Source organism: Malania oleifera, chromosome 11, assembly GCF_029873635.1.
Source record: "Malania oleifera isolate guangnan ecotype guangnan chromosome 11, ASM2987363v1, whole genome shotgun sequence".
Lineage (NCBI taxonomy): Eukaryota > Viridiplantae > Streptophyta > Magnoliopsida > Santalales > Ximeniaceae > Malania > Malania oleifera.
Window position 1 is genome coordinate 14,411,556 of NC_080427.1, and position 72,089 is coordinate 14,483,644.

Below are 72,089 nucleotides of genomic sequence, written 5' to 3' on the forward strand. Positions count from 1 at the left end.
ATCGTAGCTAATACAACATAAATAGTGCAACCACACATCTCAGATAGAGTGTGGAATGACTGTCGATTGTGCCTCAAAGGAGAGACGAAGAGATCGCTGGTAGTCATGACCAGGTTGAGCAGACCAATCATACTACAGGGGTTTATAGTTTGACTTAACTTGGTAGGCCAGCCAAAGTTAAGTCCACTCCACAGGCCACACAACCTGAATCATGCGGGGTTAATTCATAATATACAGTTATCAATCTAGGGAAATTTTTATAGTTATATATGTATGTAGATTTATAGAAAAACAAAAGCTATAATATTATAGCTAAAAGTATGACTAAATAGAAAATTCAGAAACACTTGTATTTTAAGTGACATTGGTGTGTGTTATGATATGTCTTATCCTAAAATGTTATCTCAGTTACAGCTTGATTAGTAAATGTATTATTCATGTTGTTGACTCTATGAGTCCAATCCTGTTTTGACAATGACGAGTCACTTAGTATTTGATCTATGCAATTGAGATTGTGAACAAGAATTATATTAATCATGCACAGAAGGATAACAAGTAATGGAAGACATGAAGATTAAAGCTTACATATCTTGGCACATTCCATGGAACTCAAAGAATACGAGAATCAAGATGCAAGCGGCAAAGTTCAAGAACATCATGGGAATGAGTACTTAGAACTCATGTACTTACATTTTCATATGATTTAATTTAAGGCTCAAATCATACCTTAGAATGACTGTAGGACTCATGCATTTCATGAAAAACATTAGGGGACATTCATAGACTTAGAAATAATGTCAAAACCTCGAAAAATATTTTTATAAAAGATCCAAAAAAGAAAGCAAAAAATATTTTTAAAACTAAAAGAAAAAATCTAGGAATTGGGAACTTCAAAAGACCGAAGTCAATGTTCAGTCATCTGAAGTGGCAACTTTAAAATACAAAAGTTAACCTCAGTTGTCTGAAGAATTTCTTCAGAAGACCAAAGATTAAGTTCAGTCGTCTGAAAAATTTCTGGTGAAACTCAGAACTTGGCAAAAGCACTCATAAGACTGAACCCACACTTCAGTCGTCTGAACCCTACTATTTGGTCTTCTGAGCCCTAACCTCAGTCGTCTGACCTTATGTCCAGGCTATTTTTTCGAAGCTTAAAAGAACTTCAGTCGTTTGGGCCCTTGACCTCAGTCGCCTGAACTTGCGGGAAAACTTAAAAATTTAACTTTTAATGAGCAAACATGCGAGCTATCTTTTGACCCAACGGTTGAGATCTATTCTAAGGGCAAGATACCTATTTATACTGAATATCTAAATCCTAGAGAAAAATCCAAGTTCAACGAGAAGAAAAGAGAACACCTTTTGAAAGAAGATTGAGAACTTTGAACACTTTGCTATATGATTGCCTGCACCCTAGTTCATACTCAAGATTAGGAAAATCTACTTCGGAAATCAAAGGGGATTCACTTATACATCTTGATTTCAACTTGGTATTGAAGTTTGGTTAATCCATTTAGTTTTATCTAGAGATTCTCATATCAACATCTGTTTTTGAATATCTTTAGAGAAGTTTGATATTGAGTTTTCACATTCATATAAAGATTGTTTTTGATAAGTTCAATACTTGGGAAAGTTTTTATTTGGCCATTGATCAAAGAGTAATATTCAAGTGTGTTCTTAGTGAAAGACCCGATATTTTGAATATTTCTAAACTATTTGGTTAGATATCCTTAAAAGTGCATAACTATATATATATATATATATATATTGAAGGATATTTTCTGAAAATCATATATTAAGTTTTTGATCTTTGTTATTCTCATCATATAGATACTTATATAAACATTAAGTCAAATATTACCAAGATCACATTGAGATTGAAATCTTGGGAGAAATATTGTTTTTGACAAAGTGTGTTTAAAATCTTTGCAATCTTCAAAGTTGTTTTTGTATTCAAAGATTTAACCTAAGTTCTCCAAAGCATTGAGTTATATAAATATTTTTGGGCAATTTGATAAAAAGGAGTTTGTGTGTTGAAGCATATCATTCATAAACGATTGTATCGTTTCATACATTCTGAGCTTCAAATTTCATCATATGGTAATGTATTAGGAATTTGAATTATACTCATTAGCTTTGTTTGGAAGCAATTTTGAGTGTTTTACAAATTTCATTGTATTTACAGTTCGGGTTGTGAATCGGGTTTGAGGAGAGAGTTGTATCTCTAGTAAGAAGCGGAGTAGGAGGGAGTTGTACCTCTAATAAGAAATGGATTGTAAGGGAAGCTCTGTCCCATTTTAAGGAGCAGGGATTATAGTGAAATCCTTGAGTAGGTTGCTCAAGGCGAGGACGTAGGCCAAGTTGGCTGAACCTTGTAAAAATTGCGTTTGTCTTCTCTCTTCCCTTAACTCTTTACTTTCCGCACTACATTTTATTTATTCATATTGCGTGTATGTTGAATAACATTACACACAATTAATTGGATAAAAAAAGTCATTGATAAAATAAATTTAATTCTATCATAAATCTCAGTAATTGATTTGTTAAATATACAAATAGGGGTTATGTAATAAATAGGTTCAAATAAAATTTTAAAATACCTAATTCACCCCTCTCCCCTCTTGGGATTACACCTTAATCAACATTTGGTATCATAGAGGGTTTACGTAGACTTAATAGTTCTTTTGTAAAAAGAACACATGGCACACATCAGTGTAACCCCATTCGGTGAGGGACGATCTTATCTTAGTCCTCCAATATTTTACGGTAAAAATTTTTCAACGTGGAAACTAAAAATGAGTGTTTTTATAAAATTAATAGACTAGAAGGCCTAGCATGTAATAGTTAAAGGAATTTTTGTGGCTATAAATTAAAATGATACTAGTTTAATGCATGAAAATTCAAATGCCAGGGATATGCTTTATCATGCTTTAGATTCTAACATTTTTCATGAATTTACAACATGTACATGTGCAAGATATATGTGGGAAGAACTTGATAGGAAGTATGGAGAAGCCCATGAGAAAGAAACCACCACTCTAGAAATGTCAAGTTCAAATGATCAAGAGGTGGCAAATTGTAAACAAAATGAGTTAGTCAAGGAGGAGGTATATGTAACTCAGCCTAGTTCATATAATGATTCATTTATTGATTTATGTGATGATTTTTGTGATAAATCTTGCTATAAATCGTATGAAAAATCATGTGATGAATCCTGAATTATATTATGCAATGAATCATGTGTTAAGTCACATGTAGATAATTCTAATAATGATTCATGCAGTGTCCCTTGTGACAATATTGCTATTGATGCATGCAATAATTCAAATAATGGACATTATGACAATGCTTGTAATGAAACATGTGTGGAATCATCTATTGATAATTCCGTTTATAAAGTGTGGAATGATTCATATGATGTTTATTGTGATAAATTTTGGGTTGAATCACGTGTTGAATCATATAATGAAAGGATGTCTTCATATGGAGATCTAGAAAAAGCTTTAGTTAAAATGCATAAGCTTCTGGCTAAGATATCTAAGGAGAAAGTGTGGTTGACAAATGAAAATGGAAGGATAGCTAAACAATTAGAGGAATTAAAAGATTATCATGCTATTCTATAAAATAATAAAATCATGAAGATTCTGAAGATCACATGTTTAGTTAGAAAAATAGATGAACATGCTGAAGAAAGTTAAAATAAACCCCTAGAAGTTAAAAGAAAGTGTATTTACAAAATGGGTTTGGATGCATCTCAAAAATTCCATAGCTATGCCATCATGTTATTCTAGAAAATAATAAAATCATGAAGATTCTGAAGATCACATGTTTAGTTAGAAAAATAGATGAACATGCTGAAGAAAGTTAAAATAAACCCCTAGAAGTTAAAAGAAAGTGTATTTACAAAATGGGTTTGGATGCATCTCAAAAATTCCATAGCTATGCCACATTAAGTAAGAAGAAAAGAAATAAGCATACTTTCCCACGAATATACAAAATTTTCTTGTTTTTCAAAATGAAAAGGCATGCCCGATAAAAGTGTCCACTTAGAGGTGTTCGAGACAAAGACAAGAAAATGACTTGGGTAATCAAGAAAGGCTCAAATTGGAATCACATGACCATTTAATTCTTTCCTTGTTCTTAGGACCTAGTTATAGGGGTGTGATGACTAATAGGCTTGGGATTAGTATATGCTTAGAATGTAAATCTTAGTATGTGTATCTCCTACACTATTATTATACTAAGAATCCTACAAGAAAGTTAAGTCAATATGATTCTTTAAGCAATATATCCAATGTAACTACCTAATGCTTTTATATCGTAATGATTGGGTAAAATGTTAAAACATTGAATAGCAGGCAAATCTAGATGTATTCAAAGTGAAGGTTGAGAGATTAACTGTTAAAATCTTAGGAATCTAATATCCTTGCAATAAGTAGCAAAAATCACAACATTGAAGAATAAATCCACCTCCAAATGAATTAAAGCATTGTTGTTTAACGTATACTTCTTATTGCTTAACCCATGCTTAAATATTAAAATCCTAAGTTAAGCAAATCATGTCCAATGCCTTAGATAGTAAAGCCTATAGAGTATATAACAAACGAGCATTGACAGTTATAGAATCTATTCATGTAGTGTTCGATGAGTTAAATCCCTTCTCCAAAAGAACTGATGAAGATGAAAGTGAAATAAACAAGGAACTTGAAAAACTATCCATTGAAAATGATTCAGAAAAGAAAAATGAAATTAAGGAACCATCCACTGAAACTAGCCAAATTGAAAATGAGGTTAATGAACCACCTAGAGAATGGAAGACATAAAGAATCATCCTATCGATCAAATAATAGGTGAACCATTACGTGGAGTAGCCACTCAATCCTCTCTTAGGAATATGATTAGTCATTTTGCATTTCTATCTTAAGAAGAACCTAAGAATGTGAGTGAATCTATAGAGGATGAATCATGGGTGTTGTCCATGCAAGAAGAGTTAAATCAGTTTGAGAGAAACAAAGTATGGACATTAGTTCCTAGACCTGAGGATAAGTTAATCATTGGAACAAAATGGATATATAAGAATAAAAAGGATGAACATGGGATAGTTGTGAGAAATAAGGCAAGACTAGTAGCTCAGGGATATAACTCGGAAGAAGGAATAGATTTTGAAGAATCCTTTGTACCTATAGCTAGGATGGAAGCCATACGAATGCTTTTAGCCTATGCAGCTTTTAAGGATTTCAAGCTATATCAAATGGACGTTAAGAGCGCATTTTTAAATGGTTACATAAATGAAGAAGTGTATGTAGAACAACCCCTAGGTTTTAAAAACCACAAGAATCCAAATCATGTTTATAAACTAACAAAAGCCTTGTACGGTTTAAAGCAAGCTCCTAGAGCTTGGTATGAAAGGCAAAGCGGTTTTCTACTAGAAAATGGATTCATAAGAGGAAAGATAGATACAACTCTGTTCATAAAAACTAAGAAAGATGACATTCTCCTAGTTCAAGTATATGTAGATGACATCATATTTGGTGCTACAAATAAAGAATTGTGTAATGAATTAGGTGAACTAAATTTCTTCCTAGGACGTCAGATCAAACAAGAAAAACATGGAATATTCATAAATCAATCGAAGTATATTAGAGATCTTATCAAAAATTTTAATATGGAAGATGGAAAAATACTAGGTACACCTATGAGCGCTTCATTGAAATTAGACAAAGATGAACAAGGTATACCAGTAGATGTCAAACTTTATCGTGGAATGATTGGTAGCTTATTATATCTAACTGCCAGTAGACCTGATATAATGTTTAGTGTATGTTTGTGCGCAAGATTTCAGGCTGCACCAAAAAAGTCACACTTGCTAGCTATTAAATGAATACGTAGTTACCTGATAGGAACCGTGGAAATTGGATTGTGGTATCCTAAGTATACATCTTTTGAGATTATCAGCTATTCAGATGCTGATTTTCCTGGTAGCAAAGTGGCTAGGAAGAGCACAAGTGGTACTTGCCATTTCTTAGGACATTCATTAGTCTCTTGGTTTTTCAAGAAGTAGAATTCAGTTGCTCTTTTCACAGCTGAGGCTGAATACATAGTGGCAAGTAGTTGTTGTGCTCAAACACTATACATGAAGCAACAACTGAAGGATTTTGGATTAAGCTATGAAAAAATCCCTATAAGATGTGACAATACAAGTGCAACAAACATCTCAAAGAATCCCATATTACATTCACGAACTAAGCATATAGAAATATGACATCACTTTCTTCATGACCATGTACAAAAAGGGGATGTGACACTTGAGTTTGTATTCACAAATGAACAATGGGAAGATATATTCATGAAACCACTTGCGGAGGATAGGTTTATCCAAATTAGGCTTGAATTAGGTCTGATGCATAGTCGAGAGGTTGCCTAAAATTATATTAGATTATATCATTCAGGGGGAGCAATGTCACTTAAGATGTAATCACTTGGTATCAAATCAATCAATCAATATTTGGTATCCCCACATAATCCTTGAAATTTATGCATTAGCAAGGGGGATGGTTGATGTCAAAAAGAGAGAGAAGAAAATGTTTTGTAAATCAGATGGTTGATGTCTAAAAGAGGGAGAAAATTTTTTTTTGTAAATCTGATGGTTGAACAAGTTTCAAACTTTAAGATTTCTAAGGGGAGAAGAACATAAGGTTATGTCCACTCATTTCTTATTATCATACACCTTTTTGTTGATGTCAAAAGGGGGAGAAAAAATCGGGAGCAAATATAAATAAAAATAATAGAAATCAGGAGAAAAAGCAAAAATAAGAGAAATCGAGAGCATAAATAAGGAATATCAGGAAAGCGGGATAATAGCAAAAAATTGTTTGAAATATCAGGGGCATATTCCATTTGGAATCAGGCTAAACACTGTGTGTATGAACATGAGCATATTTCGTTTGGCATGAGCATATTACATTTATTGAATATTTGATGCATTAATTAAGGGGGAGTCTTGTTAGGCGTAACCCATTATATATTTTTGCTCGTGCATTTGTCATCGTCAAAAAGGGGGAGATTGTTGACTCTACGAGTCCAATCCTATTTTGACAATGACAAATCACTTGGTATTTGATCTATGTAATTGAGATTGTGAACAGGAATTATATTAAGCATGCACGAAAGGATAACAAGTAATAGAAGCCATGAAGATTAAAGTTTACATATCTTGGCACATTCCATGGAACTCAAAGAATACGATAATCAAGATGCAAGCGGAAAAGTTCAAGAACGTCATGGGAATGGGTACTTAGAACTCATGTACTTACATTTTCATATGATTTAATTTGAGGCTCAAATCATACCTTACAATGATTGTAGGACTCATGCATTTCATGAACAACATTAGGGGACATTCATGGACTTAGAAATAATGTCAAAACCTTGAAAAATATTTTTATAAAAGAGCCAAGAAAGAAAGCATAACAGATTTTTCAAAATAAAAGAAAAAAATCCAGGAATTGGGAACTTCAGAAGACCGAAGTCAATGTCCAGTCGTCTAAAGTGGCAACTTCAGAAGACCAAAGTTAACCTCAGTCGTCTGAAGAATTTCTTCGGAAGACCGAAGATTAAGTTTAGTCATCTGAAGAATTTATGGTGAAACTCAAAACCAGGTAGAAGCAGTTGAGAAGACTGAACCCACACTTCAGTCGTCTGAACCCTAGTCTTCGGTCATCTGAGCCCTAACCTCCTATGTCCAGGCTATTTATTCGAAGCTTAAAAGAACTTCAGTCATCTGGGCCCTTGACCTCAGTCGCCTGAACTTGCAGGAAAACTTAAAAATTTAATTTTTAATGAGCAAACACGCGAGCTATCTTTTGATCCAATGGTTGAGATCTATTCTAAGGACAAGATACCTATTTATACTGAATATCTAAACCCTAGAGAAAAAGCCAAGTTCAACGAGAAGAAAAGAGGACACCTTTTTAAAAAAGATTGAGAACTCTGAACACTTTGCTATATGATTACCTGCACTCTAGCTCATACTCATCAAGATTAGGAAAATCTACTCTGGAAATCAAAGGGGATTCACTCATACATCTTGATTTCAACTTGGTATTGAGGTTTGGTTAATCCATTTAGTTTTATCTAGAGATTCTCATATCAACATCTATTTTTGAATATCTTTAGAGAAGTTTGATATTGAGTTTTCACATTCATATAAAGATTGTTTTTGACAAGTTCAATACTTGGGAAAGTTTTTATTTGGTCATTGATCAAAGAGTAATATTCAATTGTGTTCTTAGTGAAAGACCCGATATTTTGAATATTTCTAAACTATTTGGTTAGATATCCTTAAAAGTGCATAACTATATATTGAAGGATATTTTCTGAAAATCATATATTAAGTTTTTTATCTTTGGTATTTTCATCATATAGATTCATATATATACATTAAGTCAAATATTACCAAGATAACATTGAGATTGAAATTTTAAGAGAAATATTGTTTTCGATAAAGTGTGTTTAAAATCTTTGCAATCTTCAAAGTTGTTTTTGTATTCGAAGATTTAACCTAAGTTCTCCAAAGCATTGAGTTATATAAATATTTTTTGGAGATTTGATAAAAAGGATTTTGTGTGTTGAAGCATATCATTCATAAACGATTGTATCATTTCATACATTCTGAGCTTCAAATTTCATCATATGGTAATGTATTAGGAATTTGAAACGATTGTATATGTATATTTTTAGGAAATACTGAAACTATGGTATTGTAAATAAGGTTTAAGTATTTTATGTTTTCCACTGCATAGATGGTATGATTTATAAATAGGTATCCTCGATACCACTTTGGGTCCGGGATGTTATAATGAAAATCATTGAGGGTATCAGAGTAATAAATGTTGTTGCAAAAAGAATAAAAACAATTGTAGTAATTTTGGGGTCATTGCACTGTCGCTTGGTAGGGGATCGTGGGGAGTGGGGCTTCATGGAGTTGGCCTGAGATTCTGAGCATCAATGCATCTTCAAGGAAGGTAAATGGAAAAGGAGAGAAAGATTGGTGAAGAGGGTAAGGCACACAGATGCAAAGACCGTAAATGGGTGAAACCCTAACGCGCTGGTATGTGGGATTGCGTCACGATGGAGTGGTGCCGCCAGGGCTAGGGCATGGCACTGGAGGGTCGCCAATAGTTAGTCGGGGCTTAAGGAAGGTGTACGAAGCTTGGCAACTAGGTCGACAATAGGAGCGATGAAGTGCGACCAAAAAGTGAGGAGATTAGGAGTTGAAGGGTCCCGAGGGAAAGGGGTTTTTAAACAACTTTTAACATTCTCAACCAAGTTGCACCAACTCTCAGGCTGGTCATGCCTGGTCGCACCCCTCACCTTAAATTGGAATATTGACACCCAACCAAGTCGTGCCCAGCTTAGTGTTGGTCGCACACATGGTCGAACCTCTCAGTAATTTTACAAGTTCATACAAGTTCAAAGACTCGACCAGGTCACACCAAAGACGTGATGGTCACACCCCTTGTCAAACCTCTTGGTAGTTTAATAGCTTAGAAGACTTGCAAGGCTTGACCAGGTTGCACATGTGTGTGCTAGATGTGCCCTAGTCACACCCCCAAGTATCCTAAAACCTATCCTACCAAAGTCCAAACCCTTTTTACACTATGCTCGAAGGACTCTAGACCCTATCTACACTACACTCTACATCCTAAGGACTCAAGAAAGAAAGAAAAGCACTCAGGTTTCCTCTAGGAAGCGCTAAGTTTTCGTCTTCAGGCAGACGCAATGAAAGCTCAAAGAGGATACATTTGGTCACAAAAAAAAATATTTCTCGACAAGTCCCTCACAAACTCCCTTTACACACGACTTTAAGAGCTGGAGATTAACTTTGAAAAGTGCATTAGTCATTGGATCCTTAATTTCAACCGCACCATGAAGAAACACACGATTCATAACATAGGGGCCATGCCATCTGGATCATAGCTTGCCCGAAAATAGTTTCAAGGCTTTCGTCCTATCTTTATAGATCTTGACATTCTCATACGAAGCATTTCGGATCTCCGTGGCAATGAGCACCTGCAACGACCATATCAAAATTGAACTTTTTAATAGCCCAATATGCTCGATGCTCTAACTCAACCGAGAAGTGACAAGCCTTACCATAAACCAATCGATATGGGGACATACCGATAGGGTTCTTGTAGGCTCTCCTATATTCCCATAGTGCAACAACCTGAAAAATTATAATGATTAAGTAATTAGGGAAAATAATAAATGGAATAGATAAATAAAGGATAAATGGAAAAAGAGAAAATTTTGGAAAGAAAATAGCAGAACTCGTCGATGAATATCTTGTCCTCGTCGACGAGTAGTTTACATAGGACCGCCAACGAAGTTCAGTCCCTCATCGATGAAGAGATCCCGAGTGAGCAAATTTCAAATTTTAATTTTCATTGACAGACACATTCTCTCGTCGATGAAGCCTGTCCTCTCGTCAACAAAGTCACATGGCAACATCGTGTATAAAAGGATTTGAGGAAGCTTCTTTGCGAAGAAAACTCTTTTTATCCATTTTTCTCTCTCTAGAATGGTTTTCTCTGCCTTCTCTCTACAAATTCGGCCTAAATTCAGCCTGAATCAACAAACAGAGACTGCTACGATGTTTTAGGGAAGATTCTTTACACATCTAGCAGAATAGATTTCTAAACTGGGCTTTTTGGAAAATACTCCAAAGTTGAGGTAAGGGTTAGGATTCTTAGTTTTGGGGTTTTAAATGCTTATTTGAGATTTATAGGTTGAGGAAATGCAGAAATAGTAGGTTATTTGGGGTTTATCTAATTAAACTAGAGTTTTTGATTCAGGGTTCGGGTGAGCGCCACAGGCATCCTTTGGGGTTCCTATTGGCGTAGTTCAAGAAAGCAGGTAAGGAGGAATATATATATATATATATATATATATATATTAAACCAGGTTTTTATGAATTAAATGGATAAATGTATTATGTTATGTATATATGTATATGTTTTTGTATGGGTTTAAAAAGCCAACCGTTTAAATTATAATTTTTGAGCCTAGGGATGTTTTACTAGATATGTATATGTGAAAATGGACTAATGAAAGAGAAAGATTTTTTAGGTTAATCATGTAAGAAATTAAAGGTATATTTTCAGTATAAGAATGATAAATTAGGGTTGTCTTATTTTATAGAAAATGTTTGAAATATATTGCTAAATTGTGTGGCGTGAGTAAAATGAAAATTTTGTGTTGAGTTGTGTTATACGTATGAGATACAAATTATACAAGGAATGCAATGAAAATGAAAATGTTATATGGATTATACTGCATGTGATTGTTAGTGTAACCATGGAAACAGATGAACAGCTGAAAGGAGCTGCAGACTAACTGATGATCAGCTAAAAGGAGCTGTAATAGCATAATAGCGCATATCTATGTGGACTAATTGATGTACAGCTAAAAGGAGTTGTCGTATGAATGCAGGAAACGAAATGAAATGAAAATGATAATGAAATGAAATATGAATGAAAGGGAAATGAAATATGAAATGTGAACAATGTAAAATGGGAAAGACCCATGTAAAGTGAAATGGTATGAAATGTCAAAGCTAAGAACATGAATAGATGAGAAATATAGAATAATGACAGGCAAAATAATGTATTACAGTAGTATTAGTACATATGCTAGTATAACATGGTACGTGTTATGGGCAGGGCAAACTATTCGCCCGAGGACATACTAAGAAAGGCGAGTGCCCTAGTAGGTATCAGATGTAGCAATAGGCTTCATAACATATTAGGGCAGAGGGAAATTACTTATATGGGCAGGTAAATTTCTTTATTCTCGGGAGCCTTTGTTGGTAAACCTTTGTATCAATTGTATGAGTACAAGATTACTTTTTCACCCAAGGGCTTACTGAGTAAGGTAAGTGCCTCAATATACTTCAGTTGTGATCATTGGTTGCCTAAAGTATCAGAACAGAGGGGTGCTACTTGTATGGGCAGGTAATCACCCCAATTCTTAGGTATTCTCATGGGTAAAATACTTTGCATGTGCTTAATCAGCCTCAGGAAAGGATTTTAGAAATTATGATCATGATATGCAAATGATGAATGCATATACATATGTTATTTACAAACCTCATGTTGGCCACACGCTAATTTAATATATTGTTTCTTCCCTTATTGAGATGTGTCTCACCTGAATACAAAATTATCTTTATCAGGACTTCCACGTGATCGAGCTTAGAGAGCTCGGGGTTATTATAGCATTTTTAGATATTGAAAGAAAAAGAGTATAAACTTTGATGATACTTTTGGGATGTATAATTTTTATGTTTTATGTTTTAAGTCTTCTGAGTTGTGAATATTGGAAGATGTGGATTATGCTTTTGGAGATATGTATATTTGTGGATACAGGTTGATGAATGGTTTATTTTGGAAGGTAGATAGATATAGAAAACTCTGGTATTATATTGATTGAGAATCGTAGTTATGTTTTCTGCTGCGTAATTGTTAATAGAATAACAGGTACAGGAAAATGAATTACATGGCACTCGGGTCCCACTAGGCGGGTTTGAGGCGCCAAGAAGCACTGTTCATTTGGGTATAATGCACCGGACCAGGTTTTCGTGTTCGGGACGTTACATTTTGGTATCAAGGTAGTAGGGTTTGGGTTTTACAAACTTAGGGATGATTTATACCAGAGTATAGGAATAAGTTATGATGAAGATATTAGATGGATAGGTTAGGTGTTGAGAAGTATAGGATTTTGTTTTGTAGTTTAGAGGCGAAATACATCAACAATTTCTTGTGATTTTTCTGAAGCAGTGGACGACCTCAGAAAAACCATGGTAAACCTTAGATGATTTCATTTTTGAATTGTGAGACTGGTCCTTATATGGAGAATTTGGATATATATTGGATTTAAATTTAATGATTGTGTTGTTAAAGTTATGATAAGGGATTCTTAACTCTTTCCTGTCCTATTTTTAGGATGGATCTTAGGGATAAGGATGTAGAGGCTAAAGGAAGAGATGATTCAGAGACTTCCAATGAGTAGGATATTGATACCTCCACGATGCTGAGGGGTATAGCCTGACAGGTCAAGGTAGAAATGAGGAAGGATACTAGAGGGCAAAACTATCCACCTATAGGTCAGGGCTGCAACATTAAGGAGTTCATGAGAATGAACCCTTCGGCCTTCGTAGGAGGACTTGATCTAGTGGCTGCAGAGAATTAGGTACAAGAGATAGAGGAGATCATAGTTATACTCAACTGCACGGATGAGCATAAGGTTCATTATACCGCATTTAAGATGACTGGAGAAGCAAAACGCTGGTGGCTTTCTATGAAGCTACTAGAGGAGTAGAGGCAGGTAAAGATAGCACTGACTTGGGAGTGCTTCAAAGAGTTGTTCTTTGATAGGTATTTCCCCTTATCTATCTGAGAGGAAAAGATTGAAGAGTTTACTAACCTAACTCGGGGGGATATGACCGTTGGGGAATATGCAGCGAAATTTATGGAGCTATCTCGTTTCGCACTTTTCTTGATCCCAAATGAGGCAAGAAAGGCTAGAAAATTTGAAAAAGTCCTAAGACGCAGAATTTATAAACTGGTGGTGGGATTCCAGGTCCAAAATTTCTCATACTTGGTTGATAACGCTTTGGTGTTGGAAAAGAGCATCCAGGGTAGTACAAAGCCTATAGAGCAGAAGAAGGGGCCTGCACCACCCAGTTTTCAGGTTGAGGTCGGTCAGGGATCGGGAAAGATAGGGAAAGATGCTATGGGCTCAAGATAGGAGACGGGAGATTGGGGTTATCCAGGTTATTAGGGTAATCAGTCTTACTCTGTATGCCAAAAATGTAATAAAAGGCATAGGGGTGAATGCTAGTTTGGGACTCCTAATTATTTCAGGTGCGGTAAACTAGGGTATACCAAGAAGAATTGTCAAGAATCGTTGCTTGTTGTACCTGTACTGAACCAGGACTAGGGGAAGCAACAGATACCACTTGGCAGAGGTGGTCCAACACGAGCTTACTCATTGATTCAGCCTGAACCAGATAATGCCAGAGGCACAGGTATGGGTTTATGATTAAGATAATAATGATTTAATTCATTTATGGATGATTTGGAAGTTTATATGATGATTTTACTTAGTTATAGATGATGTAAAAGTTTATCTAATGATAATACTGAATTATATGTAATCTAGTTAAATGTAGAAATGAATCATTAGAGAAATTTCGAGGACGAAATTTTCTAAAGGAGGGGAGAATGTAATGACTTGAAAAATTATAATGATTAAATAAATAGGAAAAATAATAAATGGAATAGATAAATAAAGGATAAAGGGACAAGGGGAAAATTTTGGAAAGAAAACAACAGAACTCGTCGATGAATATCTTGTCCTCGTCAACGACTAGTTTACATAGGATCATCGATGAAGTTCAGTCCCTCATCGACGAATAGATCCTAAGTGAGCAAATTTTAGATTTTAAGTTTCATCGACGCATGCATTCTTTAGTCAACGAAGTCCCTTCTGTGGTTCATCGACGACGACGTGGCAACATCGTATATAAAAGGATTTGGGGAAGCTTCTTCGCGAAGAAAACTCTTTTTCTCCATTTTTCTCTCTCTAGAAAGGTTTCTCTGCCTTCTCTCTACAAATTCATCCCGGATTCAGTCTGAATTGACAAACGGAGACCACTACGGTGTCCTAGGGAAGATTCTCTACACATCTAGCAAAGCAGATTTCTAAACTTGGCTTTTCGGGAAACGCTCCAAAGTTGAGGTAAGGGTTAGGCTTCTTAGTTTTGGGGTTTTAAATGCTTATTTTAGATTTATAGGTTGAGGTAATGTAGAAATAGTAGGTTATTTGGGGTTTATTTGATTAAATTAGGGTTTTTTATTCAGGATTGGAGTGAGCGCCACATGCATCATTTGGGGTTCCTGTTGGCATAGTTCAAGAAAGCAGGTAAGGGGGAATATATATTAAACCAAGTTTTTATGAATTAAATGGATAAATAGATTATGTTATGTATTTATGTATATGTTTTTGTATGGGTTTAAAATGTCAACCGTTTAAATTATAATTTTTGAGCCTAGGGCTGTTTTATTATAAATGTATATGTGAAAATGGACTGATGAAAGAGAAATATTTTTTAGTTTAATTGTGTAAGAAATTAAAGGTATATTTTCAGTATAAGAATGATAAATTAGGGTTGGCTTATTTTATAGAAAATGTTTGAAGTATATTGCTAAATTGTGTGGCATAAGTAAAATGAAAGTTTTGTGTTAAGTTATGTTATACGTATGAGATACAGGTTATACAAGGAATGCAATGAAAATGAAAACGTTTTATGGATTATGCTGCATGTGATTGTTAATGTAACCATGGAAACAGATGAACGGCTGAAAGGAGTTGTAGGCTAACTGATGAACAACTAAAAGGAGTTGTAGTAGTAGAATAGCGCATATCTATGTGGACTAACTGATGTACAACTAAAAGGAGTTGTCGTACGAATGCAGGAAATGAAATGAAATGAAAATAAGAATGAAATGAAATATGAATGAAATGGAAATGAAATATGAAATGTGAACAATGTAAACTAGGAACGAACCATGTAAAGTGAAATGCTATGAAATGTCAAAGTTAAGAACATGAATAGATGAGAAATACAGAATAATGACAGGTAGAATAATGTATTACAGTAGCATCAATATATATGCTAGAATAACATGGTATGTGTTATGGGCAGGGCAAACTCTTTGCCCGAGGGCTTATTGAGAAAAGCAAAGGCCTTAGTAGGTATCAGATAGCAGTAGGCTACATAACGTATTAAGGTAGAGGGAAATTACTTGTATGGGCAGGTAAATTTTCTTATTCTCGGGAGCCTTTACTGGTAAACCTTTGTATGAATTGTGTGAGTACGAGATTAATTTTTCACCTGAGGGCTTACTGAGTAAGGTAAGTGCCTTGATATGCTTCAGTTGTGACCATTGGTTGCCTAAAGTATCATAGTATAGGGGTGCTACTGCTATGGGCGGGTAATCACCCCAATTCTTAGGTATTCTCGTGGGTAAAATACTTTGCATGTGTTTAATCAGGCTCAGGAAAGGATTTTAGAAATTATGATCATGATATGCAAATGATGAATGCATATACATATGTTATTTACAAACCTCATGTTGGCCACACGCTGATTTAATATATTGTTTCTTCCCTTATTGAGATGTCTCTCACCCGAATACAAAATTATCTTTTTCAGGACTTCCACATGATCGAGCTTAGAGAGCTCGAGGTTGTTATAGCATTTTTGGATATAAAAAGAAAAAGGGTATAAACTTTGATGATACTTTTGGGATGTATAAGTTTTATGTTTTATGTTTTAAGTTTTCTAAGTTGTGAATATTGGAAGATGTGGATTATGCTTTTGGAGATATGTATATATGTGGATACAGGTGGATGAATGGTTTATTTTGGAATGTAGATAGATGTAGAAAACTCTGGTATTATATTGATTGAGGATCTTAGTTATGTTGTCCACTGCATAATTGTTAATGAAATAATAGGTACAGGAAAATGAATTACGTGGCACCCAGGTCCCACCGGGCGGGTTCAAGGCGCCATGAAGCACGGTTTATTTAGGTATAACGCACCGAACCAGATTTTCGGGTTCAGGGCGTTACACATAGAGCATCATCTAACCGAGATGATCAATCCTTTCTATTCAGTTTCATAGTTTTCTCAAGGATGGTTTTGATCTCATGATTTGAAATCTTGACTTGCCCACTAGTTTGGGGATGGTATGTGACTCACTCTAAAATGAGCAAAATAAAGGCTATCCCAAGTATAGGAGTTTTGTCGTGTAATAATTAGCTCAAAAGGTTAGATCGTCTCCTCAGGGAATGTAGCTCAATTTCAAACTCGCGTTAAAAAAAAAAAAGGAGAAAATAAAAAAAAAATACTAAACACGGTCCATATTCATACTCTTGGGTTTTTAAGAGTTTGTGACGAAATTAAAACAAAGTGAAACCTAAACTAAGAACATAACATACATAAATAGTAAAATAAATGCTAAGAAATTAAACAAAGTAAATAATTATGTCAACCCAAAATAATCTTTCAATAACTCATTCAAATGATCAAATAAACTATGGTGAAAGTAAATGAACAAAATAACCAAAGCTTGAAAATATTCAAATAGTGAATCAAAATGATGGCTTTATTAATCTAATGAAAATCCTTCAATAATAAACTAACTCAACACAATAAAAACTTGAATAAAAATAAATCCCAACAATAGCTTCAACAAAAATAATTAAACTTCAACAATGGCTTAAAAATAAACTAACTCAACACAATAATAGCTTGAATAAAAATAAATCCCAACAATGGCTTCAATAAAAATAACTAAACTTCAACAATAGATTAAATAAAAATAAACTCAAACAAAGTATTAAATTAACAATAAAGTAAAGAACTAAGTAGCAAAGGAGAAAGGAGAGAGAGAGAGAGAGAGAGAGAGAGAGAGAGAGAGAGAATGGCTGAATGCTTGTTGTGTCTAGTTCTTGCACGACTCCTCACAAAAAGTCCAAGACCCCCTTTTCCTTGTCTTCGCATGGCTCCCCTCAAAAACTCTCCAACCCTAATTCCCACCCTCCCGCCCCCCCTAATTAAAAGCCCTACTCTACCTTTTTATTCCTTATTCCAGCGCCCTACCCCCGGCCACCTTTTAATTTCTTTTCGCATGGCCCATGCAAATGCATGGGCCTTCCTAACGTAGCCTCCTTTTAGTTTTTTTTACACCAGTGCACAACCCACTTGAAATTTCCAGCATTTATACACCTTTTTTCCTTGAACACACAGCCCCTATGTGATTGGCCGAGACCCCTTGGAGATTGCATGGCCCATGCCACTTTATTTCCAAAATCCAACCCTACATACACTTGTTTGCATGGTTTATTTATTTCATTTTAATCTTCTCTATTATATTTAGGAAAGAGTTTAAACTTAGATGAGTTTGTGCACAAGATTAGAGTATGCAAATGATGGCAATACTAGTAGTTGTCAAAGTCCCAACTTTTGGACCATGCCAAAGTCATCCTATTTCCCTAGGACCCAACCCCTACTTTGTACGGCATCATTACCATTTACATGCATTCTTCTTCTTCTTGACGATCACCAGAGCAGATGCCAGGCACTACAGTCGGATGCAGCTTTGGAATTTTTCAATATTTTTTAGTAATTCTGGTTTAATTTTACATAAGCTAAAATGCAATTACAAGTTTTCTCAGGAAATTAATGAATGAAATAAAAATATTATTTTTTTTTTTAAGTATTAGTGACGATTTGAAAACCTTTACTAATAACACCATGACAAAGTATTAGTCACGGCTCAAAATCGCCACTAATAGTCCATCATTAGTGAAGTTCTAAACCTGCCACTAATAGCTAGTCCCATGAGCATTAGTGATGGTTTACTAATAATTGACTATTAGTGATGGTTTTCAAACTGTTAGACGTCCTAGCCCTGGAGTATGTACATGTGCCCCGCAATGGATATACAGTATAGAGTCAGAAGGGGGGTGAATGGCTCTTTTCACGTATTTAAGAATTCTCTCTACAAAACAAAATACTTGGCAAGATTCAAGCAATTATATCACAATATATGGAATTTAAATTATGCACAAGATAAACAATAAAGGGTAGGCAGAGAGAAGCTTAACACCGAGATTTAACGAGGTTTGGAACCCAGCCTACGTCCATGCCTTAGCACCATGCTAAGGATTCCATAATCAACTATACACGATTTCCTTCACCGGCGGAGAAGCCTTACAACTTGGGAACAAAACCCTACCTTGCTCACCGAGAGCCTTCTCTTCGGTTCACCCAGAACCTTTACTTAATGGTTCACAAAGAACCTATTACAATGAAGATAATTAACAAAGAAATGCTCCTCAACTGAGCTAATATGAAATACAATCAAATCATCACTATTAAATCCTCACTATTATCTCTCGAGAAATGATTCACACAAGATCAATTAGCAAGAGAGGATTGAGCACTTTTGTATGAAAGACTAATATGCAAGGTCCAAAGTGTTAGTTTTTGCAAATCAAATATATAATTGACTAAAATGATCAAAAACCTTACCTAAACAAGTTTAGGAACTTGTATATATATCCCAAAGCCCCTAATAGCAGTTAACTAGCCATTGGGAGCACTCCCCAAACAAAACCAGTCATTTTCTGCCCGTTAGGACGCTGGGCACGAGACTGCTCCTTGACAAGTCCACATACACGTTGATCAGCCCCACATACAAACTAGTCAACGAGTGTCTGTTCTCGTCAACGAGACTCCTCTGCAAGTCTCAAGTGGGTCTTGGTATCTCTTCATTGACGATTCCATTGTATACGTCAATGGGTCACCATCACACACCAGTCGATGAATCCCTTGTATTCATCGAGAAGTCACCTCTACAATTACAGGTGCTTTGAGATATTTTCATCAACCACTACCCTGTGTACGTCGATGAGTTCCTCAAACATACTAGTCGACGAGTCCATGTGCTCGTCGACGAGTCACCTGGGTTTGAAACTCACATACTGTTTATTCTTTGTTTAAAAACCCTTTTAACACTTAAAACATTTCTTTGACAAAATATAAGAAAGATATTAAGTCTAATGAAGATTAAAACTTGTCTAAGTGAGTTTCCCCATGAATATAAGATATCTTGTTTTATGAAAACATATTTGAAAACTCGTTTCGATATCTCATATGCTTAGTATGTCCTTTATTGAAAATATACTTTACTCTCTTTGCACCCTTAGGACATAAGACTCATTTTGATAAAGCCGAGACTAAGTATGAAGATGTTCAAAACACCAAGATGTTTGAAAACTTGTCCCTTCAGAAAACATATTTGAGTTTAGGATTCATTTAACAAACTCTTAAGTTTAAGTTTGAAAACCATGAAAGTTGAGTTTGTGATTTTAGTGCAATTTCTGTAAACTCATGTGTCTTAGTATGCATATATAAATTGTTCAACTCTTGCTCAAAAATCATGCAAAAACAAAATGCAAGAGTTACAAACTGAACCTACCACTCACACAACTCTTATTACAAATAATTCAACAATTATAAAACATCCGATTGTGCTTGGCTCCTTCCGAGCATGTTTCCATTTGATCTTTCCTTCTTGATGCCTACTCGGTCCGATCTTTGCCTCTCACTCAATACTTCAAACATTTGCCACTTGTACCTCTACTAACCATAACTACAAAGATAGGAAAACACAAAGAACACACAAATAGGTTAATATCATCAAAACACATTAAATATGATATTGTAGCCAACAAGGCTAACATTCTCCCCCTTTTTGATGATGTCTAACCTATTATTAATTTACTTAATATTTGCATTTGAGTTTGACTTACCATAGCTTTTTATGCAAAGATAAGCTAACCTAAAACTTCTAATGGGTTGTTATCATCAAAACAATGCAATTAAGCTCACATAGCCTCTAAGGCTAACATTCTCCCCCTTTTTGATGATATGGCAAACCATTGGTGTTCTCCTAAAGGGTATATATATTAAAACTCCCCCTTAAAATATGCATATTGTTAAATGATTAACATTGGCTCCCCCTTACTATATGCATATAAGGTACAATAAAAGCATTTCATATTCATGGAGCTTTAACAAACAATTCATAAGATAGAAAGTTCATGTAAGATAAGACAAGTAATAAGCAAGTTGAACTTTCATACAACCATATGCATTCTACTCCAAATGAATTTCACTTCTCCTCCTCGCCCTCACATAACACCACATATTATTCTTTTAACAAAGAGAACACCAAACAATCATCTCCCCCTTTGATCGTCATCAAAAAGAGAGGCACAATTCATTTTACCTTAAAATGATTTCTCCCCCTTAATCTAAGATTCCATGGTGATGGGGTGAGTGTGTACTAAACTCATATGTCAAAAATTTGCTAAACCATAACACTTGAAAAACCAAGAATGGCTTTCTTGCAAAAAAAAAAAAACATGAATGATGATCTTCAAGAAAATACCATATGATGTTGGATCAAACATTCAAGTCAAATTTTCCAATTTTTGTTATGATTAGCTTTCATTAAAACTCAAGTTCATCTATGGGATAAGTTATGCTATGCTTTTAAGAATTCTACTACATATCCAAACAAGAGCATAAGTCATCAAAACACATTATAGCATGTTTTTGAAAAAAAAAAATCAAATCCTTAAAAATTCACAAGAGAAAAACAAGGTTTTTCCATTTATCATGCTATTTCATCCCATCAAGCAATAACCAATATTTCAAAAAGAAATAAATCAATTTATAATGATATATACAATTTAAGCATCATATTGGTTATATAATCTGAACATATCAATATTGGCATGATTTTAAAAATAATTTCTAGCAAAATGATTTAAACAAATTAAGATGCAAGATCTAGAATTTTCTCATATTGAGCTCTATCCAAAAATAAGTGTTTTATTTTATTACAATGATTATTTTACTTTCTCAACACTTATTCCATATCTCCTAAGTTAAGTCTACCTAAACTTAATTCCTAATCCTAGGTCCTAAGGAAACAATTCAAAGAGCTCATGTTTTTGCTTTTGGTACTCATTCCTCCTTGGGTCCCAAGGGGTTGGTTTTATTTACAACCCATTTCATTTTTCTTTCTTTACATCTATTTCCTCTATAAGGGCAAAAATATCTTATGTGACCATTTCTTTCACAATATAAACAAATTTTGTTTTCATGTAAGGGTCTTGACTTATATGCATTATTTTTTGCTTGTTGAGGCATACCTATGTGACTTATAAGAGGTTTTCAAATTCTTTTTGGAGAAGTTGTTCCTTTTAGCTCCAAAGAATTTATTTGAATCTTCTTTACCTCTTATGAGTTTGCCATGATCTTCATTTTTATTTTTCAAGACAACATTTTCTTTCAAGACATTTTCAATTTGATTTTTCAAATCTTTTACCTCAATTTGAAAATATCCATGGTCTTTTTGAGCTTTTTCTAAAAGCTCATCATTTTCCTTTTTAAAAGAAGTATTTTCCTATTTTAAGATGGAACAAAGACAAGATTCTTTTCCTTTCAATTTTGACAATTTATCTTCCAAGCCTTTGATTTTGACTTCTAATGTTTCGTTTTCTTCTTTTAATGAGGATTCCTTAAGTTTAACCATAGCAAGCTCTTTCTCGACATTTTTGTTCTTTCTTTTTGCTAAGATTAATTCATCATACAATTTAGCACAACTATCTACTAGTTCATCATAAGGAGTATCACCATCATCTTCCAAACTTATTCCTTCTTCTTCCTGTTCATTGGCCATGAAGCATTGATGTGCTTCTTTCTCATTTTTGCTTATTTCTTCATTCCTAAAGTTTTGTTTACCTACAAGGAATTTTCTTATGTCACTTAAGAGTGATTCCATGTCAACCTTACTATTTTCATCATCTTCTAGAATTTCTTTAAAATTTGGACTAGTTGATTTAAAAGCAAGACATTTATCTTTTCTAAGCTTTTTAGGATCCAAAGTCCTATTTTTCTTAAGTTCATAAGTCATAAGTGACCCAATAAGCTCATCGAGTGTGACTTTGGTTAAATCCTTTGTCTTTTCAATGGCGGTGGATTTTGATTGCCATGACTCGGGTCAATATCAAAGAACTTTTTTAACATTATCCTCCATAGAAAATGTTCTACCAAGTGCTTTCAAGCCATTTGTTATGTGTGTGAATCGTATAAACATGGAAACAATTGATTCACCCTCTTCCATTTTGAACATTTCATATTTTTTTACTAGCATATAAATTTTAGATTGTTTGACTTGTGACGTACCTTCATACATTAATTGGAGTTTGTCCCAGTTTTCCTTTGTGGTGTCGCATCCGCAAATGTGAATGTACTCCTCATCACATATAGCACAATAAAGGAAATTTTTTGTTTTGAAATTGAGTTGTTCTAACCTTGATTCGACATCTGTAAATTTCTCCATTTATTTTGGTTCAACTTCTTTATTTTTAAATTCATAGTTTCCCTTGGTGATCACTGTCCACATTTTGAAATCGTAAGATTGAACGAAGATTGTCATACGATTTTTCCATGCCTGGTAGTTGCCCTCGTTGAACTGTGGTGGACGATCTACGGATTGTCCTTGAGTGATGGGTGCTTCAAACGTATACTCCATGATCTTTATGCTATGGATTTTACTCCATTAAACTGAAGCGTCTAGCTCTGATGCCACTTGTTAGAAATTGTAGCTTGGGAGTATGTACATGTGCCCTGCAGCAGATATGTAGTATAGAGTCAGAAGGGGGGTGAATGACTCTTTTCGTGTATTTAAAAATTCTCTCTACAGAACAAAATACTTCGCAAAATTCAAGCAATTATATCACAATAGAAATTTAAATCATGCACAAGATAAACAATAAAGAGTAGGGAGAGAGGAGTTTAACACCAAGATTTAACGTGGTTCGGAACCCAGCCTACGTCCATGCTTTAGCACCAACCTAAGGATCCCACAATCCACTATACACGATCTCCTTCACCGGCATAGAAGCCATACAACTTGGGAACAAATCCCTACCACGCTCACCAAGATCCTTCACTTTGGTTCACCAAGAACCTTCACTCAATGGTTCACAAAAAACCTATTACAATGAAGATGATTAAAAAAGAAACGCTCCTCAAATGAGATAATATGAAATACAATCAAATCCTCACTTTTATCTCTTAAGAAATGATTCACACAAGATCAATTAGAAAGAGAGGATTGAGCACTTTTGTATGAAAGACTAATATGCAAGGTGCAAAGTGTTTAGGTTTTGCAAATCAAATATATAATTGACTAAGATGATCAAAAACCTTACCTAAACAAGTTTAGGAACTTGTATATATAGCCCAAAGCCCCTAATAGTCGTTAACTAGCAGTTGGGAGCACTACCCAAACAAAACTAGCTGTTTTCTGCCCGTTAAGATGCTGGGCTCAAGACCGCTCGTCGACAAGTCCATATACACGTCGATGAGCCCCACATACACACTAGTCGACGAGTGCTTATTCTCATCGACGAGACTCCTCTACAAGTCTCAAGTGGGTTTCGGTATTATTTCGTCGACGATTCCCCTATATACGTCGACCAGTCACCTTCACACACCAATGGATGAATCCCCTATATTCGTCGACGAGTCACCTCTGCAATTTCAGGTGCTCTCATAATCTTTTCATCGACGAGTACCCTGTATACGTTGACGAGTTCCTCACATATACTAGTCAATGAGTCCATGTGCTCGTCGATGAGTCACCTGGGGTTGAAACTCACATACAATTTATTCTTTGTTCAAAAAACCTTTTAACACTTAAAACATTTCTTTGACAAAATATAAGAAAGATATTAAGTCTAATGAAGATTAAAATTTGTCCAAATGAGTTTCCCCATGAATATAAGATATCTTGTTTTATGAAAACATATTTGAAAACTCGTTTTGATATCTTATATGCTTAGTATGTCCTTTATTGAAACTATATTTTACTTTGTTTGCACCCTTAGGACATAAGACTCATTTTGATAAAACCAGGACTAAGTACGAATATATTCAAAATACCCAGATGTTTAAAAACTTGTTCCTTTAGAAAACATATTTGAGTTTAAGATTCATTTAACAAACTCTTAAATTTAAGTTTGAAAACCAGGAAAGTTGAGTTTGTGATTTTAGTGCAATTCCTATAAACTCATGTGTCCTAGTATGCATATACAAATTGCTCAACTCTTGCTCAAAAATCATGCAAAAACAAAACGCAAGAGTTACAAAATGAATCTACTACTAACACAACCCTTATTACAAATAATTCAACATTTATAAAACGTCCGGTTGTGCTTGAGTCCTTCCGAATATGTGTCCATTTAATTTTTCCTTCTTGACGCCTGCTCGGTCCGATCTTTGCCTCTCACTCGGTACTTCAAGCATTTGCCCCTTGTACCTCTACTAACCATAACCGCAAAGATAGGAAAACACTAGGAACACACAAATATGTTAATATCATCAAAACACATTAAATATGATATTATAGCCAACAAGACTAACATTCTCCCCCTTTTTAATGATGTCTAACCTATTGCTAATTTATTTAATTTTTACATTTGAGTTTGATTTACCATAACTTTTTATGCAAAGATAAGCTAACCTAAAACTACTAATGGGTTATTATCATCAAAATAATGCAATTAAACTCACATAACCTCTAAGGTTTATACAAACCGTTACTAATACTTGGACTTTAGTAACAATTTTAAGCTGTAAAAATGTAGAATATATAATGACGGTCTTAGACTTTTAATGACGGAATAAAACCGTCTCTAGTACTCATTATTAGTGATCATTTTTAAATTATGATAGTATACTATGAATTTATTTTTAAAATATATTTTAAATTCATTAAAAAATATAAATATTTTATACGATATTTTAAATTTGTCTATCTGTATCCATCCATGTAATTATTTTTTAAATTCATAATTGATTGAAAATGAATCCTCCTCTCACTATATATTTAATATGAATGAATATAAGACAGATTTGTTGTTAAATTTTTAGGAGGACGGGCGACGTTGATTGGTAGAAAACGGGAAAGGGATGCGGCTTTGTAAATGGGATGCATGTTCGGATGTTCCAGCTGGGACGGCCAGAAAGGGATGTGGCTTTGTAAATGGGATGCATGTTCGGATGTTCCAGCTGGGACGGCTTTTGGCTGGCTGGCTGGCTGGCTGGCTCTCATACTCATAATTCAGTTTGTTTTTTTCTCTTTAGTTTTTTCAGATTACGTTCTTAATTTCTGGCAGAGCCCACTTGGCTGTCTTACGCCTCATGCTGAGTTGGTGGCTTTTTATTTTATTTTATTCCTCTCTCTCTCTCTCTCTCTCTCTCTCTCTCTCTCTCTCATTACTGGGCTTTGGGTTTTTGAATTCTCAAAATTTTAAATCTCTTTCAGCCTCTCTCTCTCTCTCTCTCTCTCTCTCTCTCTCTCTCTCCTTTGAGTTTATGTTTAAATTTAAAGTTACCAATTCAAATGTCTTCAAAATAAATATTTAATATCTATTCCATGTACATAAGTCGTATCCACATTCCGGACTTTACCTTGATCAGTGGGACCTGAGGGCGAAAGACACTGATTTGTAGGTTTGGTACCGCACCAGAAGATCCGAAGGACTCGTTGGTGGTTGGAGTTCCTATATAATTAAATAAATAAATAAATATTTAATTATGAAAAATACTTAAATTACATATTTTTGTCCATATATATTATTTGATTTATACTTAAATAAATATTTATTTTAAAAAGTATTTTTATTTATTTTTATGAAAACTTATATATATATATATATATATATATATGTTGAATATTTTGAGAAGTATATCAATTTCGTAGTTAAAAGCTAAATGTCGACCGAAAGAATCTTAAATTTTGAATTTGAGGTCACGGATCAAGAGTTTTTTTCAAAAAATACAAGCATTTGAGATTTTCAAATTCAATCATTGTTTATGAAAATTTTTATTTTTATTTTTAAAGCGAATAATTGTACCAAAGCTAAGAAGATATTTCATAGGGCCAAAATCATCTAGATGCATGAGAACCCAATAGGCCAATAATGAAAGACAATAAACACAATTTGGGCAACCTAAAACACCCCTAGCTTGCCCTCAAAATCAAAAGGCTCCCATTTACATGGTATACTGAAATTTCTTACCTTAAAACAGAAGGAAGAAAGGGCTTATACCAATTATTGAGGCTCTTCTAGTGAACTGCATTTTCAATTTTCTCGAGAAAATGAGTGATGTAACGTGAAAGTAATACCAATTATTTATCTTGTCTCAACCCCACGACAAAGAGATTGCCTGCAGCATATTAGTTTGACTTTTTTTCACGATTTGATTCCATATAAAATTGTTAGCTTCCAATGTATAAGCCTTTTCATAGGAATCATTATTTGGGTTTATTGTATGGCATGATAAAAGCGATTTTTTAAAATTATTTTTACAATGGTACGAATAATAGTGTAAAATTAAAAGCAATCAGAAAAGGAATTCGTTTAGACAATCGTTTGCATTAGTTTAATATGATTATTGAAAATGACTCGTGAATTGTAATTGATTGGTTTGAAAAGGTAGATGTATTTTGTGGTATTGTTGAGAATTTTAGGAGGAACTTGTGATGAAAATAGGAGTGAACGTCATGGTGATGCATCAATATAGGGAGGTAATAGTGCGGCTGATTTTCTTATTAAAAAATGAGAAATAGGAAACAATATAATTTACGAACAACAACACCATCTACCACGTTATCTGAAAGATATTTTTCCAATGGATAGGTGGAGTCTCGTTTTCATTCGTCGTTAGTTCAATTCTAAAGTTTCGTTTGTATTTTGTTTTGATTTTGGTTGTATTTATATTTTTATCTTCTTTATTAGTTATGTTTAGTTTTGTTGTCCTAATTTGGTTAGTTGCTGGTATTGATTTTTTTTTTTTTGGAGGATTTTTCTATACTATTCCTTTTGTTTTATCTTGTAACCACGATATTCTTCCGTCAAAAGTGAGGGTATATTAATAAATAAATGGAGGTGCCGCACTCTTTTAGTAAAAAAAAAAAAACCTTTAATATTTGTTAAGTTAGGATTTAAATTTTAAGAGAGGATGGAATGAAAAATAAATTATTTTTTATAATTCAAATATAATGAACTTGCAAAGAACAAAAAATGAAAATTATTTTATATATATAATTTGCTTATAAAGTATATGTGTGTGTGTGTGTGTGTGTGTATATTCTTGTCTAATTTATTTATAAATTAATTGTTTTATTTTTATTTGTACAATTAATTAATTTTTATGTCAATAAATTTTAAAATTCTAAAATGTAAACATTAAAAAAAATTATGAGTGGTTATAAATTAAATATATGCATTAGATATAAGTACATAGTTATAAGATGTATAATAGTTGTGGTTTGCCATTTTACTAGCTTTTCTATTTAAATAATACTCTTATAGAGATATTTTAAGAAAATAAAAAATAAATGTCAAAGAAAAAAAATTCTCTTTGTTGCAGTTAAAATGTATTCAAGGGAATTTGGATCAATCACGTGGAACAAAGGTGCACTTCAAGAGATCACTCTGATGAAGTCAGAGAATTTAGAAGAATTATATCATCGCAACTACAAAAGAGTGAGTGAAAATGAGATAAGATGTCGTACCTCCCTTAGAAAGTCTTTTTAATAAACATTTAGGATACCTTTTATTTTTTTTTATTTTTTATTTTTATATTGCTGGGTGTCCTCAGCTTACGCATCAGACTAATCTAGGAGTGGCAAAACAAGTGGCCCAGTTGGGTCCGGACGGGTCACCAACTGGCCAAGTCATGAACGGGTCAATGTTAAATGGGTTGCAAATATATAAACCCTAACCCACCTATTTATTAAACGAGCGAGTCACATGTTACCCATTTAAAAAATAATTATATATTTTAATTTTTTAAATTTATTTTTTAAAGAAATGTACTCTTATTTTATTTATTAATCTTAAAAAAACCATAAAATGAAAAAAAAAAACAAAAAAAAAAACAAATGAAAGGCAACAGATGAGAGTGAAGCCGAGACTTGAGAGGGAGGGGGAGATTGGTGAGAGGAAGACTGAGGATGTGAGATCGTGAGAAGGACTGAGGGTGAGGGAGACTGAGAGTGACTAAGTGAGAGGGAGGGGGATCGGTGACGCGAGAGGTGAGAGGAGAGCAGCGGTGATCGGTGAGAACCAAGGGCCGAGAGGATCTGCGAACTGCGGTGACGGTGTTCTGGTGCTCAGCTGCTGGAAGAGGAACTAAGGAGAGTTAGAGATTGAAGATGAAATCTTGGCCTAGGGGTGCAGGCGGCGTGCTGCGTGTGGGCAATGGATATGGCACAGTGTGCAGAGTAGTAGAGGGCAATGGGTGTGGCCGCGTCCATGTGGGTAAGAAATTAGGGTTTTGGACCTTTGGTTAACTGTGTATATATATAGGTTAATAAACGGGTCACCCGACGGGTGTCTCGGCCCAAACTTGGATTGACTCGTTTATAAATGGGTCAACTGGTGACCTGCCCGTTTATTAAACAAGTTGACTTCCCTAAACCCGGACTCATTTAAAATGGATGGGTTCGGGTGACCTGATGAGTCATGACCTATTTTGCCACCCCTAGACTAATCTCATGCCTACGCCAGTCGTGTCATCGACCAACACATAGGAGGTAAATCACGGATGTGTGCTGCAAACGACAAGGTTCGAACCCCAAACTTCACCTTTGTCCAAGGCCGTCTAACGCAAGTCCTTACCACCTGAGCTTATGCCCGGAGGCCAAGATATCCCTTTATTGATTTTATTTCTAATGGATCGGAGTTACATTTTAGTTATGAATATGTTACTAGAAAGTAAAAATTATTGGACTAACCCCTCTGTTTAATTAATGAATCTTACCTATTTTTGATTAATTGTTTGATGTCTTTTCATTTTTTAAACTTACATTAGCTAATACTTCACTTAATGTCGGGATCTCGTGTATATGTATATATAACTCCTTTAGATATGCATTCTTCTTATTAAATATTTAAATTTGTTAACCCTAACACGTCATACATCATTATCAACGCAGTGTATAGCAAGCTTCCTTCAAAGATAAGCTATTTAGTTTATAGTCTTCCTGTAGTATTTGTCCGTATTAATTTACTGCAAGTTGCTTTCCCAATTACAAGAAGCCAAGAACCAGCTTGTATAAGTAACCCTTCATTCACTTCCAAATAGTGTTTAATTTATTTTGAATTGCTAGGCAAGCTATGTAGGAGAATTTAGGGACAATATTGTCTTTAAACCAAATAGCATTTGCCCAACTGACAATGTTCGACTTCCTTCCAATTGCTTCCCACAAAATTTTAAATCTTTCATTTCTAGTGTGCAATATATTTTATTTAATGTTTTTATTTTATTAATTAAACTAAATTCTGTTTTCTGTGGTCATGATCATTCATCAAAATTTTAAGGGTGACTGCAGTCACTAGTTCAAATCTCCGTCGAGAGTTTACCCCAATAAAATATCAGGGGTGTATCAATAGGCGGGTGGCTTTCATCCAAGATTTGGTACTGCACGATAATATCCAAAGTGGTGCGATGGTGGCTAAAATCCCTAAGTTATTAATATATATATATATATAAGATATACCAAGCATGTGTCCGAACACACATATATATTGTTACAAGGCCTCTTTAGTTGTAAAAAATATTTTTCTTTTTTTAATTTTTAGTTTTTGAAAGAATAATAAAAAAAAAATTATTTTAAACTTTTTTAGAATTCTATTAAAAATGTAGAAAAATGAAAATTTTGTTTAAATGCACAAAATATTTCCTTTATTTTTATTTTTAGATTTTAAAATAATGACAAAAAAGGCAACTTATTTTCTAAATTTTTTGCAAATTTTATAAAAGATAATATTTGAAGTCATGAATTTTGGGATATGAATTTGGATTTATGTGGATTTGAAAAAAATTACATACATAATCCACACAAATTCAATTTCAAGATCCGCATTCCATGCTCTCATGTGATAAGTAAGAGTTGGAAATTTAGAAAAATAATGAAGATGTTTTCCAACTTTTCTATATACATATGGAAAATCAAAAAAGAAGGTGACATTTTGGTAATTGTTTGAAAAATTAGAAATGAAAAATAAAACTACCTTCACAAGTAAATATTGTCAAAACTATTTATTGTTCATTTATTTCATGTAAATGTTACAAAATGAAAAAAACAAAAAAAAACAAAAGCAAAGAAAAAGAAATGGCTAAATTTTTTGTAATTTTTTGATGCCTTTAGTGTATAAATTGTGACCTTCAAGGTCTCACACCTTAAGAGTGGGAAAAAAAGGTTATGAGATAGGAGATGAGTTATCTTCTTTTGTATAGGTAAAAAATAGGCACATATATGCACTACAAATGAATTCTTATGAGCTAATTATGAATCTTCTTTTTTTTAATACAAGGTTATTTCTAATTTTCGAAATAGTTAGGAAAAGGAAGGTGTATTCTCAAGAAGGGGGTGAATTAAGAATTTAAAATTTCTTTATATCTTCTGTAATTAATTCTTTCTTAACTATTTTTGGTTTCAGCAAACACACATGCAAAGTTGGTTTACAATCACAAGTTTAGTGGAAAATTAATTTAATTATAAACTTTTCTGAATGAGAGTTCTAACTTGAATACTTCTTTCAGCAATTTAGTTCAACCAACCAAGATTCCCAAAACAAGATTCACAACATAGAATGAATTCAGCAATGCTTCCAAGATTTAGCACTTGAGTAACTCAAAGTAGAGTTTAAGTATGTAGTTGATAAAATCTCTGTATTAGTGAGCTTGATTTCTCAATATGAAGCACAATGTAAATTTCCAACACTCTTCCAAAAACTCAGAATTTAAATAAACTTTCAATTAATAAGTTTTGGGTGTTAACCAATCAACGTACTCCCTTATGGTTTTCGCAATTTATATTGATAAATCAACGCACTCCCTTTTTGGTTTCCGCAATCCTAAAGTCAAATTAATTTTCGATTTATTTAATATCCAATCCACATAGTTATTATGAACAAAAAAATTAAAATCCAACCATGCAGTTTATATGAGCTGAAAATTAAATGAGTAGGGAAGAGAGTGAGACGCGAGTTTTATGAGTTTCAGCTATACCCGCCTACGTCCTCGCCTTCGGCAAACACACCCAAGGATTCTACTATACCACCCCTTTATAGGTAGGAACAATCTTACACACTCTTTTGACGGGCAGGAGCAGCCTTACAATCTCTCATTCAATACGCTATAGTTCGTCTCTCCAAATGATACCCCATGCTTGACCCAACAACGATTCAAAGACCTGAATTGTCCACCAAAAAAAAAAAAAGAGCAAATTTGGTGTACAAAGACACTCTCAACAAGAGCAAATTAGTACAACAATTAAGCACTACAATATACTTCAATTCAAAATAACAATTGAAAGAATTTGAAGCCCTAGAATTAACGTCGTTCGCACCAGGTTTCCGAGGTACGCGTCACGACCGCGTCTGAAGATGAAGCAGAATTCGAGCAACCAGCGATTTTCTCAATAGCCCCAATCAGCATAGTGAACACTTCATTCGAACCAGGCCCTCGGCACTACCCTAGGTACGCACCGCGACCGCCGCCGAAGAAGAGGCAGAGTTCGGAAGGACAACTGTCTCTCTTCAAGCTTCTCCTACTTTGCTTTCCTTTGCAAGTGTTGTTTTGGTCATTCTAAACACAGCACCTATTCTCGGCTAGCCGCTTCCCAGCGCCGCTGCTGTGTTTCTCCCATCACCATCACTGCTTTTCCCTACGAAGCAAACGCCAAGACTCAAGGTTTGTTGTTTTTCGAGGAGACACACAAGGGGTAACACAGAACAACAATTTGTGCCAAATATCGCGAGTCATCGTCGTCGAGGACAGATCACGGAAACTACAAGCCGTCACTGCTCAGGGAGTCGTCAAACAATGCAAGTCAGTCTATTTTCCATTTAGAAAAGTTTAGCTTTAATCTCAATTTTTGCAATACAGTGTCGTCCCTCGCCAATGGCCACACCGTCGGCGGGGAATACCGTCCAGGCTAGTCCCGAGGTGCAGTCATATGCACAAATTGTGAGTAAAAAAGTAGAGATGCTTGCGTTCAAAATTCCTGTGAGATTGCCCGTTAATATCAATGGGGAATTGAGATTTATTTTCTCAGAAGCAGAGATGGTTAAGGCTGAGGAAGAATTTCGTTTTGCATTAGTAATGAAATTTTTGAGGAATCGGCCATCTATTGATAAAATTCGGCTTTTGATTGTGAAAACGTGGGGTTTGACGGAAATTCCAACGATTAGTGTTATGGATGATTATCACGTGTTAATTCACATGAAAAACGAACGTGACATTTTGCATGGTTGGGCAAGGGAAGGTAGAATTATGGAAGGCAATTCTTTTCGGATGTTCAAGTGGATGAAGGATTTTGATACCAAAAAAAAATCCCCATTGGCTCCTCAATGGATTTTCTTACCAGGGTTACCAATGCATCTTTACTAAGCATATTTTATCCAAATAATAGCGACTCGTTTTGATCGTTATCTTGGAACTGATAATGCAACAATTAATCGTACAAGAGCATCGGGGGCACGTATTTGTGTGAAAGTTGACCTAACAATGGAGCCGGTAAAGGGATTTCCTCTTGTTTTATCTTAGAAATAATGTATTTGGCAAGAGGCCAAATATGAAAAGATGAGTTTTTTCTGCTCTAAATGTTACAGGCAAGGACATACCTTGATTGTTTGCAGGGTAGGAGAGAAGCGAAGGGAGGAGGAAAAATATAAAGAAAAAAATATATGGAAACCAAAGACTAATGACTGTGTAATAGAAACCAATTCCAACGTGGATAAAGGAGCAAAGAAGGTGGTGCAAGAAGCAAGACCCAGTAATGTGCATATGACGAAGCAGATTAATGATAGAGGCCTTGAAATAGCAGAAACTCCTGTAGTTCAAGAAAATGGGGATCATGCAAGACAAAACTCTGATATACCGCAGAGAGCATTAGAAAATAATGGGAATGAAGATTCAATAAAGAGGAATGAAGGGGAGTGTGAAGAAGTCAGATGTGATGATGATCCTCGAATTTCAAATGATGAACCTCTATCTCAAGAGGAAGTGGATAGTTCTAAACTGACTGAAGGTTGGGACCAAGGTTTGCAACAGGAGGAATTGGCTCGGGGTTATTCGTCTGAGAGGGAGGAAGGTGAAATATCAGTTTTAAAGGGCAAAGAAAAAATGTTTGAGTCTGATACAGGGCAGGGATGAATTTTCGTAAAAAATTCGGTGAGGAAATCTCATAGGGTTCTCATCCGACTGCATAAATTAAATTTATGACGAATACAATTCTTTTCTGGAATATTAGGGGGTTGGGTAGGTCTAGATGCAAGTTAAAGAAGTTAATTAAAAAGTTTAATGTTGGATTGTTTGCTATTTCAGAACCGTTCACGGCTGAGGAGCGAATGGTAATGCTGGATAATTTTTTGAATTACCACCATTTTATATCTAATGAAAATTAAGGTGGTAATTTGTGGCAATTTTGGAAGGATATAGATGCCTTTGAGGTGATTTCAATCACGACTCAGAAGATTTCTAGGTGGCTTTTTAAGGACGGACAAAGAATTTTGGTGAGTTTTATCTATGCCAAATGTTCTTATGTTGAAAGAAGAGAGTTATGGTGGCAACTGGAGGAGTGCCAATCAGATTTTCCTTGGTTGGTCATGGGTGATTTTAATGTGATTTGAACGGATACTTAAAAGAATTGGTGGAAATCCAAGACCACTGTTACCTATGATGGAGTTTATCAACTGCTTACATCATTGTGATCTTTTTGATTTATCAAACACAGGCTCACGAATGTCGTGGTGCAATGGCCATGAAGGGGTGGCTCATAGTTGGGCTAAGCTTGATCGTGTTCTTATTAATAATGGTTTTTCCACCCTATATGGTTCGACTCAATTCAAATATCTGACTCGGAAATCATCAGATCATAGCCCTATGGTGGTGTATACAAATACATCTTTCTCCCGGCATGGCCCTACCCTATTTCGGTTCTTGAATATGTGGAGCTCGTATGATATGTTTTTTTCATACGTTAAAGATGTCTGGATCAGGAATGACTCGGCCTCGGATCTTTTGAAACTTGCTATTTGCCTTAAGAGAACTAAAGTTGCATTACGTGCATGGAATAAAAATGTCTTTGGGAGAGTGGAAGAAAATTTAAAAGCTCTTGAGGAAAGGATGGAATATCTAGAAAATCAACTACAAGCAAGTTTTTTCTGAGGATGTTGAAGCTGATTACTTGACTACTAAGGTGGAGATTCAAGTGTGGGAGAAGAGGGAAGCATCTCGCTTAGGACAAATTGTGAAAAAAAAAAAATGGTTGATTGAAGGGGATCAAAATTCTAAATTCTTTCATTCAGTTATCAATCAAAAGAGAAATAAGAGTCGTATGGACTGTATGGTTCTGAACAATAGGAGGATATTGGATGGTGCGGAAGCAATTCATAATGAGGCAATTGTTTTTTTCCAAAATTTTCTTTCAGAGTCTTCAGCGGTTGAACCATGCGATCTCTCCGAGTTAATTCAAAGGCAAATTTCAAATGTTGATAATAATTTACTTTGCGCTGATCCGACAGAAGAAGAAGTTAAAAGAGCGGTGTTCTCTATTCCCAAAGAAAGCAGTCCGGGACCGGATGGATTTGGATCTGAATTTTATAAATCTTGCTGGGACATTGTAGAAAATAGATCTCCTGGATGCGGCAATGGATTTTTTTCAGGGCACTACTCTTTCCAGGTTTTTTTCCTCTTCATTTATTGTTTTAATTCTGAAGGTGGATAATCCTTCTAGCTTTGTAAAATTTTGGCCTATTAGTTTATGCTCTGTGGCTTATAAATTTTTTTCCAAGATTCTTGTTTTTAGACTAACTAAAGTTGTTGATAAGTTGGTCTTGCATGAATAAGGCGCTTTTATTCTTGGGCAAAGTATTTTTGAAAATATTACACTGGCTCAAGAAATGGTTCAGTCTTTGCACAAAAAAATAGCTGGCGACAATGTGATGATAAAACTAGATATGACTAAGGCTTATGACAGAGTGAATTGGAATTTTCTTCTGGAGGTACTTAAGGCTTTTGGTTTCTCTGAGAGGTTTTGCAAGCTCATAAAAAATTGTGCGGAGTCTCCATGGTTTTCTGTTTTGATGAACGGAACCTTTAAGGAGTTTTTTCAATCTACGAGAGGCTTGCGGCAAGAGGATCCACTGTCTCCTTATTAATTTATCATAATGGAGGAGGTTTTGACAAGGTTGCTTAGGAAAAACTATGAGACTGGTCGGATTGGTAAATTTAATCATCCGATTGGGACCCCATTGGTTTCACATTTGTTATGTGTGGATGATATTCTTATTTTTGCGAATGGTGGGAAGAGGTCTATGAGAAATTTAGTTTACGCTCTCGAAAGGTATGAGAAGTGGTCGGATAAAAAAATCAGTAAGACTAAGTCAGTGTTATTCCTCTCAAAATACATCACTCCCGCTAGGAAGCGTGGTTTATTGAGAATCACGAGTTTCATGGAAGGTAAATTCCCTATTTCATATTTGGGTGCGCCTTTGGTGTCTGGAAAATTGTCTTCTAGGAAATTGGAGCCTCTTGTGGAGAAGATTAGAGAGAAAATTGTAGGGTGGAAATCTAAGTTACTCTTGTAAGGTGGAAGATTGATTTTATTAAGACATGTGTTGTCTAGCATGACTATTCATTTGATGTCTATTATTAAGGATCCGCAGGTCACATATTCTCGCATTAATTCTCTTCTTTCTAATTTTTTATGGGAATAAGTGAAAGATAAAAGGAAGATTCATTGGTGCTCTTGTGGAAAAATTTGTAAACCTACCTCAGAAGGGAGTCTGGGCCTGAGAGATCTTAAGGAAGTTCAAAAATCTCTTCTCATGAAATTTGCCTTCAGATTGCTCATTTCTAACCATCTGTTGGCAGATTTTTTCAGAGATAAATATTGTAGAAATGATCATTTATTAATAAGGAAGGGGAGACCAAATAACTCTCGGTTTTGGAAATCAATTATGACCACCATTCCAGAAGTTATGGATAATGTTAAAATTTTCGTGAGAGGTGGGAACTCTTCTTTTTGGTTCGACAGGTGTCTGTCATTAGGCCCGTTATCTGTGAGCACTGAGGATATTTTGAACAAGAAACTGTATATTAAGGATTGCTGGCTAAATAATAATTGGAACTATGATTTAGTATGGGAATTGGTTGGTGCTGATAAAACAAGGAAAATTTTGCATCAAGTACCGGCGGGTAAAAGTGGGAAGGATATTTTTGTCTGGAAGCCTGCCCTGAACTGTAATTTTTCTACAAAAATGGCTTGGGAGGCAGTGAGGAGCAGAAGTGATAAATTTTTTGTGGAATGACTGGTTTTGGCATTCTTTATTGCCCAGAAGAATCTCAATGTGTTTATGGAGAGCCTGATTTAGATGCTTGGCTATAGATGATAGAATTCAAACCAAAGGAATATCGATGGCTTCGGCTTGTGATTGCTGCCTTCAGAGAAGCCAGGAAAACATTGATCATATTCTTGCTTTAGGAGAGGTGGCTTCAGAGGTTTGGCATCGGGCTAGTGTGGCATTGGGAATTCCTTTCCAACGATCTCTTCCTTGGAAAAATAAAATGACAAATTGGTTCTACTATGCTAAAAAATCGTTTATTAAAGGTATTTTAATTGGGCTGATTCCATGTTTGATTATGTGGTGCCTCTGGAATCGAAGATGTAAAGCGAGAATGGAATGAGGTTATCAAAGTGCAGATCAAATGTGGAGAAATGTTCGATTCTGAGTTAGTTTTATTTCTGAGAGCACCATTTCTTTTCAAAAATTGAAGAAGTCGGACATTAAGATTTTGAATGAGTTTCAAATTAAGCATCAGGGAGTTTGCGATAGGCTTGGAAAAATTATTTCATGGGTTAAACCTACAGTAGGGTGGATAAAACTTAATTGTGATGGGAGTTGTAGGGGAAATCTGGGTACTTCAAGAGGGGGAGGAATTATTCGGGATTGTTATGGCATGGTAAAAGCACCTTTTTCAAGTTATTTTGGCAATGGTACGAATAATAGTACGAAATTAAAAGCAATCAGGGAAGAAATTCGTTTGTGTAAATGTTTGCATTATGTTAATGTGATTATTGAAAGTGACTTGCGAATTGTAGTTGATTGGTTTCAGAAAGGTAGATGTACTTTATGGTATCTTTGAGAATTTTGGGAGGAGTTCATGGCAGAGTTAGAAAGAGTGAATGTCATGGTAATGCATCAATATAGGGAAGGCGATAGTGCGACTGATTTTCTTGCTAAAGAAAGAGAAATGGGAAACGATGTAATCTACGAAAAACAATACCTTCTATCTCGTTATCTGAAAGGTATCCTTTAGATGGATAGGTGGGGTCTTGTTTCCGTTCGTCGTTAGTTCATCTCTAGAGTTTCGTTTGGTGTATTTCGCTTTGTCTTTTATTGTTTTTATGTTTTTATCTCCTTTGTTAGTTATGTTTAATTTTATTTGTCTTAGTTTAGTTGGTTGGTTTTAACTTGTAACCACGGTATTCCTCCGCCAAAAGTGAGGGTTTATTAATAAATAAATGGAGGTGCCGCCCTCTTAAAAAAAAAAAAAAAAAAAAGCCTTAGAATTATATCATCGTGAACTTTCTTTCTAGATTAAGAGAATTCATAGTAGACTCAGAAATTTCGTGAGAGATTCACAACAAAACTCAGTAAGGAACTTTAGAGAATTTGAGAGCAAGAGAGCTTTGAGAGTATTGAGAGTGAGAGAGCTTTGAATGTTGTGTATTTGCTTGGTGTATGGATCCTTAGCCTTGGGGGGTATTTATAAATGTTTAAACAAGAGTATTTCATGTTTCCTAAGTGACTTGGAGTGTTTCCCAAGTTTTCATAACGTTTAGAATTCAAAAAAATCAAACTTGAAAACTTACTATTACATTTAAAATTTGAAATCTCGAAGAGTTACTCCACTGAGAAAAAAAGTTAGTCGCCTGAATTCATTAAACATTGAAAATCAAACTCAACAAGGAGTTAGTCAACTAGGAATAATGAGTCAGATGCATAGGTCCTTTCGGGTTCTCTCAAAATCATTCTATTTATTTGTCAGTCACCTGGATTGACTATGTCAGTCGCATGGATAGGCAAAAAACTTGATTTTTCATTTTGTTTTCAATTTCTTTTTTCTCTTTTGCTTTCCCCAAAATAATTTGAGACTTTTGAAAAATATTTTTCAGAGTTTTTCAAAACATGATCTCTAAGTCAATGAGTTTCCTAATGAGCTTCAAATTCAATTAAATTATTATTTGAATGAAGTACTTACATAAAGACTCTCTTAAGATTTAATTTTATTCTAAGTTTGGAGTCTTCATGCTTGTCATTTGTTTAGTCCATCTTGCCTCTGAGTTTCAATTCTCTAAACTTTCATCAATTCTCTAAGCTTTCATCAAGGTGTCTTTGGAATATGTTTTTTGAGCTTTCATTTTTTTAACTAAAAGAGGGTGGCACCTCCATTTATTATTAATATACCCTCACTTTTGGGGAAGAAATACTATGGTTATAAGATAAAATAAAAGGGAGAGTACAGAAAAACTCTACCAAAAAAAACCAATACCAGCAACCAACCAAATTAGAACAACAAAACTAAACATAACTAACAAAGAAGATAAAAACATAAACACAACCAAACTCAAAATAAAATGCATCAAACAAAACTTTAGAGTTGAACTAACGATGAAAGGAAACGATACCCCACCTATCCATCCGAAAAATACCTTTCAGATAACATGGTAGAAGGTGTTGTTCTTCGTAGATTACATTGTTTCCTATTTCTCCTTCTTTAGCAAGAAAATCAGCCGCACTATTGCCTTCCTTATATTGAGGCATCACCATGACGTTCACTCCTTCTAGCTCCACCACGAGCTCCTCCCAAAACTCCCAAAGATACCACAAAGTACATTTACCTTTTTGAAACCAATCAATTACAATTCGCGAGTCACTTTCAATAATCACATTAAAATAATGCAAACGTTTACACAAACAAATTCCTTCTCTAATTACTTTTAATTCCACACTATTATTCGTACCATTGCTAAAATAACTTGAAAAAGCTGCTTTTACCATGCCATGGCAATCCCGAATAATTCCTTCATCTCCTGAAGTACCCAGATTACCCCTACAACTCTCATCACAATTAAGTTTTATCCACCCTATTGGTTTAACCCATGAAATAATTTTTCCAGACTTGTCGCAAACTCTTTGAAACTCATTCAAAATCTTAATGTCCAACTTTTTCAATTTTTGAAAAGAATTAGTGCTCTTAGCAATAAAACTAACCCAGAATCAAACACTTCTCCACATCCGATCTGCACTTTGATAAAATCCTTCCATTCTTACTTTACATCTTTTATTCCAGAGACACCATGTAATTAAACACGGAATCAATCCTATTAAAATACCTTTAATAGATGATTTTTGAGCATAGTGGAACCAATTTGCCATTTTGTTTTTCCAGGGAAGGGATATTTGGAAAGGAATCCCTAATGCCACACTAGCACAATGCCAAACCTTTGAAGCCACCTCACCTAAAGAAAGAATATGATCAATGTTTTCTTGACATCTCTAAACGTAACAATCACAAGCCGAAGCCATCGATATTCCTTTGGTCTGAATTGCATCATCTATAGCTAAGCATTTAAACTAGGCTCTCCATAAACACATTGAGATTCTTCTGCGCAATAAAGAATGCCAAAACCAGTCATTCATTGTCACTTCTGCTCCTCATTGCCTCCCAAGCCGTTTTTGTAGAAAAATTACCGTCAATGGTGGGCTTCCAGACAAAAATATCCTGCCCACTTTTACCTGCCGGCACCTGGTGCAAAATTTCCCTTGTTTTATTGACACCAACCAATTCCAATACTAAATCAGAGTTCTAATTATTATTTAGCCAGCAATCCTTAATACACAGTTTCTTGTTCAAAATATCCTCAGTACTCATAGATAATGGGCCTGATGACAGCCACCTGTCGAACCAAAAAGAAGAGTTCCCACCTCTCATCAAAATTTTAACATTATCCATAACTTTTGGAATGGTGGCCATAATGGATTTCCATAACCGAGAGTCATTTGGTCTCTCCTTCTTTATTAATAAATGATCATTTCTGTAATATTTAGCCCTAAAAAAATTTGCCCATAGATTGTTAGAGGTGAGCAATCTGAAGGCAAATTTCATGAGAAGAGATTTCTGAACTTCCTTAAGATCTCTCAGACCTAAACCCCCTTCCGAGGTAGGTTTAGAAATTTTCCCCCAAGAGTGCCAATGAATCTTCCTTTTATCTTTCACCCCTCTCCATAAAAAATTAGAAAGAAGGGAGTTAATGTAAGAATATGTGACCTGCGAAACCTTAATAATAGACATCAAATGAATAGGCATGCTAGAAAACACATATCTTAATAAAATCAATCTTCCACCTTGCGAGAGCAATTTAGATTTTCACCTTACAATTTTCTTTCTAATCTTCTCCACAAGAGGCTCCACTGTCCTGTGAGACAATTTTCCTGACACCAAAGGTGCATCCAAATATGTAATTGGGAATTTACCTTCCATGAAACCCGTGATTCTCAATAAACCACGCTTCCGAGCAGGAGTGATGTATTTCGAAAGGAATAACGTTGACTTTGTCTTACTAATTTTTTAACCCAACCACTTCTCATACATTTCCAGAGCGTAAACTAAATTTCTAGTAGACCTCTTCCCACCATTCGCAAAAATAAGAATATCATCCGCATATAACAAATGCGAAACCAATGGGGCCCTAATCGGATGATTAAATTGACCAATCCGACCAGTCTCATAGTTTTTCCTAAGCAACCTTGTGAAAACCTCCTCCATTATGATGAATAAATAAGGAGAGAGTGGATCCCCTTGTCGCAAGACTCTCGTAGATAGAAAAAACCCTTTAAAGGTTCCGTTCATCAAAACAGAAAACCATGGGGACTCCACACAATTTTTTATGAGTTTGCAAAACCTCTCAGAGAAACCAAAAGCCTTAAGAACCTCTAAAAGAAAATTCCAATTCACTCTATCATAAGCCTTAGCCATATCGAGTTTTACCATCACATTGCCGCCAACTATTTTTTTGTGCAAAGACTGAACCATTTCTTGAGCAAGTGTAATATTTTCAAAAATACTACGCCCAGGAATAAAAGCACCTTGTTCATGCGAGATCAACTTGTCAACAACCTCAGTTAGTCTAAAAACAATAATCTTGGAAAGAATTTTATAAGCCACAAAGCATAAACTAATAGGCCGGAATTTTTCAAAGCTAGAAGAGGATTATCCACCTTCTGAATTAAAACAATAAACGAAGAGGAAAAAAACTTGGAAAGCGTACTGCCCTGAAAAAAAATCCATTGCCGCATCCAAGAGATCTTTTTTTACAATGTACCAACAAGATTTATAAAATTTAGAGCCAAATCCATCCAATCCCTGAATGCTTTCTTTGGGAATAGAGAACACCGCTCTTTTAACTTCTTCTTTTGTCAGTTTGGCGCAGAGGAAATTATTACCAATATCTGAAATTTGCCTTTGAATTAACTTGGAAAGATCTTATGGTACAACTGTTGAAGACTCTGAAAGAAAATTTTGGAAAAAAATAGCGGCTTCATTATGAATTGCTTTTGCACCCTCCAATATCCTCTTGTCGTTCAGAACCATACGGTCTATACGACTCTTATTCCACTTCTGATTGATAACTGAATAGAAAAATTTAGAGTTTTGATCGCCCCTCAATCAACCTTTTTTTTTCTTCGCAATTTGTCCTAGGTGAGATGCTTCCCTATTCTCTCACACCTAAATCTCCAACTTAGTAGTCAAGTAATCAGCTTTGACATCGTCAGAAAAACCTACTTGCAGTTGATTTTCTAGATATTTCTTCCTTTCCTCAAGAGCTTTTAAATTTTCTCCCACTCTCTCAAAGACATTTTTATTCCATACACATAATGCAACTTTAGTTCTCTTAAGGCGAATAGCAAGTTTCAAAAGACCCGAGGTCGAGTCATTCCTGATCTAGGAATCTTTAACGCATGAAAAAAACATATCATGCGAGTTCAACATATTAAAGAACTGAAATAGGGTCGGGCCATACTGAGAGAAAGACGTATTTGTATACATCACCATATGGCTATGGTCTGAGGATTTTCGACTCAGATATTTGAATTGAGCTAAACCATATAAGTTGGAAAAACCTTTATTAATAAGAACACGATCAAGCTTAGCCCAACTACGAGCCACTCCTTCATGGCCATTGCACCATGACATTCGTGAGCCTGTGTTTGATAAATCAAAGTGATCACAATGATGTAAGCAGTTATTAAACTCCATCATAGATAACAGTGGTCTTGGATTTCAACCAATTCTTTCGGTATCCATTCAAATAACATTAAAATAACCCAGAACCAACCAAGAAAAATCTGATTGACACTCCTCCAGTTGCCGCCATAACTCTTTTCTTTCAACATAAGAACATTTGGCATAGACAAAACTCCCCAAAATTCTTTGTCTGTCCTTAAAAAACCACCCGAAAATCTTCTGAGTCGTGATTGAAATCACCTCAAAGACATTTATATCCTTCCAAAATAGCCACAATTTACCCCCCTGATTTTTATTAGATATAAAATGGTGATAATTCATAAAATTACCCAGCATTACCATCCGCTCCTCAGCTACGAACGGTTCTAAAATAGCAAACAAACCAACATTAAACTTTTTAATTAACTTCTTTAACCTGCCTCTAGACCTGTCCAACCCCCTAATATTCCAGAAAAGAATTGTATCTGTCATAAATTTAATTTATGCGGTCGGATGAGAACCCTCTGAGATTTTCTCACAGATTTTTTTACGGAAATCCATCCCTGCCCTGTATCAGACTCATACATTTTTTCCTTTCCCTTTAAAACTAATATTTTACCTTCCTCCCACTTGGACGGATAACCCCGAGCCAATTCCTCCTAATGCAAACCTTGGTCCCCACCTTCAGTCAGTTTAAAACTACCCACATGATCCACTTCCTTTTGAGATATAGGTTCATCATTTGAAACTCGAGGATCATCATCACACCCGACTTCTCCACACTCCCCTTCATTCCTCTCTGTTGAACCTTCATTCCCATTATTTTCTAATCCTCTCTATGGTATATCAGAGTTTTACCTTGTATGATTGCTTTTTCCTTGAACCACAGGAATTTTCGCCATTTCAGAGCCCCTATCATTAATCTACTTCATCATATGCACATTACTGGGTCCTGCTTCTTTGCCCCTTTATCCACATTGGTATCGGTTTCTATTACACCGTCATTAGTCTTTGGTTTCCATATATTTTTTTTCTTTATATTTTTCATCCTCCATTCGCTTCTCTCCCACCCTACAAACAATCGAGATATGTCCTTACCTACAACATTTAGTGTAGAAAAAACCCATCTTTTCATATTTGGCCTCTTGCCAAATAGATTGTTTCGGAGATAGAACAAGAAGAAATCCCTTTATCGGCTCCATTATTAGGTCAACTTCCATGCAAATACGTGCCCCCAATGCTCTCGTACGATTGATGGTTGCATTATCAGTTCCAAGATAACGACCAAAGCAAGTCGCTATTATTTAGAGAAAATTTGTTCGGTAAAGATGCATTGGTAACCCTGGTAAGAAAATCCATTGAGGAGCCAATGGAGATTCTTTTTTGGTATCAAAATCCTTTGTCCACTTGAATAGCCGAAAAGAATTGTCTTCCATAGTTCTACCTTCCCTTGCCCAACCATGCAGAAAGTCACATTCGTTTTTCATGTGAATTAACACGTGATAATCATCCATAACACTGATCAGTTGAATTTCAATCAAACCCCATGTTTTCACAATCGATAGCCGAATTTTATCAATAGATGGCCGATTCCTCAAAAATTTCATTACTAATGCAAAATGAAATTCTTCCTCAGTCTTAACCATCTCTGCTTATGAGAAAATAAATCCCAATTCCCCATTAATATTAATGGGCAATCTCATAGGAATTTTGAACGCAGGCATCTCCACTTTTTTACTCACAACTTGCGCATACGACTGCACCCCGTGACTAGCTTGGACGGCATTCCCCGTCGATGGTGTGACCATCGGCGAGGGATGATACTGTATTGCACTATATTGAGATTAAAGCTAAACTTTTCTAAATGGGAAAGAGACTGACATGCATCATTTGGAGACTCCCTGAGCAGTGACGGCGTACAGTTACCGTGATTTGTCCTCAGCAGTGAAGGCTCCAAATCTCCAACTTCCAAGTTCAAAATTCTAACAGAGTACCAAAGCGGAGAGGGCGACAGGAGCCAACAACAAGCCAATATCGAGTCGACTCTTTCTTCTTCTCTTTATTTTTCTCTTTGCAGCAGCTAACGACAAACCAATGCCTAGGTTTCTCTATTCAAGATCCAGAGGAAGATGCACTCCCCACTAAGTCACTCCCCCAACCCCCAAATTTTCGGTAGAAATTGAGTCAAACCCAGGGACGAGTCAACTCAGTGAGTCTGACATGGGGGTGCTAGTGGTTTAGGTGGCAGGTACTGGAGCAGGAGGAGGGAAGCGTGGCCGAGGATGGTGTCGTCAGTGTCGAAGGTGTTTGGGCCAAGGTCGAAGGTGTTTGGGTCGAGGGCGTTCGAGCAGTACAGGTGGGATCTGACGCTGATGGAGGCGGCCACTCGAAACGACGATGTGGAGAACGCCTTCACTAGGCTGCTAAACCAGGCCACTGTGGAGCTGCTCAACTCCTACTCCATAAAGGGTTTCCCATGCACCGCCTAGGAGGTGAAGACGTTGGTAATGCAGGCTTTGGTCTCAGAAGGGGCGGCGACTTCCAGGGATGGAAGAACTAAGATGATGATGAAGAACCCTAATACAATTGTCTTTGAGCTCGAGCTTTCATTTATTTTTCATGTATTCTTGCAATGAGCTTTTTGATAACATTGAAATTGAACTTAAAAACCTGATTCCTAAAGTATCATCACTTTCAACAAAACATGTTAAATTACCTTTTATTTGTTATCATCAAAACAAGATTAGTAACTCATGTTAGGTTAACAAGCTATTCATAAGAATACGATGGAGTGCAATATATATTTGAGAATAAGCTTCTTCTTTTTTTTTTTCACATGGTAACAGTTTTTTTTTATTTACACCTTTTTATTTTTCATCGAACATTGTATAGAAAAGGAATAAATTTTCTCAAGGTGAAATTTAAGAATAGTTTTTTTTTGTTTATTTCCTTATTACACAGTGATAAAAAAATTTATATTATTATTTGTTTCATAGTAATAGCATATTTTTTACATAATCAATCAAATCCTTCCATTTTAACCACTCTCTACTTACGAATTGACATTCCACTAACTAAACATTGAAATGTGGTGATGGTCATGCACTAGAGGGGGTTGAATAGTGTTTTTTAGAAAAGTGTGTATATTTTCAAAAACTACTATGTTTGATAAGTAAAATACAAAGTTTCAAAGTATGAATGCTAAATGGGTTAATTGATGTAGCATAAGTGAACAATCACAAGTATTTAAAGTGTTGAAGATAAATAATCAAATACAATACAAGCAATGTAAATAAATTTGAGAGAAGAAGAGTAGAGAGGAGTGCACCAAAATTATTATAGTGTTCAGCAACTTGCCTATGTCCACTTGTGTTAAGATCCTTCTTCTTAACACCTTTCACTAATGAAATGGAGCAAAAATTCCCAGCCTAAGACTCCTTCGCAATGGGCGAGCTCCACTCTTCCTGTACAATGGAACCAAACTTGGTTCACCCTAAACTTGAAAGCTCAACGATCAGGAACCTTCACTTGATTCCAACCAAAGTATAAATCTTAACTCATTGATCTTGTTACAACTTAGATGAGTACAAGAAATTAAAGTTTTTTATAGAGTAGATATGAAAATACAAGCTTAAGAACACTTCTAAGCTCAAATAAAACTTGAAAATTTATGAAAGAATGAGAGCTCAAAGTATATGATGCTTATTGTTGCCTTGAAACACCTTAAAGACCTCCTTTTTGTGGCCAAAAACTTAAACTGGCCATTTGAGTTTCATTTTGACATGCTTCAAGTCACTCCAACAACATGCTAACAGCTAGGAGACAATTATGACAATTCACTTAGCTTTACTTTGAAATTCAAAACCAACCAATATAATTTCTTAGAAATTATACAAAAACATATTTGATATCTCAAAATGAGACTGGTTTAAAACAAAACATGTTTCAACTCATCATTTGGATATGAGTATCATGAGGTATAATTTGTTTACTACACAAAGGTTAGACAGTGAGAGGGACTGCTACTAGATTCGGTCAGCCAACTTTAAAATTTTCAAATGGCTAGTAAACATGTCTAAATATAGTGGTTTATATGTCAAAAAAAAAAAATTCTTTTTTGATTCTATTTTTATTTTTATTTTAAAAATGAATCAAGTCAATTGGATACGTATATAGCAAGAAAAGGACAAAATACTATAGCATGTCAAAGTTTAGAAATAAAATCCTTATAGTATAAATAGTCTGTATTTAATAAACTACTATGCCCAATATACTAGTCCAAAACATACCTATAATATATCAAATTAAAGCTCCAGGAGTCTAGTTTATGAATATATTTATATATATATATATATATATATATATATATATATATATATATATATATATAAAGTTAAAAATCTCTTACTAAGGAAAAACGAATTTTAAGTGACACATACGTACAACTTTTATTGTTTTGATTTCTTTGCTTGAAAAAACCAATCGAATTACTTCCACTTGATGTGAATTTTGCACAAAATTCATTATATATTAAAACTTAAAATCTGGAGCATTTGGTTAGGATTTAAAAAACAAATGATAACAATGCCCCTATAGGTTCTTTTTTAGGAAAAAAATCAAGTCTAATGTAAAATTGCAAAATTGTGATTGCAAAACTCTAAAACTTTTCTTAGGGACAAACACACTCCCTAAACTTACTTAGTCCTGAGAGAAGTGAAAACTTCCTCTTCCTTGGTCAATGCTCTTCAATTTCTGAATTTATCCTTTCTCTTTCATCAACCTCCTTTCCACCTGCACCTTGAAATCTATGCATTTTTTAGAATTTCATCTTCTCTTGAAAAGCTTTATCTATGCATCCAAAAACACTTGCGCAAATAGTTAGAACCTCTCATTGCTTTTTTCATCATCCAAACTAAGATTGAAAGATTGCGGCTAGCAAACATGACCTAAGTATATTAAAAGTTAATCACAAGAGAAAATATTTTCTTATCTTATGAAGTTTTATCTAATTAATATCTTTACAAGATTATGCTTTTGATATGATTTCAGAGGTCATTTGGACTCTAGGCTAATTTACAAGTATGTTGGGGATGTGGCTCATATTTGAGCAGAACGAATGCACCAGCAAAACATCGTAAAGCAAAGAACAAAAGGGAGAAGTCTTGAGGAAGAAACCATCACCGGTTTGGGCAACGGTTTGCTCGACGGATTCAGCATCGAGGGATAACCATCGATGGTTTCAGATATACTGCAAAAGGAATGCTTTCGGCTTCAAACAGTCAATGGTTTGGTTGAAACCGTCAACAATTTCGTTCAACGCAAGTTACAGTTTTTTAATTTGGAGATCAATATATTGGGGGGTTGGAAGATTTTTCTCTGGGGATTGCTACAAGGATTATTTAGATAAGTTCTAAGGTTCCTATATGCTTAGGGTTCGTATGTAATCATACTTTGTAACCCTAGTTGTAAGCGTGACATTATTGTGATAGTAAAAATTCAGTTGTTGCTCATATGGACGTAGGCAAATTGTAAAAACACATACATAAATCTAGTGTCCTTAATTATTTCTTTCATCAATTCTCTTTGTGAGTGTTTGCTTACTTCGTATTGTTCATCATTGAGTGCTTGCATTGCTTATTCCGTGATTGTTGGAGTTTATGTGAGGCTTCCACTACACACTCGCACCAATAATTGGTATTATAGAGCCAATTTTTCAAACAATTGGTATTAGAATTGTTGGTTCACAATGGCTAGGATCTCTTCGATGAAGTTTGATGTTAACAAGTTCGATGGAATGGGAAATTTTGGGATATGGCAGAGAAGGGTGAAGTACTTGCTAGTACAGCAAGGTATGGTGAAGGCACTATACAGAAATAAGCTAGAAGGCATGTATGACACTACTTGGAAGGAGTTGGAAGTGAAAATTGTGTCCACTATCCGACATTGTCTAGTCGATGACATGATGTATCACATCATGGATGAGGAATCGCCGGTAGTGGTTTGGATGAAACTGGAAAGTCGGTACATGTCCAAGTCATTGACAAACAAGTTGTATCTTAAGAAAAAACTATATTTGTTTAAGATGGTAGAGCGTTCGGACTTGACTTAGCACATAAACACATTCAATCAGATCATTAGTGATCTGAAGCGAGTTGATGTGAAGTTCAAGGAAAAGGATAAAACATTGATGCTGCTTAATTCCCTACCTATGTCTCCTACATATGAGAATTTGGTTACGACTCTGACTTGGAGGAAAGAAACCCCGGAGTTAGAGGAAATCACAAGTGCATTGCTGGGGTAATATCAAAGGAAGAAGGCCAGTGATGAGGGTTCACAAGGTGAAGGGCTCATGGAAAAGGGAAATCAAGATCATGGGAGAGGCAAGTTCTAGCGTGGATTGAACAACAATAAGGCTTGGTTCAAATCTAGGAAGAGAAAGGATATGCGGTATTTTAAGTGTGGTAAAAAGGGGCACATAAAACCCGAGTGTTCGGAGAGGATGAATGGGAATGCTGAAAACAAAGAAGGGTCTTCAAACACAACGAATGTAGTAAAAGAAGGAGACTTCGGGATTGGTGACAATGATATGCTCTCAATTTTATCTAGATCGTATGAGTTCGCAAATTCTTGGATCTTGGACTCGACGTGTTCTTCTCATATGACGCCCAACAAGAACTGATTCACTACGTACAAATTGGTGAGTTCTGGTTCCATTCTGATGGGGAACGATGTTGCACGTAATGTTATTAGGATAGGAAATATCAGAATCAAGATGTATGATGGTGTGGCGAGGACGTTATGTGATGTGAGGCACATACTGAAGTTGAGGAAGAATTTGGTTTCGTTATGCACAATGGATTGTAACAGCTTTAGTTACAAATTTTAAGGTGGGATAATGAAGGTGAGCAAGGGAATTCTGACTGTAATGAAGGGGAAAAGAGTATCAGGGAATATATACACATTGTTGAGTACTACAGTTTTAAGTGGAGCTGCAGCCACAAAGTCTAAGTCTGACAGTACTGTTCTATGGCATGTGCCTTTAGGGCACATGGGTGAGCATGGAATGAATGAACTTCACAAGAGAAATCTTTTGAAGGGGGTTAAATCATGTAAAATAGATTTATACTAGTACTGTGTGCTTGTGGAATCCTAATAGATTGATAGCCACGCACAAGATGAAAGGAGCACTGGATTACATTCATTCGAAAGTTTGGGGGCTAGTGAGAGTGGCATCACAAGGGGGACATGTGTACTTTGTGAGTTTCATCAATGAATACTCACAGAAGGTCTGAGTTCACTTCATGCAGCACAAGTCACAGACATTAGCCAAGTTTAAATTGTGGAAAACTGAGGTAGAACACTAGATCGGGAGAAAATTTAAGTTCCTTAAGACAAATAATGGAACTGAGTATACAAACTCGAGTTTCAGAGAGTTCTTTGAGTAACATGGTATAAGGAAACATTTTACAGTATGTCAGACATCGCAACAAAAAAGATGTGGCGGAAAGGATGAACCGAGCCTTAGCTGAGAAGGCTTGGTGCCTTAAGGTGAATGATGGGCTCGCTATAAATTCTAGGCTGAGGCGGTTAGTATGGCTTGTTTCATAGTAACCGAATCACCAAAGGCATCACAAGATGAGAATGTTGCTGAGGAGATGTGGATAGGTAACGAGGTAGACTACTCCGAATTGAGAGTATTTGGGTGTCCAGCCTATGTGCATATTCTTGGTGATGAGAGATCAAAGCTTGAGGCGAAGTCTAGATAGTGCATCTTTCTAGGATCACTACAAAAAATAAGGTTATTAGTAGAATATTAAAACCGTCTCTAATACTTATAAATTCATTACTAATAGTATAAGTGACGAATTTATAAGTGTTAGTGACGGTTTTAACTTAGTTGCTATATCTGCTGTTACTACTAATTATTAGTGACGAATTTTGAAACCATCACTAATAATAGAGTATTAGTGACGGATTATAACCATCACTAAAACCTCAATCCTGTCACTATAAATTTTATAGAGGCTTTGCACAAATTCGCCACTAATAGTAGGGTATTAATGACGAATTTCAAACCTGTCACTAATAGTGTAGTTTTAGTGAAGGATCAAAATCGTCACTAATAGTTGGGTATTAATGACAAATTTTAAAATCGTCACTAATAGTGTAGTATTAGTGAAGGATCAAAACCGTCACTAATACTTATTGGCCTTTAGTGAAGGATCATAATTCGTTACTAATAGTGGAATATTAGTGAAGGATCAAAATCGTCACTAATACTTATTAGCCTTTAGTGAAAGATCATAATTTATCACTAATAGTTGGCTTAAGTGAAGGATCAAAACCATCACTAATACTTGGCCTTAAGTGAAGGATTAATATTCGTCATTAATAGTATAGTATTAGTGATGGTTTTGATCATTCACTAATATCTATAGAAACCATCACTAATTAATTAAAAATTAATATTTTTTTAAATCATTAATTTTTGTGAAAATCTGTAATTACATTTTTGCATAGATAGCATTAAACCATAAATATTAAAAAGTTTCATAAATTATTAAAAATTATAATTCAAAATAAAATACAACATTATACAAATTCCGAATGTTTTATACATGAATCTCATATGTTCAGATAACAAAAAAAAAAGTCAAAAATTGCATCCTTCTGTAGCATGGGATGGTGTTGATGGTGTGATAGCTGCAAACCCTACAAATTAAGAATTATAAAAAAAAAATAGTATACAATTTTTGACCATATACGTACTATAAGTATCAGTGATTTGATAAAAAAATAAACGGACATTCAGACAAAGTTAAAAAAAAAAATGATACTATTTTAAATTGCTAAATTTTATCAGTTTTGAGAAATTTTGATAGCATTTCCTCTGTAAATAGGACATTTTCTATAAAGATATATTTGAAACCTAGGTGTTTACACAAACAGTTCACAATAATCCAACCAATAATTAATGAATTTTATTAGTGCACAAGATCTTCATATATCAGCATTAAATAATGTAGTGTGTTTATGCATCCCACAAACAATCTATATCAGACTATAGTTTTATGAAAAAAATAAAATGTGATGTTGAGGTTTACATGAGTTCTTTAGGACTTAAAAACAACTATAATAATCAAATAATACAAATGAGTCCATTATTGATAAAATTTTCACTTAACATATGTAAAAGTAAATTTAGAGATGAAGTTCACAGTTCATTTGAACTTCACACTTCCTTTCAAAAATGTTTTTAACATTCAACACATTATAATCATTTTCACAAATATGGTATATGACTTTGATTATTTTGCACTAGAATTTAACAAATTTTCGGCAGCATGCCATCTGTAAATAGAACATTTCTCAAACCTATAAGTGATCACAAACTTTACCAGCTGACAATATTTAAGCATATTTCTTACATGATCATTTTTCCCAAGTATACCCATTCATGAATCTTTTATCAAGCTCATGTGTATTAGACTTAAAAGTATAAGTTATAGATGCTGAATTTTCTATGCACAAGAATAAAACAATTATACACTAGGATTTGATAGCTTACCTAAAAAAATCATTATCATAATGTAAATTACTCTAAAACTGTAACCTACCATCCTCTTAACCACTTGGCAGTGAAACATTAACTACCAGGCCACTAACCCCAACAATGATGCAAGGTTTTATGTGGGAAACAAATTTACTGAAATTTCGGAAGCATGTCGTCTGTAAATTGGACGTTTTCCCATTAAAATTGTACTTGATAGGGTCAAATAAGCAATTTATGATTTAATTCAAGGCACACGAGAACCTATATCCACTACCAGCATGCAATTTGCATCCACTGCATCCGCCATGCAGGAGGCATTCTAGACTACGCATGCAATCAAGTAGCACAATTAAACAAGCAACAGAACATATAAATTTTATAGAAATTGAATCAATTTAATTGTTATGTTTAAATTCTAAATCAAACTCACTCGATGTTTGACTTTAAGTTTTTGGAATTCAAACTATATTCTTAGAAATGCAGTTCTTGGAAATCAGGTGTCTTCTGGCATTTCAATTATCAATAGAATGTGTTTGTTAGACAATTACTCAAGGCAGCTATTGTTTAAATAATGAGCTTGGTGATACTATATATGTTTGTCATTGATCAATTTGAAGTGGAATCGAGATACGTACACACATTATCAAAGCATATACTGTCCTCCCACTCAAGAGATTTACTTTCTATTGTATTTCTTATTCAATTATTCTTATTGTAACATCTTTCAAATAGGTTAAGACTAAATCACATATCTCTAGTTTCAGTAATTCTGAATAAGAATAACTTTGAGTGAGTTAGAAAAGATCCTTTGGACTAAAATTTTCTATACTTCTGTAAATGGGGAGTTTTCTTGCAAGGCTAGGGATCTTGAGTGCAGTTGCACTATTTTTGGCTTGCGAGCCAAGAGAAAATTGTGTTGAAAAGGATGGTAGTTCTAGTTGAGGGGTCTTAGTGTAATAGTTGATTGATTATAGTGAAAATTCTCAAGTTGAGTTGCTTGGAAAGTGGATGTATGGTAGGTCTGGTGATCAAACCATTATAAATTTGGCATCTATTTAGCTTATGGCATTTATTTAACTTCATTTGCATGCACTTTGTGATTATGTTTAGATTGCATCACTATTATTTACTATGGTCAAACTAATTATCAATTTGGCTTGAAAAAAGATATAGAAGTCAAGTTTTAAAACCACCTAATTCACCCTCCTTTTTTGGGTGCCTATTGGGACCAACATTTGATATCAAAGCAAGATTCTGGTACTTATTTTATTTGTATACTAGAGTATATCAAAGGCATCCATGGCAAGCCACGATCGTGCTAAACTATAGTCCACCAGCTGGCCTTACTCATTTGAAGGAACAAATTACACTTACTAGAAAGCTAGAATAAAAAATTGTATTCAATCTCTTAATGTTAGTATATGAAACAATATTTTGAAAGATCTAGTAATTTTAAGCAAGATGGTACATGGTAAGTCAGTTCCAAAAACTGAAGAAGAATAAACTCACGGTGATGATAGACATATTTAATTAACCAAGTTTGTAAATGTTTTATATTGTGTTTTAACTTCTATTGAATTTAATAAAGTCTTATGTTGTTATCTAGCTAAGAAAATATGAGATAACTTGAAGTAATGCATTAAGGAACTAATCAAGTCAAAGAATCTAAACTAAATTTACTAACGAGTGAATATGAGATGTTTTAATTGAACGAAAATGATTCAATTACCAAAATGTACAATCAATTCACAAATATCATTAATCCTACGAAAGGACTCGGCAAGATCTTTCTTACTAGTGAGATAGTAAAGAAAATTTTAAGATCTCTGCCCAAGAAATGTGAAGCCAAGATTGCTGCCATTATAGAAGCAAAAAATTAAAATATTTTATCAATTAATGAGCTTATTGGACCACTTATTACACATGAGATGGCCATAAATGTCACTGACTCTTCAGCTGTGCATGTTAAGAAGAAGAACGCAACACTTAAAGCAAAAGAATTAACTAAAAAGGACAACCCAAAGGAAGAAAAGGATGATGAACTTATTGCAAATGTAACTCTTTTTTTTTTTTTTTTTGAAGAAAAATGATTTTAAAGGAAAAATAATTTGGAAAAAACTTTTTAAAAATATTATTTGAAAAAGAAAGAATAAATTACTTGTTCTAAGTGCAAGAAATAGGGATACTACCAAAATAATTGTCCTCTTTAAAATAAAAGAAAAGAGAGGACTAAAAAGAGGGCATTGGTTGCCACATGGAATGGTTTAGAAACCTCTAAAGCTATCAATGTAGAAATTAAGGAAGATGTTGTTAATCTATGTTGACCATTGATATTAAAGATGAAAAAAGGTAATGTATGGTCATACTCTTTCAATAGATGATGCTTAGGATAGTGTTAAAAATATTTGTAAAAAGATTTGTTAAATTAAAAGAAAGAGTTAACAAGTTAAAAATTTAAAATTCTGAACTTAAGAAAAATAATCAAGAATAATTTAAGGATTTTGAAAATCAAGAATTAAAATGAAATTGAAAACTTTTGAATTTGAGAAAATTAAGCTTGAAATTGAAAATAAATGATTTTGAAAAAGATGGATAAGTAAGAAAAGAATTTGATTCTTATATGACTGAGTTTGAAAATGAAAAAGAAACATTAAAGAAAACAAAAATTTTGGATCATGGAATAATGACTTATATAATCATATAATTGATGTAAATGAGGCTTTTGAAAAGTTTTCAATCAAATAAGATAGATTAAAAAAATTTTGGTAAATCAGATGCCGTGTTTTAATGAAAAAGGACTTGGTTATGAATCTTCTTTGAGTAGAAATCAAAGTTTGGAGTAAAATCTATCAAAATTGCTCCTATTGTTATTCACTATACTATTGGTAATGAATTTGGACATCTTGAAAAGGATTGTTAGAAAAAAAAAAACGTTGTGCTGGAGCCAGGAGACGCGTGAGTTGAGCTGGAAACGCGTTAGCTGCAAGCTGGAGATGTTATCCAGGCCATTTAATTTTGATGAATGTAATTTCTCAAATTTAATTCATTGTAATTTATTGTGATTGATTCCAAGCTACCTATAAATAGAGGAGTTGCGGAGAGATGAAATACACAGAGAAAAAGAGAGGAAGAAGAGAGCATGAGGAAGAGAGAAGAGAGGCCTTGGAGAATTGTGTTTCTTTCCCGGCGGTTTAAGTGAATTGTGGTGTGCTTCGTGGACATAGATTGATCTTGATCGAAATTAAATTTTGAGGCTGCCATCACATTTACCTCACCGAGACGAAGCCAACGGTGCAAACCGGAGCTCGAAAGGAGTTCAGAGGGAAGCATATGGGCCAACACGTACTTCACCAGAGTAGTTCGTGTTCTCACGCGCCGGTAACCTGCCAGCCACGCGCCCTGCACGCGCGTCACACATCTTCCTCATCTGGCCACCTCGACCCGACCCGATAATCCTCCACCCGAATTGAAAACTCGCACTAGACCCCGATCCAGATCCATACCCGACCCATCCACGTTAGCGAGCCAGCGACACGTCTTGTCAACGCTGAGTTAGCGCCATGTCAGCCATTGCATCAGCTGCCACGCTAGCAAGTGGGCCCATGTCAGCACTGCCACATCAGGAGGTGGACCCCAAAGTGCCACGTGAGCACTACCATGCCAACAGGTGGGCCATGCCAGTAGTGGGCCCCATAGTGCCATGTTAACATCGTTGACTAGGTTTGACCTGATCTTTGATCGGGCTTTTCGAAGTCATTTTGGGTTCGTTTTTCGAACGACTTGAACCATTTATAAGGTTTTTGACCATTACGAATCCGACCGTGCTATCCATTTGAGCTGATTACATCTCTAGATTAGAGAATAGAGATGTCAAACGAAAAGAGATCAAAGATCGAGATGTTCAATGGCAACAATTTCGGTTTTTGGAAGAAGCAAATTGAAGATTATTTGTTTGGGAAGGAATTGCACTTACCATTGAAGGGTAAGCCAACATCTATGAACAAGGGCAAGTGGGAGTTGATCGAAAAGCTCTCAGAGCCATTAGAATGACGTTGTCAATATCTGTGGCATTCAATATCAAGCATATATCATCCACCAAGTCTCTGATGGATGCACTTTCTAATATGTACGAGCAGTTGTCAGTCGCTAACAAGGTACATCTTATGAAAAGATTATTTACTATGACCATGTATGTAGGTGAAAGTTTTAGCAGGAATTTGAATAATTTCAATGAGTTGTCAGATAAACTTGCCTCAATTGGGATTATATTTGATAGTGAGATTCATGCCCTACTAATTTTCAGTCAGTTGCCCAAAAGTTGAAATGGTTTTGTTACTGCAATCAGTATTTTCGCAAGGAAATCAAGCTTGTATACGATAAGGTCATCAACATGATTTTGACGAAAGAAATCAGAATGCAGTCAAACCATGGCTCCACTTCGAGTTCAGCCTCAAACATGGAAAATCGATGCAAAGGAAACATGCATGGATGATCAAACAACCATGGCAGATCTATGCCTAGGTAGTCTAAATCCAGAAATCCTAGAGGTTCTCAAGACATAGGTTCCTAGGGCATAAAAATTATTAAGTGCTGGAACTGTGGAAAAACTGGTCATTACAAGAACCAGTGCAAAAGTCTAAAGAAAGAATTTGAGACGAAGGCAAAGACAGAAGCAAATGTTGCTTTAGAAAATGATGATATGTTGATCTGCACTTTGGAGAGCAAAAAAGAGTCTTGGGTGTTAGACTTTGGAGCTTCATTCCATGCCACTTGCAATAGAGATTGCCTAGAGGAGTATACATCAGGTAATTTCGGTAAAGTATATCTTGGCAATGATCAACCTTGCGACATTACCGACAAGGGGATAGTGAAGATCAAAATGAATGGTTCGATATGGAAACTGAGAGATGTCAGATATATTCTAAACTTGAGGAAGAATTTGATCTCAGTTGGTCAACTAGCAGATAAAAGATATAACACAACTTTCATTGGTGATGAATGGAAGATTTCAAAGGGTGCATTGACAATTGCACAAGGTAAGAAAAGTGGTACTCTTTATGTAACTCCTAATGCATGCATGCTATTACAGTTGCTACAGGAAATGATGATAGCAACATATGACATTAACGACTCGAACACCTGAGTGAGAAGGGACATAGGGTGATGCACTCAAAGGGTAAGTGAGAGATTGTTGTACTAGAGCCAGGAGACGCGTGAGGTGAGTTGGAGTCACGTGAGCTGAGCTGGAAACGCGTGAGTTGCAAGATGGAGATGTTATCCGAGCCATTTAATTTTTATGAATGTAATTTCTAAAATTTAATTCTTTATAATTTATCGTGATTGATTCCAAGCTACCAATACATAGAGAAGCTATGGAGAGATGAAACACACAGAGAAAAGAAAGGAAGAATAGAGTGTGAGGAAGAGAGAAGAGAGGCCTGAGAGAATTGTATTTCTTTCCCGGCAGTTTAAATGAATTGTGGTGTGCTCCGTGGATGTAGGTCGATCTTGACCGAACCACATCAATTTCTGGTATCTCAATTTTTCTAGTTGCTTACAGGGTCCTAACAAAAACAAATAAGAATAGTTTCAAAAAGGAAAACAGAAATGAACTCTAAGAAATTAGCTCTAAGATTTATGGACCTAGCTTCACTAGATACCAATATTAGAAGGATGTTGCTATTTTCCAAATGTGAATAAAAGAGGAAATGAGAAGTGGTACTTAGATAGTGCTTGCTCTCAATATGTGATTGATGATAAATCGAAGTTCATATTTATCTAGCTTAGAAATTATGGATTTTGTAATGTTGGCGACAATAATAAAGGAATAATTCTCAAGAAAGGTATCATTGGTAAAAATTCTAATACCTTAATTAGAAAGTGTTTAGTTTGTAAAAGGTTTAAAACATAATTTTTTAAGTATTAGCCAACTATGTGATGAAGGTAAGACTATATTATTTACCAAGTCTAGATGCATTGTGATAAATTCTTGTGGAAGTTTATCATTTGACGCTTAAGAGAAGGTAATGCTTTACATTACAAATATATTGTAAAGATAAATGTTTGAGATGTTGTTTATAATGACATATCACCACCTCCCACTTAACCATACTCTCTCTCCTCTCCCCTTCGTCTGACCAAAGAAAATTCCTTGTAACCCTCCTAAGTTTTTGAGTTACCCCTCCAAGAATCCTTAAGGAAAGAAAAAATAAAGCATGATGCATATGATTTCTTTATGCTCTTTCTCCAGGGATGGAGCTAAGCTCCTCTAACTATTTGATGATTATTCTAGGATGAAATTTAATATTCAATTAGTTTTCACTCATCCTTTCAAAAATATTTTATCATTTATTTTAATATAATCATCTTTGTACAAGGTTTTACTCGGGAAAAAAATCTACCGAAATTTCGGCAGCATGTCATCTGTAAATTGGACGTTTTTCCATAAAACTTGTACTTGATAGGTTCAAATAAGCAATTTATGATTCAATTCAAGGCACACGAGAACCTATATCCACTACTAACATGCAATTCACATCCATTGCATCTGCCATGTAAGAGGCATTCTAGACTACGCATGCAATTAGGTAGCATAATTAAACAAGTAGTAAAACTACCAGCATAATATTAAAATTATGTTTTACATACCTTCTAATGAGAGGAGCCACCTGCATCATCTAGTCGAGATTGACGCATCATTTCTTTGAACTGCGCTTGCCTGTTCAAAATTGCGGCAAGCATGGCGTCAATGGTGGAGACCTTGTCTTTCAATTGCTGGTTCTCCATCGCAATGTTAGACATCATGTCTTTCAAACTCTGATTCTCCTTCAAGAAGTTAGACACCATGTCTCTCAATTGCTGGTTCTCCATTTCCATCGTATGCATCCGATGAACCATCTCATCCGCCCAAGACTCGGCATCTTGACGCACTCGTTCTATCTCAGCACGAGCTGCCGCACCCATCAAAGATGATGCTGTTGGGGCAATGTATCCACTTCCAAGACCTTTCACCCAGCCCCCCGCTCGTTCTCCAAGCACTTGAGTCATTATCTAGTAATCCGTCATTTGTTGGCTGGCCTCTGCAACAGAGGCATCCCTCAGCTCGACCATCATCACCTATTTTCAGTCATGAAAATGATAAACAGGAAGAAATAAGAATACAACTTCGATGTTTTGAATAAAATTATAAACTAAATATTTTCTTTGACTTACATGTTTGTCCTACGCATCGTCGCACCACTCCCCTGAGTGCTTTTGGTGTGTTCTCTGATAAAGATCTGGCAGCGGCTCCTATGCACTCGTCTCGGGATCACGCTACATTATCATATAAAACATCATTAGTATAAATTCAGGTAATGATCAGATATTCTAATATATAGCAATTACCCGTCGATGATTTACAAATAACTTCAACCCACCGCAATGCGTTGTAGGGAGTTTGTTGCGGTCCGTAACATTTTTTTCACATATAGCCTACAAAAAGATGTAATGACTTCTTATTAGCCACATCAAAGCTTAATGTAGTTATTATAATACAAACACATTAACTAATAGTGTGGATCGCGGAAATGGCGACACACCACCTCCCAATCCTCTTGGGATAACTTGTCGTACGAGTGGGTTTCTACTTGATCTCCCCTTGCACGAAAATGTTCGCTCATTTTCGCACAATAGGTCTTAAATTTATTGCACAATTGGATGTCCACTGCCCTTTTCACATGGTCCGTGTGGAGAATGTCCATGTCGAACTCCTCCTGCATAGGTAATACAGTTAGAATGTTAGACAATTGTTTTGCTAATATATAAAGTCAAAAAAAATCAAAGGTTTGGGATTATGTACCAAAATGCGCACATAAAGAATCATGTGCTGCGTATCAGTCACCTGCGGCCAACTGAAGGCGGTGACTGGAGCATACTGTGGACACATAATTCCGAGCTCTAGCATCCAAGCTGGACACCAATCGTCATGTGGGGCAATGAAGCCTGAAGGATTATCAATCCTAATGCGCTGCCCCATCCTCTACAGGTGCTTCTTAAGCACCGTGTTCTTTGCTATACCACGACCTGACCTGGCCGTGAATGTCGATGCTAAAGGAAGAGTTAAATTAACAACAATATTTTAATCATACACGTGAATAAAAATCAATAATTTACATTGAAATAAATTAATCGTAACCTTACCAACACTGCTCATCATGGAGGGCAACTTACCCTGCGTATCATCCCAAGCTGAGGTATCCATGTCTGGCTGAGGTGTGGATGGCTTAGATAATGATGGTGCCGCATCAGGACCGACGGACTCCACCGGTCTCAAGGATGTCAGATCATCCTCAAGCGATGTAGTCGAGAGCTTGAAAGGAAGTTGGCCACGACGACCTCCTGGTGCCATGTCTGAAAAATATTAGACAAGTAAATATAAGAAGTACAAATATTAGATGGATGCATAATAAATATATTTTTAGTTATTTACACATGTCAAATTGTTGGCCTAACTGGGTTTTTCAATCTTGTTTTGATGATAACAAATAAAAGATGTTTTAACTTGTGTTGTTAAGTAGCTTTATTTCAGGTCTAAGTAAAAGGACACTCATGGTTAATCATGGAAAGTAAGTTGGAAGTCAAAGTCAATCAAGTGGAAGCTTCTCAGTATATTGAAGCAATGAATGACAAATGAAGAGCTTAAAGACTAAGTAGGTCTTGAAGTAAAGACTGAACCTTAAGAGGCTACAAGACTTAGTGATTAAAGAGATCATGCTTAGAAGAATATTTGTAAGTATTTCAAGTCATTTTTATTTAAATATGTGAAGCTCCTTAAGATACAAAGACTTAATTACCGGCACTTGAAAAACCCTTGAAAATGTTTTTGAAAAGTTATATTTGAGTTTTTCAAGTAAACTAGATTTTAAAAAATCAGAAATAAAAAATATTTGAAAAGAAAGGACTGCCCAGCCGACTGACCATTTTGAACATGGTTTAGTTAGTCGAATGACCTAAGTTATCTTTTGAAAACCTATCTAGCTGACTGACCATTTTTGAACTGGGATCAATCAGCTAACTGACTCCCTGGTCTGTCTGGCCGATTGACTATTTTGAACATAATTGAGTCAGCCGGCTAACAATTTATCAGAATCATTTTTTGAGAGACAGAATGGTGTCAACCGACTGACTAGTACAAAAATGATCTAGTTGAGTGAGTCAGCCAACTGACTCTACGGAAATTTTGAATTTTGAACTATACGGGAAGTTTTTCAAAATTAATTCTATGATTTAATATCTTTTGAAAAGTTACCTAAATACTCAATGTCAACTTGTTAAATAAGGAAACTTTTCTTTAAGAAGTCTATAAATACCTCTCTTGCTCAATAAAAACACGCTCAAGCAATACACGTTTTCTACGCTAAAGTTCTCCTAAAACTCATTCTTGCTCACAATCTTACCAAGGGAAACTCTACAAAATTGCTGGTTGATTAAAAATTTTTGGTTCTAATTTGAAACTAAAATCTCTATATCAATAAGAAAGAACCATTGGTGACTTCTAAACCTTGAGCTTCACATTTTTTATTTAGTTTTGGTTTTGAAGTACGATTAGTGATTTAACTTGTACAACTTGCTCTGTGTTTGAGAGTGTTTTTGTACACAGACATCCTTTCCTTTTTATTAGATCTTTGAAGGTTCAAGGTATAGTTGGATTGTTGCACCAAGCATAGGTTGTTGCTTGGATAGGTTTCTCTTCTGAAAAGGAGGTTGGTTGTTGTAAAGGTTTTTTGTTCCACCCAGAAGGAACAAGGTATAGTGAAATCCTTAGGTAGTTGACGTAAGGCAAGGATGTAGGTTGGGGTAAGCCGAACCTCATAAAATCACCATCTCACCCTCTTTCCCTTACTCTCTTTAAATTCCAGCAAAAATATAAACTGTGTGGATGTTGTAATTATTTCAAACATAAAAACAACATACATTGGAAATTAAATAAACTAAAGCTTAATTTGTTCTTGGGCTAGCGGAAACCAAAATAAAGTACGTTGGTTAATCAATATTTTGCAGAAACCGTAAGGGAGTACGTTGATTGGTTAACAACCCAAAACCTATTAACTAAAGGTTTATTTGAATTCTGATTTTGGAAAGAGTGATTGGATGTTATTTTAATCTTCAGTTCAAAGGCCAACCACAGGACTTGCACATTCATATATAGGGTTGTTGAATATTACAAAGCATATATTGATTACTTGCAGTGTGTTTGTTTGGTTTGAACATTTAATAAATTGGTTGTGTATGTTGTGGTTGTGGATCGAATAAATGAAGTAAATGTTTGTGTGGATTGCCTAATCAACAAGAATATAAGAAGTTTTTAAAAGATTGTAAAAAGTCAAGAACTCAAATAACCTAATTCACCTCCCTCTTGGGACTACACCTGAGGTTTCACAGATACATAGTGACAAACATAACATGCTTACCCCCTTTATAAGTCCTCAATATCGGTATCATCCTCACTTTCTAAAGTGTTTTCCTCTTCACTACAGTACTTGACCCTTATTTCACTTCCCCATCAATTTCCTCATCATCGATGAAGTGAACGTCTACAAAAGGTTCAATTGTAATATCGGCAGTCCCTATGGGTTCTGCCATGGCACCAACCCTATTCAATGGTATATGATCAGCTCCTTATTCGACAACTTTGAAAGCAGATTGCATTGCTGCACTGACAGATTACTCATCTTCTTGGAATGTAACCTCACTGGTACTCTTCTCCCCATCTGCAACTTCTATAATAGTATACAAACTTCGGGGAGGAATCTTTTGGGTCACATGTCATTCACCCTTCAACTTTGTGTCTTTAAGGTAAAACACTTGTTTTGTCTGCGTCACTAGCATAAAAGGGTCATTTTGATACCACGTCTTACTGAAATTGACACTAGTAAAGTAGGCATCCATGTTTATCCCAGTCTTTTTATTGCCAATGTCCCACTAGGTACACTGGAACAAGTGGACGAGTTTGTTAGCTCCATAGTTAAGCTCTATAATGTCATCCAAGACACTAAAATAGTCAATTTCTTCATCTCTTTTTGTGCCTAGCACCGCAACCCCACAATTTTGGGTTCTTTTATTCAGTTCGAGGGACATTTTATGAAATCGTAACCCGTTGACAATGCAACTGCTCTAGCGATTAACTCGTTGATCGGGGCCACATGCCAATGCATACAATTATTGACTTGTCATTGGTTCTTTGTTGTAATACATGTCTTTCATCTATTAAATTAACATGAGTTTAGATGAATAAACCATCAACATAGACAATGTACATTGCTTTGTACTCAGGCAGTATTTGTTACTTACACGGCTCCCAACCAATTGACAAATTCCTTCTTATGTATTTCGTCGACATTCCTTTCACTTTGGGCCAGAAGTTACGCTTTATGTTCACTATATGCAACAATAGTACATGTTAATGTCAAGTAAGTATATAAATATGCATATGTAAATACAATGCAAAGTAAGGAGTTTTGAACCACGTACTCAATATATGGAACAATTTCATCACAATTATTGAGGACATAAAAATGGGCCTTTTGTAGGTCGATCATATCCATGAAATCGTAAACTCGTGCACCGAACGGCCGAATATTTTCTTGAAATATAGAGCTCCTCAGTTCTTCATCTTCGACATTAATAGCATGAACGTCTACATTTCGCTCATCGTGAGTGAACCTTGTGTCAATTTCATGTAGATACATTGAGCAAAATGCAAGACATTCACGGTCAATGCATGCCTCAATGATTGAACCTTTTGGTCGTACCTTATTGTGCACATACCCCTTCAAAGTGGACAAGAACTTTTGCATTTTACATAACATTATTAACATATAGACACAAAAAGGGGAAAATAAAAAAAGAATGAGGAAATCAAGTGACCATTATAGAAGGACTTTATAATTTACCTCTCAATAGGATACATCTAACGATATTGGACCGGTCCTCCAATTATGGCCTCCCTTGGTAAATGGACGGCTAGGTGGACCATCGCATCGAAGAATGTTGGCAGAAATATTTTCTCCAGCTTGTATAGTATGATCACGATGTCATCCTCTAACCGTTCAAGTACGTTTACGCTTAATTTTTTAGGGCACAACTGACGAAAAAAGATCCCCAGCTCAATCAACACAAAGCGAACATCTTCGGTCAAGTGTCCATGAAGGAAAATAGGTAGAACCCATTGAAGAAGGACGTGACAGTCATGAATTTTCATTCCTAACATCTTCCCTTCCTTCGTGTTTATGCATCGAACATAGTTCGATGCATATCCATCAGGGAACTTCACTGATTTCAACTATTCAAAGAATTTATTCTTCTCATCCTTGGAAAATGTGTAACAAGCGGATGATTTGAGAAGTTTGTCCTAATCACAAAACATGTGCAACTTAGGTCGTATTCCCATATCTTCCATATCCCAACGAGCATTTGCGATGTCTTTTGTTTTCCCATTCATATCCAACAATGTACAAATGACATTCTCATAAATGTTCTTTTCGATATGCATGACATCCAAGTTGTGGCGTAGTGGAAGATCTTTCTAGTATGGAAACTCGAAGAAGATACTTCTCTTTGTCCAATTCAACTCCGACTAAGCACGTTTTCTTTTTCTACTGGTTGGTGGTTTCCCAAATTTCACATCTTCGATCAACCTAAGTTGATTGAATATCTCATCCCTACTTAGTCGCTTTGGCTGTAGCCTTCGTTCAGGTTTTCCATTAAAGCTTTTGATGCCACGAGTCCTCCAAGGATGTCCAGGTCGTAGAAAACGATGATGACACATAGTGCATAACTTGCATCCATGCTTCAAGGATAATGACCCAACATCCTTATTACAGACTGGGCATGCTAAGTAACCTTTTGTGCTCCAACTTGACAGGTTGCCTTAAGCAAGGAAATCGTTAATTGTCCACAACACTGCAGTATGCATCCAAAATGTTGTCCCGGTTTCCACATCGAATGTCTCCACTCATTTTTCCCATAGTTCTTTCAACTCATCAATTAACGGACATAGGTACACATCAATATCATTACCAGGTGCCCTCGGTCCGGGAATAAGGAGAGACATATAAATAAAAGGTTCTTTCATACATCGCCATGACAACATATTGTATGGCATCATCATAACTAGCCACATGCTATACGAGTTGTTCATGTTACTGAAAGGATTGAACCCATCTGAAGCAAGGCCAAGTCTAATGTTGTGAGGATCACTAGCAAACCACAGATGCATTTTATCAAAATTAGCCCAAGCTTTAGAGTCTGCTAGATGGCTAAGGGTGTTTCCATCTTGAACACGTTTCTCTTCATGCCATCTCATATCAGCAGTAGTCTTTTTGCACATGTACAATCATTGCAGTCAAGAGATTAATGGACAATATCGCAAAAAATTTTGGGGGACCTTTTTACCATTTTTCTGATTAGTTGTATACCTTGGTTCACCACATTCTGTGCACTCGTTCACATTTTCATGTCCACCATAAAAAAGTGCACAATCATACCTACACGCATGTATTAGAGTGTAATCGAGACCTAATTCAAGCATGTGTGTCTTCACATCATAAAAGGACTTCGAAAGTGATTCACCATCAAACAGTGCCGCCTTAATGAAGCTTAAATGCATGTTGAATGCACTTTGAGATAACCCATGTATTGTCCTTGCATGAAGCAACTTTATCAAAAACTCTAATTTTGAGAACTTATTATAGTTTGGATATAGGGGTACCCGTGCATCCCTCACGAGATTAACAAATGGTTTACTGAGTTGATTCAACATACTAGGATCGCAAGGTATGGTACCTGCTGAAGTAGATTCATCTTCAATATGCAACACACCAATATTGTCTGTGTCCACTGCAATCCCCCTTTGCAAGTCACTTAACATTTCACATAACCCTTCCGAACGTGTATCACCATCTACTATATTTTTCCCCTCATCTTTATCGTCGTCATCATCGCTCTGAACTATGTAATCTTCATCGTGGAACACCCATGGTATATAACTTTTCTCCATTCCAAAGCCTAATAAATGTGTGTGAACCAAATCAATGTGTTTGAATGTTATGTTTTGGAATTTCTTACAAGGAAACCTTATTCTACTGGCTTTGTCTACACGAGGACACGCGAACTCTATGAAATCATGTACCCCTTTCACGTATTCCAACAAAAACCTACCCTGAGCGTTTATCCAACTCTTATCCATGTTTATTAATTACCCTATAACATGTTCAAGTAAATGGCGTTGATTACATTCTCATAATGTTTATGACGCATGCATGGTGAATCCTATCTTCGACCACCTTCCGTCTAAAAGGTACAGATCCTATCCCATTTAGGAATGTTGTATTTACATTGCGATCAATCACTCAAATTCCTTTGTCGTAGTCATTATAAATTTTGGTAGCATCTCCCCATGGCTCTTCAAGTACACGAGATGGGGGAAGTGAACATGTTGTTAGTTTTCCATCACTAAAAAATTGTCACGACACCCTACTATGCATCCAGAGAACACAAGTAAAGATGCGCTTGAAATATATAATGACAATTGACAAAGCGTGAATGATGACAACAATGTAAATACAACTTCCTAAACTGTCCACATTGGACAATCCAAGAATGGTTAAAATACAAACATTACTAATCTTAAGTGAAAAAAATAATTAACATGTTCAATTGATTATTAGTCAACATAGTATAACTAATAATCAATTCAATTTCAACAAATGTTTTGTCTCACATGTACAATGAGACATGAATGTATAGTAACCATTCTTAAACGGGTTTAAGCTTCAATGAACACAATAAATGACAATAATTAATTTGGTAGTTTACTTCATATGGCATTTAGTTGGCTTTTCCAAAGTGCCGTATTTTATATTTTGTTGTTCCAAAGATTTTCTAACCGTGCACAATCTCAAATGAATGCATAATAAGGATAAAAAAAAAAAGTGAACACTTATTTTCCCACCTTATTTGTGTAAGTAACATCCACATAAATTCTAGAAATAGCTAGAAAAATGTAATGATATAATGAAGCACAAAATACATGGAGAAACCAAAAGATTCATGTATTTTCATTAATTTCAGAGGCAATACAATGTAGATAGACACATCAAAGAACGCATACAACCATTCAAAAGCATGGTAAAACAGAATATAGGAAAAAACAAATAAAAGAAAAAGAAATAAAATAAAAGCAAAGGGTGCATGAGCACAATATAAGAAAAAGAGAAAGCACTTAAAAAGATCCCAAACATCTAGTCTATCCTAATCAGAGTCAAAATTAGAATCGGAACTGCACGAGCAAGGCGAGGTGGCTACTGCTCTAGCGGCATCTCTGTCCCATGCCATTTCCTCCAGAAGATGACACAATTTAGGGGGTAAGAGGGGAGGGTGGTGGTTTGCATGGGCTGAGGACCCGAGGCAGCAACTCAGTAGGAATGTCCGTCAAAGGCAGAGCCTCACAATCATATGGCATGGTCGGCCTAATTGTACGGAACAGCACCAGATAAGCGGGCATGTCCTCTGTAAGCACTAGGGTAACATTTGAGGACTGCTCTCTAATGGGTCGCATAGTAGAACGTGCCGGGGGCAACTGCACATCCTCAAGAGTCACCCTTGGTGCTCTCGTCTCATTCAAAACCCTTTCATGCTCACTCAGTAAACTCGACCCCTGGAAGAGGACTCTCTCCTTGGTGGGTCCTGAACCCTCTACTGCTTGGTAGCGCATCGTGGCAAGGGGCTGTGCTTTGAGGCAGCCAGAGGCTTCGCTCACGGAGGCATTGGCTAGTAAAGATGAAACCCTACGATTTATGTTGATAACCAAAAATTTTTTCAAAGGGGCATACTCAACAATAACATTACGAGAAAATATTCACACCTACTTATTAAAAAAGTTCAACATAAAATTAATTTTAAAACTCATTTACTGAACCAAGTAAAATCATTAGGAATGGCTCAAGTGAACGCTTCATTTTAATATATATGATTATAATATATTAATTCATAAATAATAAGGTAAACATTTAAGTTGTTTAGGGTGAGTTTGATGCCCCTCTTTTGTCTTGTCATTTTTAAAAGATAAAAGTAGGTCTAACTTTTGGTATAATTTTTTTGGTTTCTAAAAATCAACTTTACTTTTTTAGAAGTTACAAAATTAAAAATTGAAAAGCTAGAAGCTAATTTTTTTTACGAACAAATTATTTTTTCTATTGTTGTCCTTAATTTTTGATAACACTATAACACGGTCAATGTATTAATTATATTTCCTAAAAAGACCATATTCTTTCTAGTTATTATATATTTTTAAACACCTTACAACTTTTTTTATCAAATACTCAAATCTAACTTTTTCTTTCTAGTAGCTCTTTTTTCACAAGGAGACCAAACATTTTTAAAACGACTACAATAAACTCACATTTACCAAAGAGAAATTGTTGCATTTGACATTCGCCAATGAGGTTTTGCATTAGATTGTAACAATTTGAGTAAATATGAGGTGTAATTCAATAGTGTAGAAAATTCTAATTGGTATAGCTTAATAATTCTCCCAATAAACTAAAAAAAAAGATAAATTATTTAACATGTTTCTAAAGTTTTATTAAATTGTACTTTGTTTCTTAAAATTTAAATTATGATAGATTAACAAAGTTTAACTTTTTGATTTTTGTTAAGTGCTTGTTCATGGATTTTATTATGGTTGAAATTAAACTATAAGGTTACATTTAACTAGCAAAATGCCTATTTCCAAGAATAGATTAGTTTTAGTAGGTTATTTTCAATTAGTCGTACAAGAAAATATGTTATTACTATAAAAATAATAATAATGTGAAACATTTTAAGAGTCCTTAATAAAGAATAGATAAGAAATAATTATTTCAAAATTTCATCATGGGGATGTGTATTCTTTTCTTATTTAATGTTAAATGAAATAATTAGGAATATATAAGAAATAACTATCCCATGATTCCGAAAAGTTAAACTATAGTCCATCTTATTTCAATGAATAACTATTTTCGTCGAACCAAACAAACTGATTCAAAAGTTTTGTTCAATGTTGCAGAAATAAAATGTTCATAATTAGCCAAAATTGAGACATGGAATCAAAAAGACCCATTCAGCAATAGTAGCTCAAATTTTAGAAATGAAGTGGGGAATCAGCAAGAACCTATTAGCAAAGGTGTTGCCAAACCTGTCATGCCACCCACAACAAAGACGTCACGTTTGGTATTGTTGCAGCTGCTTCTTCAAATAATATACTTGTAGAAGTTCCACCCCTCCTCGAAAATGGGGATGTAAAACCAAGGATTGAAAAAGAGATGTAAAAAAAAAGAGGAAAAAAATAAAATAAAAAAAATTACAGGATCAGCTCAAGGTCTGCTGCCGCATCTTTGTAATACTAAACCATTGTTCATTGTGGCTCATCCTTAATGCAGTGGCAAGGATTGTGTTTAGTCCCATTGTTAAAATTGATCAGGTTTGGATCCATTTCTTACATTAATATTTAATATAGTAATTTTAAAATTTATTTTCCCAAGTCTCAATAAGAATTTATTCAGAGGGGGGGGGGGTTCAAAACATGTACATGCCAATTACCCTAACTTTTTTACAACAAATTGGGGAAAAAAATTCATATTTTTTATGACTTAATTTTCAAATTGGGGGAAAAAAAAATGGGAACTCTATCATTTCTTTTGCAACATTTCCTGAATTAGCCAAATTCAGATCTTGCAAGTTTAAGCAATAGCTTGGAGGGACAGAATTTAGATCATGCTGCGGACTGACTAAAAAGGATAGCAATATAATCGTAATATTTATGGCGTTTCAAAGTCAAATTAAATGGTTTGGATTAACGGAAATTGAGAAACCTATCAAACTCAATCTCAGGAACTGTTATATAGCAATGTAAAGGTTGTCGAACAATAATATTGCTCACATAAGAACCATATAATAACTAAGACATTTTTGAAGACGAACGTAAGATGTAATCATTCAAGCCGAGTAAATCCTAGTACCGCATCTAAAGACTCCTAATTGTGGGTACATGTGTGTGTGTGTTTCGATTATTCCTTCAAATTTACTGGCAAGACAAAGATCAATCACTGGAAATAAACCACATTTGAAAAAAAAAGAAAAGAAATTGGGACAAAAATAATAAACTACCTATCAAATTCAAACCTTGAACACCACCACAACCACCCCCCCCCCCCCCCCCCAAAAAAAAAAAAACAAGAATAGGCATTGTGAAACTCGTGAAGAATTTATTGACGTAAATGCTATTCCTGAGCTAGGAAATCACGAAGACTAGTAAGCATTAAATTATAAGAAGTGGATTTGAGAAGAAGTAGAACCAGATGTCACCTTTTCAACAAACTCTAGGCCTCTTCATCCGTCACCTGACCTCCAAACACCACCTTACTGATCCCAATGAAAGAATACTGACATCACTTAACTTGTTTACAACAAAGTTTGAAACATACCTTGAAGGCTAGAGGGCTTCCAATAGTTGATCTCCTCGGCAAAGGCAACGGGGACAGATCCGAAGCGTTAGCGGTGATGGCAACGAAGAGAGATGGAGACACTGATAAAGAGAGACCAGAGAGACTGAGATATATGGAGAGACTAAGAGAGAGAGACCAGAGAGATTGAGAATACCTTGAAGGCCTCTGGCGGTTGATCTTCTTGGCGAAGGTGACGGGAACGGATTGGAGCGTTAGCTGCGGAGGCTACGAAGAGATCAGATGGAGAGACTGACAGAGAGAGACTAGAGAGATTGAGAGATATGGAGAGACTAAGAGAGAGAGACCGGAAATATTGAGAATACCTTGAAGGCCTCCGGCGGTTGATCTCCTCGGCGAAGGCGATTGGAACGGACCAGAGCGTCAGCGGTGACGGCAACGAAGAGATTAGATGGAGAGATCGAGAGAGAGAGAGAGAGAGAGAGAGAGAGAGAGAGAGAGAGAGCGGAAAGATTGAGAGATGGAGAGAGAGACTGGAGAGATTGAGAGATGGACAGATTGAGAGATAGAGGGAAATGGGGAGGCTTGGAAGGAAAGAAATGAAATTGGGGAACCCGCGTACGAGCTTTGCAGTGTTAGACTATTAGTGATGAATCTTCAAATTCGTCACTAATAGTGTTTAATACTTTTTTTACTTTTTAAAATAATAGAAATTTTAGTGACGAATTTAGGAACCGTCCTTAATAATGGGATAATAGTAATGAATTTTAAATTTCGTCACTAATACAATGAAATAATTTTTTTTTAATATAATAAGTATTAGTGATGGTCCACCAATTCGTCACTAATAATGCGATAATAGTAACGAATCTTTAAATTCATCAATAATACTATGAAAATTTTTTTTTTATTTTTTTAAATAATAGAAGTATTAGTGACGGTTCCCAAATTTGTCACTAATAATGCGATAG